Below are 72,089 nucleotides of genomic sequence, written 5' to 3' on the forward strand. Positions count from 1 at the left end.
CAATTTTTCTACAGTCCAAAAAATCAATTTTCTGATGAAAAACGATGACCCGTGACCTGTCGAAATTTCTCCAGATGGTCAGAAATGGAAATTTTTTAATGTTTAATTTTTCGACTGCAAATGACTATTCCATGTAAATTATCACTTTTGGAACAAAAACAAGTGTGTTTAGAGTCACTTTAATGCCAGAAATTGGTCGAAATAGAAGCTTCTGAATAGGAGAAAATGTGTGTAATAAGGCAATTTTGGTCACATTGAGGCTTTAAAAAGTAGTTATTCAAAATGAGGCACAATCCAAATGACATTTTGAATCAATTTTTCTACAGTCCAAAAAATCAATTTTCTGATGAAAAACGATGACCCGGGACCTGTCGAAATTTCTCCAGATGGTCAGAAATGGAAGTTTTTTTTATGTTTAATTTTTTGACTGCAAATGACTATTCCATGTAAATTATCACTTTTGGAACAAAAACAAGTGTGTTTAGAGTCACTTTAATGCCTGAAATTGGTCGAAATAGAAGCTTCTGAATAGGAGAAAATGTCTGTAATAAGGCAATTTTGGTCACATTGAGGCTTTAAAAAGTAGTTATTCAAAATGAGGCACAATCCAAATGACATTTTGAATCAATTTTTCAACAGTCCAAAAAATCAATTTTCTGATGAAAAACGATGACCCGTGACCTGTCGAAATTTCTCCAGATGGTCAGAAATGGAAATTTTTTAATGTTTAATTTTTCGACTGCAAATGACTATTCCATGTAAATTATCACTTTTGGAACAAAAACAAGTGTGTTTAGAGTCACTTTAATGCCTGAAATTGGTCAAAATAGAAGCTTCTGAATAGGAGAAAAAGTCTGTAATAATGGCAATTTTGGTCACATTGAGGCTTTAAAAAGTAGTTCTTCAACATGAGGCACATTCCAAATTACATTTTGAATCAATTTTTCAACAGTCCAAAAAATCAATTTTCTGATGAAAAACGATGACCCGTGACCTGTCGAAATTTCTCCAGATGGTCAGAAATGGAAATTTTTTAATGTTTAAGTTTTTTGACTGCAAATGACTATTCCATGTAAATTATCACTTTTGGAACAAAAACAAGTGTGTTTAGAGTCACTTTAAAGCCTGAAATTGTCGAAATAGAAGCTTCTGAATAGGAGAAAAAGTCTGTAATAATGGTAATTTTGGTCACATTGAGGCTTTAAAAAGTAGTTCTTCAACATGAGGCACATTGCAAATGACATTTTGAATTAATTTTTCTACAGTCCAAAAAATCAATTTTCTGATGAAAAACGATGACCCGTGACCTGTCGAAATTTCTCCAGATGGTCAGAAATGGAAATTTTTTAATGTTTAATTTTTCGACTGCAAATGACTATTCCATGTAAATTATCACTTTTGGAACAAAAACAAGTGTGTTTAGAGTCACTTTAATGCCTGAAATTGGTCGAAATAGAAGCTTCTGAATAGGAGAAAATGTCTGTAATAAGGCAATTTTGGTCACATTGAGGCTTTAAAAAGTAGTCATTCAAAATGAGGCACAATCCAAATGACATTTTGAATCAATTTTTCAACAGTCCAAAAAATCAATTTTCTGTTGAAAAACGATGACCCGTGACCTGTCGAAATTTCTCCAGATGGTCAGAAATGGAATTTTTTTAAAGTTTAATTTTTTTACTGCAAATGACTATTCCATGTAATTATCACTTTTGGAACAAAAACAAGTGTGTTTAGAGTCACTTTAATGCCTGAAATTGGTCGAAATAGAAGCTTCTGAATAGGAGAAAATGTCTGTAATAAGGCAATTTTGGTCACATTGAGGCTTTAAAAAGTAGTTATTCAAAATGAGGCACAATCCAAATTACATTTTGAATCAATGTTTCTACAGTCCAAAAAACCAATTTTCTGATGAAAAACGATGACCCGGGACCTGTCGAAATTTCTCCAGATGGTCAGAAATGGAAATTTTTTAATGTTTAATTTTTCGACTGCAAATGACTATTCCATGTAAATTATCACTTTTGGAATAAAAACAAGTGTGTTTAGAGTCACTTTAAAGCCTGAAATTGGTCGAAATAGAAGCTTCTGAATAGGAGAAAAAGTCTGTAATAATGGCAATTTTGGTCACATTGAGGCTTTAAAAAGTAGTTCTTCACCATGAGGCACATTCCAAATGACATTTTGAATCAATCTTTCAACAGTCCAAAAAAATCAATTTTCTGATGAAAAACGATGACCCGTGACCTGTCTAAATTTCTCCAGATGGTCAGAAATGGAAATTTTTTAATGTTTAATTTTTCGACTGCAAATGACTATTCCATGTAAATTATCACTTTTGGAATAAAAACAAGTGTGTTTAGAGTCACTTTAAAGCCTGAAATTGTCGAAATAGAAGCTTCTGAATAGGAGAAAAAGTCTGTAATAATGGTAATTTTGGTCACATTGAGGCTTTAAAAAGTAGTTCTTCAACATGAGGCACATTGCAAATGACATTTTGAATCAATTTTTCTACAGTCCAAAAAATCAATTTTCTGATGAAAAACGATGACCCGTGACCTGTCGAAATTTCTCCAGATGGTCAGAAATGGACATTTTTTAATGTTTAATTTTTCGACTGCAAATGACTATTCCATGTAAATTATCACTTTTGGAACAAAAACAAGTGTGTTTAGAGTCACTTTAATGCCTGAAATTGGTCGAAATAGAAGCTTCTGAATAGGAGAAAAAGTCTGTAATAATGGCAATTTTGGTCACATTGAGGCTTTAAAAAGTAGTTCTTCAACATGAGGCACATTCCAAATGACATTTTGAATCAATTTTTCAACAGTCCAAAAAATCAATTTTCTGATGAAAAACGATGACCCGTGACCTGTCGAAATTTCTCCAGATGGTCAGAAATGGAAATTTTTTAAAGTTTAATTTTTTTACTGCAAATGACTATTCCATGTAAATTATCACTTTTGGAACAAAAACAAGTGTGTTTAGAGTCACTTTAATGCCTGAAATTGGTCGAAATAGAAGCTTCTGAATAGGAGAAAATGTCTGTAATAATGGCAATTTTGGTCACATTGAGGCTTTAAAAAGTAGTTCTTCAACATGAGGCACATTCCAAATGACATTTTGAATCAATTTTTCTACAGTCCAAAAAATCAATTTTCTGATGAAAAACGATGACCCGTGACCTGTCGAAATTTCTCCAGATGGTCAGAAATGGAAATTTTTTAAAGTTTAATTTTTTTACTGCAAATGACTATTCCATGTAAATTTTCACTTTTGGAACACAAACAAGTGTGTTTAGAGTCACTTTAATGCCTGAAATTGGTCGAAATAGAAGCTTCTGAATAGGAGAAAATGTCTTTAATAATGGCAATTTTGGTCACATTGAGGCTTTAAAAAGTAGTTCTTCATCATGAGGCACATTCCAAATGACATTTTGAATCAATCTTTCAACAGTCCAAAAAATCAATTTTCTGATGAAAAACGATGACCCGTGACCTGTCGAAATTTCTCCAGATGGTCAGAAATGGAAATTTTTTAATGTTTAATTTTTTGACTGCAAATGACTATTCCATGTAAATTATCACTTTTGGAACAAAAACAAGTGTGTTTAGAGTCACTTTATTGCCTGAAAATGGTCGAAATAGAAGCTTCTGAATAGGAGAAAATGTCTGTAATAAGGCAATTTTGGTCATATTGAGGCTTTAAAAAGTAGTTATTCAAAATGAGGCACAATCCAAATGACATTTTGAATCAATTTTTCTACAGTCCAAAAAATCAATTTTCTGATGAAAAACGATGACCCGGGACCTGTTGAAATTTCTTCAGATGGTCAGAAATGGAATTTTTTTTATGTTTAATTTTTTGACTGCAAATGACTATTCCATGTAAATTATCACTTTTGGAACAAAAACAAGTGTGTTTAGAGTCACTTTAATGCCTGAAATTGGTCGAAATAGAAGCTTCTGAATAGGAGAAAATGTCTGTAATAAGGCAATTTTGGTCACATTGAGGCTTTAAAAAGTAGTTATTCAAAATGAGGCACAATCCAAATGACATTTTGAATCAATTTTTCAACAGTCCAAAAAATCAATTTTCTGATGAAAAACGATGACCCGTGACCTGTCGAAATTTCTCCAGATGGTCAGAAATGGAAATTTTTTAATGTTTAATTTTTCGACTGCAAATGACTATTCCATGTAAATTATCACTTTTGGAACAAAAACAAGTGTGTTTAGAGTCACTTTAATGCCTGAAATTGGTCGAAATAGAAGCTTCTGAATAGGAGAAAAAGTCTGTAATAATGGCAATTTTGGTCACATTGAGGCTTTAAAAAGTAGTTCTTCAACATGAGGCACATTCCAAATGACATTTTGAATCAATTTTTCAACAGTGCAAAAAATCAATTTTCTGATGAAAAACGATGACCCGTGACCTGTCGAAATTTCTCCAGATGGTCAGAAATGGAAATTTTTTAATGTTTAATTTTTTGACTGCAAATGACTATTCCATGTAAATTATCACTTTTGGAACAAAAACAAGTGTGTTTAGAGTCACTTTAAAGCCTGAAATTGGTCGAAATATAAGCTTCTGAATAGGAGAAAATGTCTGTAATAAGGCAATTTTGGTCACATTGAGGCTTTAAAAAGTAGTTATTCAAAATGAGGCACAATCCAAATGACATTTTGAATCAATTTTTCTACAGTCCAAAAAATCAATTTTCTGATGAAAAACGATGACCCGTGACCTGTCGAAATTTCTCCAGATGGTCAGAAATGGAAATTTTTTAATGTTTAATTTTTCGACTGCAAATGACTATTCCATGTAAATTATCACTTTTGGAACAAAAACAAGTGTGTTTAGAGTCACTTTAATGCCTGAAATTGGTCGAAATAGAAGCTTCTGAATAGGAGAAAAAGTCTGTAATAATGGCAATTTTGGTCACATTGAGGCTTTAAAAAGTAGTTCTTCAACAGAAGGCACATTCCAAATGACATTTTGAATCAATTTTTCAACAGTCCAAAAAATCAATTTTCTGATGAAAAACGATGACCCGGGACCTGTCGAAATTTCTCCAGATGGTCAGAAATGGAAATTTTTTAATGTTTAATTTTTTTACTGCAAATGACTATTCCATGTAAATTATCACTTTTGGAACACAAACAAGTGTGTTTAGAGTCACTTTAATGCCTGAAATTGGTCGAAATAGAAGCTTCTGAATAGGAGAAAATGTCTGTAATAATGGCAATTTTGGTCACATTGAGGCTTTAAAAAGTAGTTCTTCAACATGAGGCACATTCCAAATGACATTTTGAATCAATCTTTCAACAGTCCAAAAAATCAATTTTCTGATGAAAAACGATGACCCGTGACCTGTCGAAATTTCTCCAGATGGTCAGAAATGGAAATTTTTTAATGTTTAATTTTTTGACTGCAAATGACTATTCCATGTAAATTATCACTTTTGGAACAAAAACAAGTGTGTTTAGAGTCACTTTATTGCCTGAAATTGGTCGAAATAGAAGCTTCTGAATAGGAGAAAATGTCTGTAATAAGGCAATTTTGGTCACATTGAGGCTTTAAAAAGTAGTTATTCAAAATGAGGCACAATCCAAATTACATTTTGAATCAATTTTTCTACAGTCCAAAAAACCAATTTTCTGATGAAAAACGATGACCCGGGACCTGTCGAAATTTCTCCAGATGGTCAGAAATGGAAATTTTTTTATGTTTAATTTTTTGACTGCAAATGACTATTCCATGTAAATTATCACTTTTGGAACAAAAACAAGTGTGTTTAGAGTCACTGTAATGCCTTAAATTGGTCGAAATAGAAGCTTCTGAATAGGAGAAAAAGTCTGTAATAATGGCAATTTTGGTCACATTGAGGCTTTAAAAAGTAGTTCTTCACCATGAGGCACATTCCAAATGACATTTTGAATCAATCTTTCAACAGTCCAAAAAAATCAATTTTCTGATGAAAAACGATGACCCGTGACCTGTCTAAATTTCTCCAGATGGTCAGAAATGGAAATTTTTTAATGTTTAATTTTTCGACTGCAAATGACTATTCCATGTAAATTATCACTTTTGGAATAAAAACAAGTGTGTTTAGAGTCACTTTAAAGCCTGAAATTGTCGAAATAGAAGCTTCTGAATAGGAGAAAAAGTCTGTAATAATGGTAATTTTGGTCACATTGAGGCTTTAAAAAGTAGTTCTTCAACATGAGGCACATTGCAAATGACATTTTGAATCAATTTTTCTACAGTCCAAAAAATCAATTTTCTGATGAAAAACGATGACCCGTGACCTGTCGAAATTTCTCCAGATGGTCAGAAATGGAAATTTTTTAATGTTTAATTTTTCGACTGCAAATGACTATTCCATGTAAATTATCACTTTTGGAACAAAAACAAGTGTGTTTAGAGTCACTTTAATGCCTGAAATTGGTCGAAATAGAAGCTTCTGAATAGGAGAAAAAGTCTGTAATAATGGCAATTTTGGTCACATTGAGGCTTTAAAAAGTAGTTCTTCAACATGAGGCACATTCCAAATGACATTTTGAATCAATTTTTCAACAGTCCAAAAAATCAATTTTCTGATGAAAAACGATGACCCGTGACCTGTCGAAATTTCTCCAGATGGTCAGAAATGGAAATTTTTTAAAGTTTAATTTTTTTACTGCAAATGACTATTCCATGTAAATTATCACTTTTGGAACAAAAACAAGTGTGTTTAGAGTCACTTTAATGCCTGAAATTGGTCGAAATAGAAGCTTCTGAATAGGAGAAAATGTCTGTAATAATGGCAATTTTGGTCACATTGAGGCTTTAAAAAGTAGTTCTTCAACATGAGGCACATTCCAAATGACATTTTGAATCAATTTTTCTACAGTCCAAAAAATCAATTTTCTGATGAAAAACGATGACCCGTGACCTGTCGAAATTTCTCCAGATGGTCAGAAATGGAAATTTTTTAAAGTTTAATTTTTTTACTGCAAATGACTATTCCATGTAAATTTTCACTTTTGGAACACAAACAAGTGTGTTTAGAGTCACTTTAATGCCTGAAATTGGTCGAAATAGAAGCTTCTGAATAGGAGAAAATGTCTTTAATAATGGCAATTTTGGTCACATTGAGGCTTTAAAAAGTAGTTCTTCAACATGAGGCACATTCCAAATGACATTTTGAATCAATCTTTCAACAGTCCAAAAAATCAATTTTCTGATGAAAAACGATGACCCGGGACCTGTCGAAATTTCTCCAGATGGTCAGAAATGGAAATTTTTTAATGTTTAATTTTTTGACTGCAAATGACTATTCCATGTAAATTATCACTTTTGGAACAAAAACAAGTGTGTTTAGAGTCACTTTATTGCCTGAAAATGGTCGAAATAGAAGCTTCTGAATAGGAGAAAATGTCTGTAATAAGGCAATTTTGGTCATATTGAGGCTTTAAAAAGTAGTTATTCAAAATGAGGCACAATCCAAATGACATTTTGAATCAATTTTTCTACAGTCCAAAAAATCAATTTTCTGATGAAAAACGATGACCCGGGACCTGTCGAAATTTCTCCAGATGGTCAGAAATGGAATTTTTTTTATGTTTAATTTTTTGACTGCAAATGACTATTCCATGTAAATTATCACTTTTGGAACAAAAACAAGTGTGTTTAGAGTCACTTTAATGCCTGAAATTGGTCGAAATAGAAGCTTCTGAATAGGAGAAAATGTCTGTAATAAGGCAATTTTGGTCACATTGAGGCTTTAAAAAGTAGTTATTCAAAATGAGGCACAATCCAAATGACATTTTGAATCAATTTTTCAACAGTCCAAAAAATCAATTTTCTGATGAAAAACGATGACCCGTGACCTGTCGAAATTTCTCCAGATGGTCAGAAATGGAAATTTTTTAATGTTTAATTTTTCGACTGCAAATGACTATTCCATGTAAATTATCACTTTTGGAACAAAAACAAGTGTGTTTAGAGTCACTTTAATGCCTGAAATTGGTCGAAATAGAAGCTTCTGAATAGGAGAAAAAGTCTGTAATAATGGCAATTTTGGTCACATTGAGGCTTTAAAAAGTAGTTCTTCAACATGAGGCACATTCCAAATGACATTTTGAATCAATTTTTCAACAGTCCAAAAAATCAATTTTCTGATGAAAAACGATGACCCGGGACCTGTCGAAATTTCTCCAGATGGTCAGAAATGGAAATTTTTTAATGTTTAATTTTTTTACTGCAAATGACTATTCCATGTAAATTATCACTTTTGGAACACAAACAAGTGTGTTTAGAGTCACTTTAATGCCTGAAATTGGTCGAAATAGAAGCTTCTGAATAGGAGAAAATGTCTGTAATAATGGCAATTTTGGTCACATTGAGGCTTTAAAAAGTAGTTCTTCAACATGAGGCACATTCCAAATGACATTTTGAATCAATCTTTCAACAGTCCAAAAAATCAATTTTCTGATGAAAAACGATGACCCGTGACCTGTCGAAATTTCTCCAGATGGTCAGAAATGGAAATTTTTTAATGTTTAATTTTTTGACTGCAAATGACTATTCCATGTAAATTATCACTTTTGGAACAAAAACAAGTGTGTTTAGAGTCACTTTATTGCCTGAAATTGGTCGAAATAGAAGCTTCTGAATAGGAGAAAATGTCTGTAATAAGGCAATTTTGGTCACATTGAGGCTTTAAAAAGTAGTTATTCAAAATGAGGCACAATCCAAATGACATTTTGAATCAATTTTTCTACAGTCCAAAAAATCAATTTTCTGATGAAAAACGATGACCCGGGACCTGTCGAAATTTCTCCAGATGGTCAGAAATGGAATTTTTTTTATGTTTAATTTTTTGACTGCAAATGACTATTCCATGTAAATTATCACTTTTGGAACAAAAACAAGTGTGTTTAGAGTCACTTTAATGCCTGAAATTGGTCGAAATAGAAGCTTCTGAATAGGAGAAAATGTCTGTAATAAGGCAATTTTGGTCACATTGAGGCTTTAAAAAGTAGTTATTCAAAATGAGGCACAATCCAAATGACATTTTGAATCAATTTTTCAACAGTCCAAAAAATCAATTTTCTGATGAAAAACGATGACCCGTGACCTGTCGAAATTTCTCCAGATGGTCAGAAATGGAAATTTTTTAATGTTTAATTTTTTGACTGCAAATGACTATTCCATGTAAATTATCACTTTTGGAACAAAAACAAGTGTGTTTAGAGTCACTTTATTGCCTGAAAATGGTCGAAATAGAAGCTTCTGAATAGGAGAAAATGTCTGTAATAAGGCAATTTTGGTCATATTGAGGCTTTAAAAAGTAGTTATTCAAAATGAGGCACAATCCAAATGACATTTTGAATCAATTTTTCTACAGTCCAAAAAATCAATTTTCTGATGAAAAACGATGACCCGGGACCTGTCGAAATTTCTCCAGATGGTCAGAAATGGAAATTTTTTAATGTTTAATTTTTCGACTGCAAATGACTATTCCATGTAAATTATCACTTTTGGAACAAAAACAAGTGTGTTTAGAGTCACTTTAATGCCTGAAATTGGTCGAAATAGAAGCTTCTGAATAGGAGAAAAAGTCTGTAATAATGGCAATTTTGGTCACATTGAGGCTTTAAAAAGTAGTTCTTCAACATGAGGCACATTCCAAATGACATTTTGAATCAATTTTTCAACAGTCCAAAAAATCAATTTTCTGATGAAAAACGATGACCCGTGACCTGTCGAAATTTCTCCAGATGGTCAGAAATGGAAATTTTTTAATGTTTAATTTTTTGACTGCAAATGACTATTCCATGTAAATTATCACTTTTGGAACAAAAACAAGTGTGTTTAGAGTCACTTTAATGCCTGAAATTGGTTGAAATAGAAGCTTCTGAATAGGAGAAAATGTCTGTAATAAGGCAATTTTGGTCACATTGAGGCTTTAAAAAGTAGTTATTCAAAATGAGGCACAATCCAAATGACATTTTGAATCAATTTTTCAACAGTCCAAAAAATCAATTTTCTGATGAAAAACGATGACCCGTGACCTGTCGAAATTTCTCCAGATGGTCAGAAATGGAAATTTTTTAATGTTTAATTTTTCGACTGCAAATGACTATTCCATGTAAATTATCACTTTTGGAACAAAAACAAGTGTGTTTAGAGTCACTTTAATGCCTGAAATTGGTCGAAATAGAAGCTTCTGAATAGGAGAAAAAGTCTGTAATAATGGCAATTTTGGTCACATTGAGGCTTTAAAAAGTAGTTCTTCAACATGAGGCACATTCCAAATGACATTTTGAATCAATTTTTCAACAGTCCAAAAAATCAATTTTCTGATGAAAAACGATGACCCGTGACCTGTCGAAATTTCTCCAGATGGTCAGAAATGGAAATTTTTTAATGTTTAATTTTTTGACTGCAAATGACTATTCCATGTAAATTATCACTTTTGGAACAAAAACAAGTGTGTTTAGAGTCACTTTAAAGCCTGAAATTGTCGAAATAGAAGCTTCTGAATAGGAGAAAAAGTCTGTAATAATGGTAATTTTGGTCACATTGAGGTTTTAAAAAGTAGTTCTTCAACATGAGGCACATTGCAAATGACATTTTGAATCAATTTTTCTACAGTCCAAAAAATCAATTTTCTGATGAAAAACGATGACCCGTGACCTGTCGAAATTTCTCCAGATGGTCAGAAATGGAAATTTTTTAATGTTTAATTTTTCGACTGCAAATGACTATTCCATGTAAATTATCACTTTTGGAACAAAAACAAGTGTGTTTAGAGTCACTTTAAAGCCTGAAATTGTCGAAATAGAAGCTTCTGAATAGGAGAAAAAGTCTGTAATAATGGTAATTTTGGTCACATTGAGGCTTTAAAAAGTAGTTCTTCAACATGAGGCACATTGCAAATGACATTTTGAATCAATTTTTCTACAGTCCAAAAAATCAATTTTCTGATGAAAAACGATGACCCGTGACCTGTCAAAATTTCTCCAGATGGTCAGAAATGGAAATTTTTTAATGTTTAATTTTTCGACTGCAAATGACTATTCCATGTAAATTATCACTTTTTGAACAAAAACAAGTGTGTTTAGAGTCACTTTAATGCCTGAAATTGGTCGAAATAGAAGCTTCTGAATAGGAGAAAAAGTCTGTAATAATGGCAATTTTGGTCACATTGAGGCTTTAAAAAGTAGTTCTTCAACATGAGGCACATTCCAAATGACATTTTGAATCAATTTTTCAACAGTCCAAAAAATCAATTTTCTGATGAAAAACGATGACCCGTGACCTGTCGAAATTTCTCCAGATGGTCAGAAATGGAAATTTTTTAATGTTTAATTTTTTTACTGCAAATGACTATTCCATGTAAATTATCACTTTTGGAACAAAAACAAGTGTGTTTAGAGTCACTTTAATGCCTGAAATTGGTCGAAATAGAAGCTTCTGAATAGGAGAAAAAGTCTGTAATAATGGCAATTTTGGTCACATTGAGGCTTTAAAAAGTAGTTCTTCAACATGAGGCACATTCCAAATTACATTTTGAATCAATTTTTCAACAGTCCAAAAAATCAATTTTCTGATGAAAAACGATGACCCGTGACCTGTCGAAATTTCTCCAGATGGTCAGAAATGGAAATTTTTTAATGTTTAAGTTTTTTGACTGCAAATGACTATTCCATGTAAATTATCACTTTTGGAACAAAAACAAGTGTGTTTAGAGTCACTTTAAAGCCTGAAATTGTCGAAATAGAAGCTTCTGAATAGGAGAAAAAGTCTGTAATAATGGTAATTTTGGTCACATTGAGGCTTTAAAAAGTAGTTCTTCAACATGAGGCACATTGCAAATGACATTTTGAATTAATTTTTCTACAGTCCAAAAAATCAATTTTCTGATGAAAAACGATGACCCGTGACCTGTCGAAATTTCTCCAGATGGTCAGAAATGGAAATTTTTTAATGTTTAATTTTTCGACTGCAAATGACTATTCCATGTAAATTATCACTTTTGGAACAAAAACAAGTGTGTTTAGAGTCACTTTAATGCCTGAAATTGGTCGAAATAGAAGCTTCTGAATAGGAGAAAATGTCTGTAATAAGGCAATTTTGGTCACATTGAGGCTTTAAAAAGTAGTCATTCAAAATGAGGCACAATCCAAATGACATTTTGAATCAATTTTTCAACAGTCCAAAAAATCAATTTTCTGTTGAAAAACGATGACCCGTGACCTGTCGAAATTTCTCCAGATGGTCAGAAATGGAATTTTTTTAAAGTTTAATTTTTTTACTGCAAATGACTATTCCATGTAATTATCACTTTTGGAACAAAAACAAGTGTGTTTAGAGTCACTTTAATGCCTGAAATTGGTCGAAATAGAAGCTTCTGAATAGGAGAAAATGTCTGTAATAAGGCAATTTTGGTCACATTGAGGCTTTAAAAAGTAGTTATTCAAAATGAGGCACAATCCAAATTACATTTTGAATCAATGTTTCTACAGTCCAAAAAACCAATTTTCTGATGAAAAACGATGACCCGGGACCTGTCGAAATTTCTCCAGATGGTCAGAAATGGAAATTTTTTTATGTTTAATTTTTTGACTGCAAATGACTATTCCATGTAAATTATCACTTTTGGAACAAAAACAAGTGTGTTTAGAGTCACTGTAATGCCTTAAATTGGTCGAAATAGAAGCTTCTGAATAGGAGAAAAAGTCTGTAATAATGGCAATTTTGGTCACATTGAGGCTTTAAAAAGTAGTTCTTCACCATGAGGCACATTCCAAATGACATTTTGAATCAATCTTTCAACAGTCCAAAAAAATCAATTTTCTGATGAAAAACGATGACCCGTGACCTGTCTAAATTTCTCCAGATGGTCAGAAATGGAAATTTTTTAATGTTTAATTTTTCGACTGCAAATGACTATTCCATGTAAATTATCACTTTTGGAATAAAAACAAGTGTGTTTAGAGTCACTTTAAAGCCTGAAATTGTCGAAATAGAAGCTTCTGAATAGGAGAAAAAGTCTGTAATAATGGTAATTTTGGTCACATTGAGGCTTTAAAAAGTAGTTCTTCAACATGAGGCACATTGCAAATGACATTTTGAATCAATTTTTCTACAGTCCAAAAAATCAATTTTCTGATGAAAAACGATGACCCGTGACCTGTCGAAATTTCTCCAGATGGTCAGAAATGGACATTTTTTAATGTTTAATTTTTCGACTGCAAATGACTATTCCATGTAAATTATCACTTTTGGAACAAAAACAAGTGTGTTTAGAGTCACTTTAATGCCTGAAATTGGTCGAAATAGAAGCTTCTGAATAGGAGAAAAAGTCTGTAATAATGGCAATTTTGGTCACATTGAGGCTTTAAAAAGTAGTTCTTCAACATGAGGCACATTCCAAATGACATTTTGAATCAATTTTTCAACACCAAAAAATCAATTTTCTGATGAAAAACGATGACCCGTGACCTGTCAAAATTTCTCCAGATGGTCAGAAATGGAAATTTTTTAATGTTTAATTTTTCGACTGCAAATGACTATTCCATGTAAATTATCACTTTTTGAACAAAAACAAGTGTGTTTAGAGTCACTTTAATGCCTGAAATTGGTCGAAATAGAAGCTTCTGAATAGGAGAAAAAGTCTGTAATAATGGCAATTTTGGTCACATTGAGGCTTTAAAAAGTAGTTCTTCAACATGAGGCACATTCCAAATGACATTTTGAATCAATTTTTCAACAGTCCAAAAAATCAATTTTCTGATGAAAAACGATGACCCGTGACCTGTCGAAATTTCTCCAGATGGTCAGAAATGGAAATTTTTTAATGTTTAATTTTTTTACTGCAAATGACTATTCCATGTAAATTATCACTTTTGGAACAAAAACAAGTGTGTTTAGAGTCACTTTAATGCCTGAAATTGGTCGAAATAGAAGCTTCTGAATAGGAGAAAATGTCTGTAATAATGGCAATTTTGGTCACATTGAGGCTTTAAAAAGTAGTTATTCAACATGAGGCACATTCCAAAAGACATTTTGAATCAATTTTTCTACAGTCCAAAAAATCAATTTTCTGTTGAAAAACGATGACCCGTGACCTGTCGAAATTTCTCCAGATGGTCAGAAATGGAAATTTTTTAATGTTTAATTTTTTGACTGCAAATGACTATTCCATGTAAATTATCACTTTTGGAACAAAAACAAGTGTGTTTAGAGTCACTTTATTGCCTGAAATTGGTCGAAATAGAAGCTTCTGAATAGGAGAAAATGTCTGTAATAAGGCAATTTTGGTCACATTGAGGCTTTAAAAAGTAGTTATTCAAAATGAGGCACAATCCAAATGACATTTTGAATCAATTTTTCTACAGTCCAAAAAATCAATTTTCTGATGAAAAACGATGACCCGGGACCTGTCGAAATTTCTCCAGATGGTCAGAAATGGAAATTTTTTAATGTTTAATTTTTCGTCTGCAAATGACTATTCCATGTAAATGATCACTTTTGGAACAAAAACAAGTGTGTTTAGAGTCACTTTAATGCCTGAAATTGGTCGAAATAGAAGCTTCTGAATAGGAGAAAAAGTCTGTAATAATGGCAATTTTGGTCACATTGAGGCTTTAAAAAGTAGTTCTTCAACATGAGGCACATTCCAAATGACATTTTGAATCAATTTTTCAACAGTCCAAAAAATCAATTTTCTGATGAAAAACGATGACCCGGGACCTGTCGAAATTAATCCAGATGGTCAGAAATGGAAATTTTTTAATGTTTAATTTTTCGACTGCAAATGACTATTCCATGTAAATTATCACTTTTGGAACAAAAACAAGTGTGTTTAGAGTCACTTTAAAGCCTGAAATTGTCGAAATAGAAGCTTCTGAATAGGAGAAAAAGTCTGTAATAATGGTAATTTTGGTCACATTGAGGCTTTAAAAAGTAGTTCTTCAACATGAGGCACATTGCAAATGACATTTTGAATCAATTTTTCTACAGTCCAAAAAATCAATTTTCTGATGAAAAACGATGACCCGTGACCTGTCGAAATTTCTCCAGATGGTCAGAAATGGAATTTTTTTAAAGTTTAATTTTTTTACTGCAAATGACTATATCATGTAAATTATCACTTTTGGAACAAAAACAAGTGTGTTTAGAGTCACTTTAATGCCTGAAATTGGTCGAAATAGAAGCTTCTGAATAGGAGAAAATGTCTGTAATAAGGCAATTTTGGTCACATTGAGGCTTTAAAAAGTAGTTATTCAAAATGAGGCACAATCCAAATGACATTTTGAATCAATTTTTCTACAGTCCAAAAAATCAATTTTCTGATGAAAAACGATGACCCGGGACCTGTCGAAATTTCTCCAGATGGTCAGAAATGGAAATTTTTTTATGTTTAATTTTTTGACTGCAAATGACTATTCCATGTAAATTATCACTTTTGGAACAAAAACAAGTGTGTTTAGAGTCACTGTAATGCCTTAAATTGGTCGAAATAAAAGCTTCTGAATAGGAGAAAAAGTCTGTAATAATGGCAATTTTGGTCACATTGAGGCTTTAAAAAGTAGTTCTTCAACATGAGGCACATTCCAAATGACATTTTGAATCAATTTTTCAACAGTCCAAAAAATCAATTTTCTGATGAAAAACGATGACCCGGGCGGGACCTGTCGAAATTTCTCCAGATGGTCAGAAATGGAAATTTTTTAATGTTTAATTTTTTTACTGCAAATGACTATTCCATGTAAATTATCACTTTTGGAACACAAACAAGTGTGTTTAGAGTCACTTTAATGCCTGAAATTGGTCGAAATAGAAGCTTCTGAATAGGAGAAAAAGTCTGTAATAATGGCAATTTTGGTCACATTGAGGCTTTAAAAAGTAGTTCTTCAACATGAGGCACATTGCAAATGACATTTTGAATAATTTTTCTACAGTCCAAAAAATCAATTTTCTGATGAAAAACGATGACCCGTGACCTGTCGAAATTTCTCCAGATGGTCAGAAATGGAAATTTTTTAATGTTTAATTTTTCGACTGCAAATGACTATTCCATGTATTATCACTTTTGGAACAAAAACAAGTGTGTTTAGAGTCACTTTAAAGCCTGAAATTGTCGAAATAGAAGCTTCTGAATAGGAGAAAAAGTCTGTAATAATGGTAATTTTGGTCACATTGAGGCTTTAAAAAGTAGTTCTTCAACATGAGGCACATTGCAAATGACATTTTGAATCAATTTTTCTACAGTCCAAAAAATCAATTTTCTGATGAAAAACGATGACCCGTGACCTGTCGAAATTTCTCCAGATGGTCAGAAATGGAATTTTTTTAATGTTTAATTTTTTGACTGCAAATGACTATTCCATGTAAATTATCACTTTTGGAACAAAAACAAGTGTGTTTAGAGTCACTTTAAAGCCTGAAATTGTCGAAATAGAAGCTTCTGAATAGGAGAAAAAGTCTGTAATAATGGTAATTTTGGTCACATTGAGGCTTTAAAAAGTAGTTCTTCAACATGAGGCACATTGCAAATGACATTTTGAATCAATTTTTCTACAGTCCAAAAAATCAATTTTCTGATGAAAAACGATGACCCGTGACCTGTCGAAATTTCTCCAGATGGTCAGAAATGGAAATTTTTTAATGTTTAATTTTTCGACTGCAAATGACTATTCCATGTAAATTATCACTTTTGGAACAAAAACAAGTGTGTTTAGAGTCACTTTAAAGCCTGAAATTGTCGAAATAGAAGCTTCTGAATAGGAGAAAAAGTCTTTAATAATGGTAATTTTGGTCACATTGAGGCTTTAAAAAGTAGTTCTTCAACATGAGGCACATTGCAAATGACATTTTGAATCAATTTTTCTACAGTCCAAAAAATCTATTTTCTGATGAAAAACGATGACCCGTGACCTGTCAAAATTTCTCCAGATGGTCAGAAATGGAAATTTTTTAATGTTTAATTTTTCGACTGCAAATGACTATTCCATGTAAATTATCACTTTTGGAACAAAACACAAGTGTGTTTAGAGTCACTTTAATGCCTGAAATTGGTCGAAATAGAAGCTTCTGAATAGGAGAAAATGTCTGTAATAATGGCAATTTTGGTCACATTGAGGCTTTAAAAAGTAGTTCTTCAACATGAGGCACATTCCAAATGACATTTTGAATCAATTTTTCTACAGTCCAAAAAATCAATTTTCTGATGAAAAACGATGACCCGTGACCTGTCGAAATTTCTCCAGATGGTCAGAAATGGAAATTTTTTAATGTTTAATTTTTCGACTGCAAATGACTATTCCATGTAAATTATCACTTTTGGAACAAAACACAAGTGTGTTTAGAGTCACTTTAATGCCTGAAATTGGTCGAAATAGAAGCTTCTGAATAGGAGAAAATGTCTGTAATAAGGCAATTTTGGTCACATTGAGGCTTTAAAAAGTAGTTATTCAAAATGAGGCACAATCCAAATTACATTTTGAATCAATTTTTCTACAGTCCAAAAAAACAATTTTCTGATGAAAAACGATGACCCGGGACCTGTCGAAATTTCTCCAGATGGTCAGAAATGGAAAAATTTTTATGTTTAATTTTTTGACTGCAAATGACTATTCCATGTAAATTATCACTTTTGGAACAAAAACAAGTGTGTTTAGAGTCACTGTAATGCCTTAAATTGGTCGAAATAGAAGCTTCTGAATAGGAGAAAAAGTCTGTAATAATGGCAATTTTGGTCACATTGAGGCTTTAAAAAGTAGTTCTTCACCATGAGGCACATTCCAAATGACATTTTGAATCAACAGTCCAAAAAATCAATTTTCTGATGAAAAATGATGACCCGTGACCTGTCGAAATTTCTCCAGATGGTCAGAAATGGAAATTTTTTAATGTTTAATTTTTCGACTGCAAATGACTATTCCATGTAAATTATCACTTTTGGAACAAAAACAAGTGTGTTTAGAGTCACTTTAATGCCTGAAATTGGTCGAAATAGAAGCTTCTGAATAGGAGAAAATGTCTGTAATAAGGCAATTTTGGTCACATTGAGGCTTTAAAAAGTAGTTATTCAAAATGAGGCACAATCCAAATGACATTTTGAATCAATTTTTCTACAGTCCAAAAAACCAATTTTCTGATGAAAAACGATGACCCGGGACCTGTCGAAATTTCTCCAGATGGTCAGAAATGGAAGTTTTTTTTATGTTTAATTTTTTGACTGCAAATGACTATTCCATGTAAATTATCACTTTTGGAACAAAAACAAGTGTGTTTAGAGTCACTTTAATGCCTGAAATTGGTCGAAATAGAAGCTTCTGAATAGGAGAAAATGTCTGTAATAAGGCAATTTTGGTCACATTGAGGCTTTAAAAAGTAGTTATTCAAAATGAGGCACAATCCAAATGACATTTTGAATCAATTTTTCAACAGTCCAAAAAATCAATTTTCTGATGAAAAACGATGACCCGTGACCTGTCGAAATTTCTCCAGATGGTCAGAAATGGAAATTTTTTAATGTTTAATTTTTCGACTGCAAATGACTATTCCATGTAAATTATCACTTTTGGAACAAAAACAAGTGTGTTTAGAGTCACTTTAATGCCTGAAATTGGTCAAAATAGAAGCTTCTGAATAGGAGAAAAAGTCTGTAATAATGGCAATTTTGGTCACATTGAGGCTTTAAAAAGTAGTTCTTCAACATGAGGCACATTCCAAATGACATTTTGAATCAATTTTTCAACAGTCCAAAAAATCAATTTTCTGATGAAAAACGATGACCCGTGACCTGTCGAAATTTCTCCAGATGGTCAGAAATGGAAATTTTTTAATGTTTAATCTTTTGACTGCAAATGGCTATTCCATGTAAATTATCACTTTTGGAACAAAAACAAGTGTGTTTAGAGTCACTTTAATGCCTGAAATTGGTCGAAATAGAAGCTTCTGAATAGGAGAAAAATTCTGTAATAATGGCAATTTTGGTCACATTGAGGCTTTAAAAAGTAGTTCTTCAACATGAGGCACATTCCAAATGACATTTTGAATCAATTTTTCAACAGTCCAAAAAATCAATTTTCTGATGAAAAACGATGACCCGTGACCTGTCGAAATTTCTCCAGATGGTCAGAAATGGAAATTTTTTAATGTTTAATTTTTTGACTGCAAATGACTATTCCATGTAAATTATCACTTTTGGAACAAAAACAAGTGTGTTTAGAGTCACTTTATTGCCTGAAATTGGTCGAAATAGAAGCTTCTGAATTGGAGAAAATGTCTGTAACAAGGCAATTTTGGGCACATTGAGGCTTTAAAAAGTAGTTATTCAAAATGAGGCACAATCCAAATGACATTTTGAATCAATTTTTCTACAGTCCAAAAAACCAATTTTCTGATGAAAAACGATGACCCGGGACCTGTCGAAATTTCTCCAGATGGTCAGAAATGGAATTTTTTTTATGTTTAATTTTTTGACTGCAAATGACTATTCCATGTAAATTATCACTTTTGGAACAAAAACAAGTGTGTTTAGAGTCACTTTAATGCCTGAAATTGGTTGAAATAGAAGCTTCTGAATAGGAGAAAATGTCTGTAATAAGGCAATTTTGGTCACATTGAGGCTTTAAAAAGTAGTTATTCAAAATGAGGCACAATCCAAATGACATTTTGAATCAATTTTTCTACAGTCCAAAAAACCAATTTTCTGATGAAAAACGATGACCCGGGACCTGTCGAAATTTCTCCAGATGGTCAGAAATGGAAATTTTTTTATGTTTAATTTTTTGACTGCAAATGACTATTCCATGTAAATTATCACTTTTGGAACAAAAACAAGTGTGTTTAGAGTCACTGTAATGCCTTAAATTGGTCGAAATAGAAGCTTCTGAATAGGAGAAAAAGTCTGTAATAATGGCAATTTTGGTCACATTGAGGCTTTAAAAAGTAGTTCTTCACCATGAGGCACATTCCAAATGATATTTTGAATCAATCTTTCAACAGTCCAAAAAAATCAATTTTCTGATGAAAAACGATGACCCGTGACCTGTCGAAATTTCTCCAGATGGTCAGAAATGGAAATTTTTTAATGTTTAATTTTTCGACTGCAAATGACTATTCCATGTAAATTATCACTTTTGGAACAAAAACAAGTGTGTTTAGAGTCACTTTAATGCCTGAAATTGGTCGAAATAGAAGCTTCTGAATAGGAGAAAATGTCTGTAATAAGGCAATTTTGGTCACATTGAGGCTTTAAAAAGTAGTTATTCAAAATGAGGCACAATCCAAATGACATTTTGAATCAATTTTTCTACAGTCCAAAAAATCAATTTTCTGATGAAAAACGATGACCGGGACCTGTCGAAATTTCTCCAGATGGTCAGAAATGGAAGTTTTTTTTATGTTTAATTTTTTGACTGCAAATGACTATTCCATGTAAATTATCACTTTTGGAACAAAAACAAGTGTGTTTAGAGTCACTTTAATGCCTGAAATTGGTCGAAATAGAAGCTTCTGAATAGGAGAAAATGTCTGTAATAAGGCAATTTTGGTCACATTGAGGCTTTAAAAAGTAGTTATTCAAAATGAGGCACAATCCAAATGACATTTTGAATCAATTTTTCAACAGTCCAAAAAATCAATTTTCTGATGAAAAACGATGACCCGTGACCTGTCGAAATTTCTCCAGATGGTCAGAAATGGAATTTTTTTAATGTTTAATTTTTCGACTGCAAATGACTATTCCATGTAAATTATCACTTTTGGAACAAAAACAAGTGTGTTTAGAGTCACTTTAAAGCCTGAAATTGTCGAAATAGAAGCTTCTGAATAGGAGAAAAAGTCTGTAATAATGGTAATTTTGGTCACATTGAGGCTTTAAAAAGTAGTTCTTCAACATGAGGCACATTGCAAATGACATTTTGAATCAATTTTTCTACAGTCCAAAAAATCAATTTTCTGATGAAAAACGATGACCCGTGACCTGTCGAAATTTCTCCAGATGGTCAGAAATGGAATTTTTTTAAAGTTTAATTTTTTTACTGCAAATGACTATATCATGTAAATTATCACTTTTGGAACAAAAACAAGTGTGTTTAGAGTCACTTTAATGCCTGAAATTGGTCGAAATAGAAGCTTCTGAATAGGAGAAAATGTCTGTAATAAGGCAATTTTGGTCACATTGAGGCTTTAAAAAGTAGTTATTCAAAATGAGGCACAATCCAAATGACATTTTGAATCAATTTTTCTACAGTCCAAAAAATCAATTTTCTGATGAAAAACGATGACCCGGGACCTGTCGAAATTTCTCCAGATGGTCAGAAATGGAAATTTTTTTATGTTTAATTTTTTGACTGCAAATGACTATTCCATGTAAATTATCACTTTTGGAACAAAAACAAGTGTGTTTAGAGTCACTGTAATGCCTTAAATTGGTCGAAATAAAAGCTTCTGAATAGGAGAAAAAGTCTGTAATAATGGCAATTTTGGTCACATTGAGGCTTTAAAAAGTAGTTCTTCAACATGAGGCACATTCCAAATGACATTTTGAATCAATTTTTCAACAGTCCAAAAAATCAATTTTCTGATGAAAAACGATGACCCGGGCGGGACCTGTCGAAATTTCTCCAGATGGTCAGAAATGGAAATTTTTTAATGTTTAATTTTTTTACTGCAAATGACTATTCCATGTAAATTATCACTTTTGGAACACAAACAAGTGTGTTTAGAGTCACTTTAATGCCTGAAATTGGTCGAAATAGAAGCTTCTGAATAGGAGAAAAAGTCTGTAATAATGGCAATTTTGGTCACATTGAGGCTTTAAAAAGTAGTTCTTCAACATGAGGCACATTGCAAATGACATTTTGAATCAATTTTTCTACAGTCCAAAAAATCAATTTTCTGATGAAAAACGATGACCCGTGACCTGTCGAAATTTCTCCAGATGGTCAGAAATGGAAATTTTTTAATGTTTAATTTTTCGACTGCAAATGACTATTCCATGTATTATCACTTTTGGAACAAAAACAAGTGTGTTTAGAGTCACTTTAAAGCCTGAAATTGTCGAAATAGAAGCTTCTGAATAGGAGAAAAAGTCTGTAATAATGGTAATTTTGGTCACATTGAGGCTTTAAAAAGTAGTTCTTCAACATGAGGCACATTGCAAATGACATTTTGAATCAATTTTTCTACAGTCCAAAAAATCAATTTTCTGATGAAAAACGATGACCCGTGACCTGTCGAAATTTCTCCAGATGGTCAGAAATGGAATTTTTTTAATGTTTAATTTTTTGACTGCAAATGACTATTCCATGTAAATTATCACTTTTGGAACAAAAACAAGTGTGTTTAGAGTCACTTTAAAGCCTGAAATTGTCGAAATAGAAGCTTCTGAATAGGAGAAAAAGTCTGTAATAATGGTAATTTTGGTCACATTGAGGCTTTAAAAAGTAGTTCTTCAACATGAGGCACATTGCAAATGACATTTTGAATCAATTTTTCTACAGTCCAAAAAATCAATTTTCTGATGAAAAACGATGACCCGTGACCTGTCGAAATTTCTCCAGATGGTCAGAAATGGAAATTTTTTAATGTTTAATTTTTCGACTGCAAATGACTATTCCATGTAAATTATCACTTTTGGAACAAAAACAAGTGTGTTTAGAGTCACTTTAAAGCCTGAAATTGTCGAAATAGAAGCTTCTGAATAGGAGAAAAAGTCTTTAATAATGGTAATTTTGGTCACATTGAGGCTTTAAAAAGTAGTTCTTCAACATGAGGCACATTGCAAATGACATTTTGAATCAATTTTTCTACAGTCCAAAAAATCTATTTTCTGATGAAAAACGATGACCCGTGACCTGTCAAAATTTCTCCAGATGGTCAGAAATGGAAATTTTTTAATGTTTAATTTTTCGACTGCAAATGACTATTCCATGTAAATTATCACTTTTGGAACAAAACACAAGTGTGTTTAGAGTCACTTTAATGCCTGAAATTGGTCGAAATAGAAGCTTCTGAATAGGAGAAAATGTCTGTAATAATGGCAATTTTGGTCACATTGAGGCTTTAAAAAGTAGTTCTTCAACATGAGGCACATTCCAAATGACATTTTGAATCAATTTTTCTACAGTCCAAAAAATCAATTTTCTGATGAAAAACGATGACCCGTGACCTGTCGAAATTTCTCCAGATGGTCAGAAATGGAAATTTTTTAATGTTTAATTTTTCGACTGCAAATGACTATTCCATGTAAATTATCACTTTTGGAACAAAACACAAGTGTGTTTAGAGTCACTTTAATGCCTGAAATTGGTCGAAATAGAAGCTTCTGAATAGGAGAAAATGTCTGTAATAAGGCAATTTTGGTCACATTGAGGCTTTAAAAAGTAGTTATTCAAAATGAGGCACAATCCAAATTACATTTTGAATCAATTTTTCTACAGTCCAAAAAACCAATTTTCTGATGAAAAACGATGACCCGGGACCTGTCGAAATTTCTCCAGATGGTCAGAAATGGAAAAATTTTTATGTTTAATTTTTTGACTGCAAATGACTATTCCATGTAAATTATCACTTTTGGAACAAAAACAAGTGTGTTTAGAGTCACTGTAATGCCTTAAATTGGTCGAAATAGAAGCTTCTGAATAGGAGAAAAAGTCTGTAATAATGGCAATTTTGGTCACATTGAGGCTTTAAAAAGTAGTTCTTCACCATGAGGCACATTCCAAATGACATTTTGAATCAACAGTCCAAAAAATCAATTTTCTGATGAAAAATGATGACCCGTGACCTGTCGAAATTTCTCCAGATGGTCAGAAATGGAAATTTTTTAATGTTTAATTTTTCGACTGCAAATGACTATTCCATGTAAATTATCACTTTTGGAACAAAAACAAGTGTGTTTAGAGTCACTTTAATGCCTGAAATTGGTCGAAATAGAAGCTTCTGAATAGGAGAAAATGTCTGTAATAAGGCAATTTTGGTCACATTGAGGCTTTAAAAAGTAGTTATTCAAAATGAGGCACAATCCAAATGACATTTTGAATCAATTTTTCTACAGTCCAAAAAACCAATTTTCTGATGAAAAACGATGACCCGGGACCTGTCGAAATTTCTCCAGATGGTCAGAAATGAAAGTTTTTTTTATGTTTAATTTTTTGACTGCAAATGACTATTCCATGTAAATTATCACTTTTGGAACAAAAACAAGTGTGTTTAGAGTCACTTTAATGCCTGAAATTGGTCGAAATAGAAGCTTCTGAATAGGAGAAAATGTCTGTAATAAGGCAATTTTGGTCACATTGAGGCTTTAAAAAGTAGTTATTCAAAATGAGGCACAATCCAAATGACATTTAGAATCAATTTTTCAACAGTCCAAAAAATCAATTTTCTGATGAAAAACGATGACCCGTGACCTGTCGAAATTTCTCCAGATGGTCAGAAATGGAAATTTTTTAATGTTTAATTTTTCGACTGCAAATGACTATTCCATGTAAATTATCACTTTTGGAACAAAAACAAGTGTGTTTAGAGTCACTTTAATGCCTGAAATTGGTCAAAATAGAAGCTTCTGAATAGGAGAAAAAGTCTGTAATAATGGCAATTTTGGTCACATTGAGGCTTTAAAAAGTAGTTCTTCAACATGAGGCACATTCCAAATGACATTTTGAATCAATTTTTCAACAGTCCAAAAAATCAATTTTCTGATGAAAAACGATGACCCGTGACCTGTCGAAATTTCTCCAGATGGTCAGAAATGGAAATTTTTTAATGTTTAATTTTTTGACTGCAAATGACTATTCCATGTAAATTATCACTTTTGGAACAAAAACAAGTGTGTTTAGAGTCACTTTATTGCCTGAAATTGGTCGAAATAGAAGCTTCTGAATTGGAGAAAATGTCTGTAATAAGGCAATTTTGGGCACATTGAGGCTTTAAAAAGTAGTTATTCAAAATGAGGCACAATCCAAATGACATTTTGAATCAATTTTTCTACAGTCCAAAAAACCAATTTTCTGATGAAAAACGATGACCCGGGACCTGTCGAAATTTCTCCAGATGGTCAGAAATGGAATTTTTTTTATGTTTAATTTTTTGACTGCAAATGACTATTCCATGTAAATTATCACTTTTGGAACAAAAACAAGTGTGTTTAGAGTCACTTTAATGCCTGAAATTGGTTGAAATAGAAGCTTCTGAATAGGAGAAAATGTCTGTAATAAGGCAATTTTGGTCACATTGAGGCTTTAAAAAGTAGTTATTCAAAATGAGGCACAATCCAAATGACATTTTGAATCAATTTTTCTACAGTCCAAAAAACCAATTTTCTGATGAAAAACGATGACCCGGGACCTGTCGAAATTTCTCCAGATGGTCAGAAATGGAAATTTTTTTATGTTTAATTTTTTGACTGCAAATGACTATTCCATGTAAATTATCACTTTTGGAACAAAAACAAGTGTGTTTAGAGTCACTGTAATGCCTTAAATTGGTCGAAATAGAAGCTTCTGAATAGGAGAAAAAGTCTGTAATAATGGCAATTTTGGTCACATTGAGGCTTTAAAAAGTAGTTCTTCACCATGAGGCACATTCCAAATGATATTTTGAATCAATCTTTCAACAGTCCAAAAAAATCAATTTTCTGATGAAAAACGATGACCCGTGACCTGTCGAAATTTCTCCAGATGGTCAGAAATGGAAATTTTTTAATGTTTAATTTTTCGACTGCAAATGACTATTCCATGTAAATTATCACTTTTGGAACAAAAACAAGTGTGTTTAGAGTCACTTTAATGCCTGAAATTGGTCGAAATAGAAGCTTCTGAATAGGAGAAAATGTCTGTAATAAGGCAATTTTGGTCACATTGAGGCTTTAAAAAGTAGTTATTCAAAATGAGGCACAATCCAAATGACATTTTGAATCAATTTTTCTACAGTCCAAAAAATCAATTTTCTGATGAAAAACGATGACCGGGACCTGTCGAAATTTCTCCAGATGGTCAGAAATGGAAGTTTTTTTTATGTTTAATTTTTTGACTGCAAATGACTATTCCATGTAAATTATCACTTTTGGAACAAAAACAAGTGTGTTTAGAGTCACTTTAATGCCTGAAATTGGTCGAAATAGAAGCTTCTGAATAGGAGAAAATGTCTGTAATAAGGCAATTTTGGTCACATTGAGGCTTTAAAAAGTAGTTATTCAAAATGAGGCACAATCCAAATGACATTTTGAATCAATTTTTCAACAGTCCAAAAAATCAATTTTCTGATGAAAAACGATGACCCGTGACCTGTCGAAATTTCTCCAGATGGTCAGAAATGGAATTTTTTTAATGTTTAATTTTTTGACTGCAAATGACTATTCCATGTAAATTATCACTTTTGGAACAAAAACAAGTGTGTTTAGAGTCACTTTAAAGCCTGAAATTGTCGAAATAGAAGCTTCTGAATAGGAGAAAAAGTCTGTAATAATGGTAATTTTGGTCACATTGAGGCTTTAAAAAGTAGTTCTTCAACATGAGGCACATTGCAAATGACATTTTGAATCAATTTTTCTACAGTCCAAAAAATCAATTTTCTGATGAAAAACGATGACCCGTGACCTGTCGAAATTTCTCCAGATGGTCAGAAATGGAAATTTTTTAATGTTTAATTTTTCGACTGCAAATGACTATTCCATGTAAATTATCACTTTTGGAACAAAAACAAGTGTGTTTAGAGTCACTTTAAAGCCTGAAATTGTCGAAATAGAAGCTTCTGAATAGGAGAAAAAGTCTTTAATAATGGTAATTTTGGTCACATTGAGGCTTTAAAAAGTAGTTCTTCAACATGAGGCACATTGCAAATGACATTTTGAATCAATTTTTCTACAGTCCAAAAAATCTATTTTCTGATGAAAAACGATGACCCGTGACCTGTCAAAATTTCTCCAGATGGTCAGAAATGGAAATTTTTTAATGTTTAATTTTTCGACTGCAAATGACTATTCCATGTAAATTATCACTTTTGGAACAAAACACAAGTGTGTTTAGAGTCACTTTAATGCCTGAAATTGGTCGAAATAGAAGCTTCTGAATAGGAGAAAATGTCTGTAATAATGGCAATTTTGGTCACATTGAGGCTTTAAAAAGTAGTTCTTCAACATGAGGCACATTCCAAATGACATTTTGAATCAATTTTTCTACAGTCCAAAAAATCAATTTTCTGATGAAAAACGATGACCCGTGACCTGTCGAAATTTCTCCAGATGGTCAGAAATGGAAATTTTTTAATGTTTAATTTTTCGACTGCAAATGACTATTCCATGTAAATTATCACTTTTGGAACAAAACACAAGTGTGTTTAGAGTCACTTTAATGCCTGAAATTGGTCGAAATAGAAGCTTCTGAATAGGAGAAAATGTCTGTAATAAGGCAATTTTGGTCACATTGAGGCTTTAAAAAGTAGTTATTCAAAATGAGGCACAATCCAAATTACATTTTGAATCAATTTTTCTACAGTCCAAAAAACCAATTTTCTGATGAAAAACGATGACCCGGGACCTGTCGAAATTTCTCCAGATGGTCAGAAATGGAAAAATTTTTATGTTTAATTTTTTGACTGCAAATGACTATTCCATGTAAATTATCACTTTTGGAACAAAAACAAGTGTGTTTAGAGTCACTGTAATGCCTTAAATTGGTCGAAATAGAAGCTTCTGAATAGGAGAAAAAGTCTGTAATAATGGCAATTTTGGTCACATTGAGGCTTTAAAAAGTAGTTCTTCACCATGAGGCACATTCCAAATGACATTTTGAATCAACAGTCCAAAAAATCAATTTTCTGATGAAAAATGATGACCCGTGACCTGTCGAAATTTCTCCAGATGGTCAGAAATGGAAATTTTTTAATGTTTAATTTTTCGACTGCAAATGACTATTCCATGTAAATTATCACTTTTGGAACAAAAACAAGTGTGTTTAGAGTCACTTTAATGCCTGAAATTGGTCGAAATAGAAGCTTCTGAATAGGAGAAAATGTCTGTAATAAGGCAATTTTGGTCACATTGAGGCTTTAAAAAGTAGTTATTCAAAATGAGGCACAATCCAAATGACATTTTGAATCAATTTTTCTACAGTCCAAAAAACCAATTTTCTGATGAAAAACGATGACCCGGGACCTGTCGAAATTTCTCCAGATGGTCAGAAATGGAAGTTTTTTTTATGTTTAATTTTTTGACTGCAAATGACTATTCCATGTAAATTATCACTTTTGGAACAAAAACAAGTGTGTTTAGAGTCACTTTAATGCCTGAAATTGGTCGAAATAGAAGCTTCTGAATAGGAGAAAATGTCTGTAATAAGGCAATTTTGGTCACATTGAGGCTTTAAAAAGTAGTTATTCAAAATGAGGCACAATCCAAATGACATTTTGAATCAATTTTTCAACAGTCCAAAAAATCAATTTTCTGATGAAAAACGATGACCCGTGACCTGTCGAAATTTCTCCAGATGGTCAGAAATGGAAATTTTTTAATGTTTAATTTTTCGACTGCAAATGACTATTCCATGTAAATTATCACTTTTGGAACAAAAACAAGTGTGTTTAGAGTCACTTTAATGCCTGAAATTGGTCAAAATAGAAGCTTCTGAATAGGAGAAAAAGTCTGTAATAATGGCAATTTTGGTCACATTGAGGCTTTAAAAAGTAGTTCTTCAACATGAGGCACATTCCAAATGACATTTTGAATCAATTTTTCAACAGTCCAAAAAATCAATTTTCTGATGAAAAACGATGACCCGTGACCTGTCGAAATTTCTCCAGATGGTCAGAAATGGAAATTTTTTAATGTTTAATCTTTTGACTGCAAATGGCTATTCCATGTAAATTATCACTTTTGGAACAAAAACAAGTGTGTTTAGAGTCACTTTAATGCCTGAAATTGGTCGAAATAGAAGCTTCTGAATAGGAGAAAAATTCTGTAATAATGGCAATTTTGGTCACATTGAGGCTTTAAAAAGTAGTTCTTCAACATGAGGCACATTCCAAATGACATTTTGAATCAATTTTTCAACAGTCCAAAAAATCAATTTTCTGATGAAAAACGATGACCCGTGACCTGTCGAAATTTCTCCAGATGGTCAGAAATGGAAATTTTTTAATGTTTAATTTTTTGACTGCAAATGACTATTCCATGTAAATTATCACTTTTGGAACAAAAACAAGTGTGTTTAGAGTCACTTTATTGCCTGAAATTGGTCGAAATAGAAGCTTCTGAATTGGAGAAAATGTCTGTAATAAGGCAATTTTGGGCACATTGAGGCTTTAAAAAGTAGTTATTCAAAATGAGGCACAATCCAAATGACATTTTGAATCAATTTTTCTACAGTCCAAAAAACCAATTTTCTGATGAAAAACGATGACCCGGGACCTGTCGAAATTTCTCCAGATGGTCAGAAATGGAATTTTTTTTATGTTTAATTTTTTGACTGCAAATGACTATTCCATGTAAATTATCACTTTTGGAACAAAAACAAGTGTGTTTAGAGTCACTTTAATGCCTGAAATTGGTTGAAATAGAAGCTTCTGAATAGGAGAAAATGTCTGTAATAAGGCAATTTTGGTCACATTGAGGCTTTAAAAAGTAGTTATTCAAAATGAGGCACAATCCAAATGACATTTTGAATCAATTTTTCTACAGTCCAAAAAACCAATTTTCTGATGAAAAACGATGACCCGGGACCTGTCGAAATTTCTCCAGATGGTCAGAAATGGAAATTTTTTTATGTTTAATTTTTTGACTGCAAATGACTATTCCATGTAAATTATCACTTTTGGAACAAAAACAAGTGTGTTTAGAGTCACTGTAATGCCTTAAATTGGTCGAAATAGAAGCTTCTGAATAGGAGAAAAAGTCTGTAATAATGGCAATTTTGGTCACATTGAGGCTTTAAAAAGTAGTTCTTCACCATGAGGCACATTCCAAATGATATTTTGAATCAATCTTTCAACAGTCCAAAAAAATCAATTTTCTGATGAAAAACGATGACCCGTGACCTGTCGAAATTTCTCCAGATGGTCAGAAATGGAAATTTTTTAATGTTTAATTTTTCGACTGCAAATGACTATTCCATGTAAATTATCACTTTTGGAACAAAAACAAGTGTGTTTAGAGTCACTTTAATGCCTGAAATTGGTCGAAATAGAAGCTTCTGAATAGGAGAAAATGTCTGTAATAAGGCAATTTTGGTCACATTGAGGCTTTAAAAAGTAGTTATTCAAAATGAGGCACAATCCAAATGACATTTTGAATCAATTTTTCTACAGTCCAAAAAATCAATTTTCTGATGAAAAACGATGACCGGGACCTGTCGAAATTTCTCCAGATGGTCAGAAATGGAAGTTTTTTTTATGTTTAATTTTTTGACTGCAAATGACTATTCCATGTAAATTATCACTTTTGGAACAAAAACAAGTGTGTTTAGAGTCACTTTAATGCCTGAAATTGGTCGAAATAGAAGCTTCTGAATAGGAGAAAATGTCTGTAATAAGGCAATTTTGGTCACATTGAGGCTTTAAAAAGTAGTTATTCAAAATGAGGCACAATCCAAATGACATTTTGAATCAATTTTTCAACAGTCCAAAAAATCAATTTTCTGATGAAAAACGATGACCCGTGACCTGTCGAAATTTCTCCAGATGGTCAGAAATGGAAATTTTTTAATGTTTAATTTTTCGACTGCAAATGACTATTCCATGTAAATTATCACTTTTGGAACAAAAACAAGTGTGTTTAGAGTCACTTTAATGCCTGAAATTGGTCAAAATAGAAGCTTCTGAATAGGAGAAAAAGTCTGTAATAATGGCAATTTTGGTCACATTGAGGCTTTAAAAAGTAGTTCTTCAACATGAGGCACATTCCAAATGACATTTTGAATCAATTTTTCAACAGTCCAAAAAATCAATTTTCTGATGAAAAACGATGACCCGTGACCTGTCGAAATTTCTCCAGATGGTCAGAAATGGACATTTTTTAATGTTTAATTTTTTGACTGCAAATGACTATTCCATGTAAATTATCACTTTTGGAACAAAAACAAGTGTGTTTAGAGTCACTTTAATGCCTGAAATTGGTCGAAATAGAAGCTTCTGAATAGGAGAAAAATTCTGTAATAATGGCAATTTTGGTCACATTGAGGCTTTAAAAAGTAGTTCTTCAACATGAGGCACATTCCAAATGACATTTTGAATCAATTTTTCAACAGTCCAAAAAATCAATTTTCTGATGAAAAACGATGACCCGTGACCTGTCGAAATTTCTCCAGATGGTCAGAAATGGAAATTTTTTAATGTTTAATTTTTTGACTGCAAATGACTATTCCATGTAAATTATCACTTTTGGAACAAAAACAAGTGTGTTTAGAGTCACTTTATTGCCTGAAATTGGTCGAAATAGAAGCTTCTGAATAGGAGAAAATGTCTGTAATAAGGCAATTTTGGTCACATTGAGGCTTTAAAAAGTAGTTATTCAAAATGAGGCACAATCCAAATTACATTTTGAATCAATTTTTCTACAGTCCAAAAAACCAATTTTCTGATGAAAAACGATGACCCGGGACCTGTCGAAATTTCTCCAGATGGTCAGAAATGGAAAATTTTTTATGTTTAATTTTTTGACTGCAAATGACTATTCCATGTAAATTATCACTTTTGGAACAAAAACAAGTGTGTTTAGAGTCACTGTAATGCCTTAAATTGGTCGAAATAGAAGCTTCTGAATAGGAGAAAAAGTCTGTAATAATGGCAATTTTGGTCACATTGAGGCTTTAAAAAGTAGTTCTTCACCATGAGGCACATTCCAAATGACATTTTGAATCAATCTTTCAACAGTCCAAAAAAATCAATTTTCTGATGAAAAACGATGACCCGTGACCTGTCGAAATTTCTCCAGATGGTCAGAAATGGAAATTTTTTAATGTTTAATTTTTCGACTGCAAATGACTATTCCATGTAAATTATCACTTTTGGAACAAAACACAAGTGTGTTTAGAGTCACTTTAATGCCTGAAATTGGTCGAAATAGAAGCTTCTGAATAGGAGAAAATGTCTGTAATAAGGCAATTTTGGTCACATTGAGGCTTTAAAAAGTAGTTATTCAAAATGAGGCACAATCCAAATTACATTTTGAATCAATTTTTCTACAGTCCAAAAAACCAATTTTCTGATGAAAAACGATGACCCGGGACCTGTCGAAATTTCTCCAGATGGTCAGAAATGGAAAAAATGTTATGTTTAATTTTTTGACTGCAAATGACTATTCCATGTAAATTATCACTTTTGGAACAAAAACAAGTGTGTTTAGAGTCACTGTAATGCCTTAAATTGGTCGAAATAGAAGCTTCTGAATAGGAGAAAAAGTCTGTAATAATGGCAATTTTGGTCACATTGAGGCTTTAAAAAGTAGTTCTTCACCATGAGGCACATTCCAAATGACATTTTGAATCAACAGTCCAAAAAATCAATTTTCTGATGAAAAATGATGACCCGTGACCTGTCGAAATTTCTCCAGATGGTCAGAAATGGAAATTTTTTAATGTTTAATTTTTCGACTGCAAATGACTATTCCATGTAAATTATCACTTTTGGAACAAAAACAAGTGTGTTTAGAGTCACTTTAATGCCTGAAATTGGTCGAAATAGAAGCTTCTGAATAGGAGAAAATGTCTGTAATAAGGCAATTTTGGTCACATTGAGGCTTTAAAAAGTAGTTATTCAAAATGAGGCACAATCCAAATGACATTTTGAATCAATTTTTCTACAGTCCAAAAAACCAATTTTCTGATGAAAAACGATGACCCGGGACCTGTCGAAATTTCTCCAGATGGTCAGAAATGGAAGTTTTTTTTATGTTTAATTTTTTGACTGCAAATGACTATTCCATGTAAATTATCACTTTTGGAACAAAAACAAGTGTGTTTAGAGTCACTTTAATGCCTGAAATTGGTCGAAATAGAAGCTTCTGAATAGGAGAAAATGTCTGTAATAAGGCAATTTTGGTCACATTGAGGCTTTAAAAAGTAGTTATTCAAAATGAGGCACAATCCAAATGACATTTTGAATCAATTTTTCAACAGTCCAAAAAATCAATTTTCTGATGAAAAACGATGACCCGTGACCTGTCGAAATTTCTCCAGATGGTCAGAAATGGAAATTTTTTAATGTTTAATTTTTCGACTGCAAATGACTATTCCATGTAAATTATCACTTTTGGAACAAAAACAAGTGTGTTTAGAGTCACTTTAATGCCTGAAATTGGTCAAAATAGAAGCTTCTGAATAGGAGAAAAAGTCTGTAATAATGGCAATTTTGGTCACATTGAGGCTTTAAAAAGTAGTTCTTCAACATGAGGCACATTCCAAATGACATTTTGAATCAATTTTTCAACAGTCCAAAAAATCAATTTTCTGATAAAAAACGATGACCCGTGACCTGTCGAAATTTCTCCAGATGGTCAGAAATGGAAATTTTTTAATGTTTAATCTTTTGACTGCAAATGGCTATTCCATGTAAATTATCACTTTTGGAACAAAAACAAGTGTGTTTAGAGTCACTTTAATGCCTGAAATTGGTCGAAATAGAAGCTTCTGAATAGGAGAAAAATTCTGTAATAATGGCAATTTTGGTCACATTGAGGCTTTAAAAAGTAGTTCTTCAACATGAGGCACATTCCAAATGACATTTTGAATCAATTTTTCAACAGTCCAAAAAATCAATTTTCTGATGAAAAACGATGACCCGTGACCTGTCGAAATTTCTCCAGATGGTCAGAAATGTAAATTTTTTAATGTTTAATTTTTTGACTGCAAATGACTATTCCATGTAAATTATCACTTTTGGAACAAAAACAAGTGTGTTTAGAGTCACTTTATTGCCTGAAATTGGTCGAAATAGAAGCTTCTGAATTGGAGAAAATGTCTGTAATAAGGCAATGTTGGGCACATTGAGGCTTTAAAAAGTAGTTATTCAAAATGAGGCACAATCCAAATGACATTTTGAATCAATTTTTCTACAGTCCAAAAAACCAATTTTCTGATGAAAAACGATGACCCGGGACCTGTCGAAATTTCTCCAGATGGTCAGAAATGGAATTTTTTTTATGTTTAATTTTTTGACTGCAAATGACTATTCCATGTAAATTATCACTTTTGGAACAAAAACAAGTGTGTTTAGAGTCACTTTAATGCCTGAAATTGGTTGAAATAGAAGCTTCTGAATAGGAGAAAATGTCTGTAATAAGGCAATTTTGGTCACATTGAGGCTTTAAAAAGTAGTTATTCAAAATGAGGCACAATCCAAATGACATTTTGAATCAATTTTTCTACAGTCCAAAAAACCAATTTTCTGATGAAAAACGATGACCCGGGACCTGTCGAAATTTCTCCAGATGGTCAGAAATGGAAATTTTTTTATGTTTAATTTTTTGACTGCAAATGACTATTCCATGTAAATTATCACTTTTGGAACAAAAACAAGTGTGTTTAGAGTCACTGTAATGCCTTAAATTGGTCGAAATAGAAGCTTCTGAATAGGAGAAAAAGTCTGTAATAATGGCAATTTTGGTCACATTGAGGCTTTAAAAAGTAGTTCTTCACCATGAGGCACATTCCAAATGATATTTTGAATCAATCTTTCAACAGTCCAAAAAAATCAATTTTCTGATGAAAAACGATGACCCGTGACCTGTCGAAATTTCTCCAGATGGTCAGAAATGGAAATTTTTTAATGTTTAATTTTTCGACTGCAAATGACTATTCCATGTAAATTATCACTTTTGGAACAAAAACAAGTGTGTTTAGAGTCACTTTAATGCCTGAAATTGGTCGAAATAGAAGCTTCTGAATAGGAGAAAATGTCTGTAATAAGGCAATTTTGGTCACATTGAGGCTTTAAAAAGTAGTTATTCAAAATGAGGCACAATCCAAATGACATTTTGAATCAATTTTTCTACAGTCCAAAAAATCAATTTTCTGATGAAAAACGATGACCGGGACCTGTCGAAATTTCTCCAGATGGTCAGAAATGGAAGTTTTTTTTATGTTTAATTTTTTGACTGCAAATGACTATTCCATGTAAATTATCACTTTTGGAATAAAAACAAGTGTGTTTAGAGTCACTTTAATGCCTGAAATTGGTCGAAATAGAAGCTTCTGAATAGGAGAAAATGTCTGTAATAAGGCAATTTTGGTCACATTGAGGCTTTAAAAAGTAGTTATTCAAAATGAGGCACAATCCAAATGACATTTTGAATCAATTTTTCAACAGTCCAAAAAATCAATTTTCTGATGAAAAACGATGACCCGTGACCTGTCGAAATTTCTCCAGATGGTCAGAAATGGAAATTTTTTAATGTTTAATTTTTCGACTGCAAATGACTATTCCATGTAAATTATCACTTTTGGAACAAAAACAAGTGTGTTTAGAGTCACTTTAAAGCCTGAAATTGTCGAAATAGAAGCTTCTGAATAGGAGAAAAAGTCTGTAATAATGGTAATTTTGGTCACATTGAGGCTTTAAAAAGTAGTTCTTCAACATGAGGCACATTGCAAATGACATTTTGAATCAATTTTTCTACAGTCCAAAAAATCAATTTTCTGATGAAAAACGATGACCCGTGACCTGTCGAAATTTCTCCAGATGGTCAGAAATGGAATTTTTTTAAAGTTTAATTTTTTTACTGCAAATGACTATATCATGTAAATTATCACTTTTGGAACAAAAACAAGTGTGTTTAGAGTCACTTTAATGCCTGAAATTGGTCGAAATAGAAGCTTCTGAATAGGAGAAAATGTCTGTAATAAGGCAATTTTGGTCACATTGAGGCTTTAAAAAGTAGTTATTCAAAATGAGGCACAATCCAAATGACATTTTGAATCAATTTTTCTACAGTCCAAAAAATCAATTTTCTGATGAAAAACGATGACCCGGGACCTGTCGAAATTTCTCCAGATGGTCAGAAATGGAAATTTTTTTATGTTTAATTTTTTGACTGCAAATGACTATTCCATGTAAATTATCACTTTTGGAACAAAAACAAGTGTGTTTAGAGTCACTGTAATGCCTTAAATTGGTCGAAATAAAAGCTTCTGAATAGGAGAAAAAGTCTGTAATAATGGCAATTTTGGTCACATTGAGGCTTTAAAAAGTAGTTCTTCAACATGAGGCACATTCCAAATGACATTTTGAATCAATTTTTCAACAGTCCAAAAAATCAATTTTCTGATGAAAAACGATGACCCGGGCGGGACCTGTCGAAATTTCTCCAGATGGTCAGAAATGGAAATTTTTTAATGTTTAATTTTTTTACTGCAAATGACTATTCCATGTAAATTATCACTTTTGGAACACAAACAAGTGTGTTTAGAGTCACTTTAATGCCTGAAATTGGTCGAAATAGAAGCTTCTGAATAGGAGAAAAAGTCTGTAATAATGGCAATTTTGGTCACATTGAGGCTTTAAAAAGTAGTTCTTCAACATGAGGCACATTGCAAATGACATTTTGAATCAATTTTTCTACAGTCCAAAAAATCAATTTTCTGATGAAAAACGATGACCCGTGACCTGTCGAAATTTCTCCAGATGGTCAGAAATGGAAATTTTTTAATGTTTAATTTTTCGACTGCAAATGACTATTCCATGTATTATCACTTTTGGAACAAAAACAAGTGTGTTTAGAGTCACTTTAAAGCCTGAAATTGTCGAAATAGAAGCTTCTGAATAGGAGAAAAAGTCTGTAATAATGGTAATTTTGGTCACATTGAGGCTTTAAAAAGTAGTTCTTCAACATGAGGCACATTGCAAATGACATTTTGAATCAATTTTTCTACAGTCCAAAAAATCAATTTTCTGATGAAAAACGATGACCCGTGACCTGTCGAAATTTCTCCAGATGGTCAGAAATGGAATTTTTTTAATGTTTAATTTTTTGACTGCAAATGACTATTCCATGTAAATTATCACTTTTGGAACAAAAACAAGTGTGTTTAGAGTCACTTTAAAGCCTGAAATTGTCGAAATAGAAGCTTCTGAATAGGAGAAAAAGTCTGTAATAATGGTAATTTTGGTCACATTGAGGCTTTAAAAAGTAGTTCTTCAACATGAGGCACATTGCAAATGACATTTTGAATCAATTTTTCTACAGTCCAAAAAATCAATTTTCTGATGAAAAACGATGACCCGTGACCTGTCGAAATTTCTCCAGATGGTCAGAAATGGAAATTTTTTAATGTTTAATTTTTCGACTGCAAATGACTATTCCATGTAAATTATCACTTTTGGAACAAAAACAAGTGTGTTTAGAGTCACTTTAAAGCCTGAAATTGTCGAAATAGAAGCTTCTGAATAGGAGAAAAAGTCTTTAATAATGGTAATTTTGGTCACATTGAGGCTTTAAAAAGTAGTTCTTCAACATGAGGCACATTGCAAATGACATTTTGAATCAATTTTTCTACAGTCCAAAAAATCTATTTTCTGATGAAAAACGATGACCCGTGACCTGTCAAAATTTCTCCAGATGGTCAGAAATGGAAATTTTTTAATGTTTAATTTTTCGACTGCAAATGACTATTCCATGTAAATTATCACTTTTGGAACAAAACACAAGTGTGTTTAGAGTCACTTTAATGCCTGAAATTGGTCGAAATAGAAGCTTCTGAATAGGAGAAAATGTCTGTAATAATGGCAATTTTGGTCACATTGAGGCTTTAAAAAGTAGTTCTTCAACATGAGGCACATTCCAAATGACATTTTGAATCAATTTTTCTACAGTCCAAAAAATCAATTTTCTGATGAAAAACGATGACCCGTGACCTGTCGAAATTTCTCCAGATGGTCAGAAATGGAAATTTTTTAATGTTTAATTTTTCGACTGCAAATGACTATTCCATGTAAATTATCACTTTTGGAACAAAACACAAGTGTGTTTAGAGTCACTTTAATGCCTGAAATTGGTCGAAATAGAAGCTTCTGAATAGGAGAAAATGTCTGTAATAAGGCAATTTTGGTCACATTGAGGCTTTAAAAAGTAGTTATTCAAAATGAGGCACAATCCAAATTACATTTTGAATCAATTTTTCTACAGTCCAAAAAACCAATTTTCTGATGAAAAACGATGACCCGGGACCTGTCGAAATTTCTCCAGATGGTCAGAAATGGAAAAAATTTTATGTTTAATTTTTTGACTGCAAATGACTATTCCATGTAAATTATCACTTTTGGAACAAAAACAAGTGTGTTTAGAGTCACTGTAATGCCTTAAATTGGTCGAAATAGAAGCTTCTGAATAGGAGAAAAAGTCTGTAATAATGGCAATTTTGGTCACATTGAGGCTTTAAAAAGTAGTTCTTCACCATGAGGCACATTCCAAATGACATTTTGAATCAACAGTCCAAAAAATCAATTTTCTGATGAAAAATGATGACCCGTGACCTGTCGAAATTTCTCCAGATGGTCAGAAATGGAAATTTTTTAATGTTTAATTTTTCGACTGCAAATGACTATTCCATGTAAATTATCACTTTTGGAACAAAAACAAGTGTGTTTAGAGTCACTTTAATGCCTGAAATTGGTCGAAATAGAAGCTTCTGAATAGGAGAAAATGTCTGTAATAAGGCAATTTTGGTCACATTGAGGCTTTAAAAAGTAGTTATTCAAAATGAGGCACAATCCAAATGACATTTTGAATCAATTTTTCTACAGTCCAAAAAACCAATTTTCTGATGAAAAACGATGACCCGGGACCTGTCGAAATTTCTCCAGATGGTCAGAAATGAAAGTTTTTTTTATGTTTAATTTTTTGACTGCAAATGACTATTCCATGTAAATTATCACTTTTGGAACAAAAACAAGTGTGTTTAGAGTCACTTTAATGCCTGAAATTGGTCGAAATAGAAGCTTCTGAATAGGAGAAAATGTCTGTAATAAGGCAATTTTGGTCACATTGAGGCTTTAAAAAGTAGTTATTCAAAATGAGGCACAATCCAAATGACATTTTGAATCAATTTTTCAACAGTCCAAAAAATCAATTTTCTGATGAAAAACGATGACCCGTGACCTGTCGAAATTTCTCCAGATGGTCAGAAATGGAAATTTTTTAATGTTTAATTTTTCGACTGCAAATGACTATTCCATGTAAATTATCACTTTTGGAACAAAAACAAGTGTGTTTAGAGTCACTTTAATGCCTGAAATTGGTCAAAATAGAAGCTTCTGAATATTAGAAAAAGTCTGTAATAATGGCAATTTTGGTCACATTGAGGCTTTAAAAAGTAGTTCTTCAACATGAGGCACATTCCAAATGACATTTTGAATCAATTTTTCAACAGTCCAAAAAATCAATTTTCTGATGAAAAACGATGACCCGTGACCTGTCGAAATTTCTCCAGATGGTCAGAAATGGAAATTTTTTAATGTTTAATCTTTTGACTGCAAATGGCTATTCCATGTAAATTATCACTTTTGGAACAAAAACAAGTGTGTTTAGAGTCACTTTAATGCCTGAAATTGGTCGAAATAGAAGCTTCTGAATAGGAGAAAAATTCTGTAATAATGGCAATTTTGGTCACATTGAGGCTTTAAAAAGTAGTTCTTCAACATGAGGCACATTCCAAATGACATTTTGAATCAATTTTTCAACAGTCCAAAAAATCAATTTTCTGATGAAAAACGATGACCCGTGACCTGTCGAAATTTCTCCAGATGGTCAGAAATGGAAATTTTTTAATGTTTAATTTTTTGACTGCAAATGACTATTCCATGTAAATTATCACTTTTGGAACAAAAACAAGTGTGTTTAGAGTCACTTTATTGCCTGAAATTGGTCGAAATAGAAGCTTCTGAATTGGAGAAAATGTCTGTAATAAGGCAATTTTGGGCACATTGAGGCTTTAAAAAGTAGTTATTCAAAATGAGGCACAATCCAAATGACATTTTGAATCAATTTTTCTACAGTCCAAAAAACCAATTTTCTGATGAAAAACGATGACCCGGGACCTGTCGAAATTTCTCCAGATGGTCAGAAATGGAATTTTTTTTATGTTTAATTTTTTGACTGCAAATGACTATTCCATGTAAATTATCACTTTTGGAACAAAAACAAGTGTGTTTAGAGTCACTTTAATGCCTGAAATTGGTTGAAATAGAAGCTTCTGAATAGGAGAAAATGTCTGTAATAAGGCAATTTTGGTCACATTGAGGCTTTAAAAAGTAGTTATTCAAAATGAGGCACAATCCAAATGACATTTTGAATCAATTTTTCTACAGTCCAAAAAACCAATTTTCTGATGAAAAACGATGACCCGGGACCTGTCGAAATTTCTCCAGATGGTCAGAAATGGAAATTTTTTTATGTTTAATTTTTTGACTGCAAATGACTATTCCATGTAAATTATCACTTTTGGAACAAAAACAAGTGTGTTTAGAGTCACTGTAATGCCTTAAATTGGTCGAAATAGAAGCTTCTGAATAGGAGAAAAAGTCTGTAATAATGGCAATTTTGGTCACATTGAGGCTTTAAAAAGTAGTTCTTCACCATGAGGCACATTCCAAATGATATTTTGAATCAATCTTTCAACAGTCCAAAAAAATCAATTTTCTGATGAAAAACGATGACCCGTGACCTGTCGAAATTTCTCCAGATGGTCAGAAATGGAAATTTTTTAATGTTTAATTTTTCGACTGCAAATGACTATTCCATGTAAATTATCACTTTTGGAACAAAAACAAGTGTGTTTAGAGTCACTTTAATGCCTGAAATTGGTCGAAATAGAAGCTTCTGAATAGGAGAAAATGTCTGTAATAAGGCAATTTTGGTCACATTGAGGCTTTAAAAAGTAGTTATTCAAAATGAGGCACAATCCAAATGACATTTTGAATCAATTTTTCTACAGTCCAAAAAATCAATTTTCTGATGAAAAACGATGACCGGGACCTGTCGAAATTTCTCCAGATGGTCAGAAATGGAAGTTTTTTTTATGTTTAATTTTTTGACTGCAAATGACTATTCCATGTAAATTATCACTTTTGGAACAAAAACAAGTGTGTTTAGAGTCACTTTAATGCCTGAAATTGGTCGAAATAGAAGCTTCTGAATAGGAGAAAATGTCTGTAATAAGGCAATTTTGGTCACATTGAGGCTTTAAAAAGTAGTTATTCAAAATGAGGCACAATCCAAATGACATTTTGAATCAATTTTTCAACAGTCCAAAAAATCAATTTTCTGATGAAAAACGATGACCCGTGACCTGTCGAAATTTCTCCAGATGGTCAGAAATGGAATTTTTTTAATGTTTAATTTTTTGACTGCAAATGACTATTCCATGTAAATTATCACTTTTGGAACAAAAACAAGTGTGTTTAGAGTCACTTTAAAGCCTGAAATTGTCGAAATAGAAGCTTCTGAATAGGAGAAAAAGTCTGTAATAATGGTAATTTTGGTCACATTGAGGCTTTAAAAAGTAGTTCTTCAACATGAGGCACATTGCAAATGACATTTTGAATCAATTTTTCTACAGTCCAAAAAATCAATTTTCTGATGAAAAACGATGACCCGTGACCTGTCGAAATTTCTCCAGATGGTCAGAAATGGAAATTTTTTAATGTTTAATTTTTCGACTGCAAATGACTATTCCATGTAAATTATCACTTTTGGAACAAAAACAAGTGTGTTTAGAGTCACTTTAAAGCCTGAAATTGTCGAAATAGAAGCTTCTGAATAGGAGAAAAAGTCTTTAATAATGGTAATTTTGGTCACATTGAGGCTTTAAAAAGTAGTTCTTCAACATGAGGCACATTGCAAATGACATTTTGAATCAATTTTTCTACAGTCCAAAAAATCTATTTTCTGATGAAAAACGATGACCCGTGACCTGTCAAAATTTCTCCAGATGGTCAGAAATGGAAATTTTTTAATGTTTAATTTTTCGACTGCAAATGACTATTCCATGTAAATTATCACTTTTGGAACAAAACACAAGTGTGTTTAGAGTCACTTTAATGCCTGAAATTGGTCGAAATAGAAGCTTCTGAATAGGAGAAAATGTCTGTAATAATGGCAATTTTGGTCACATTGAGGCTTTAAAAAGTAGTTCTTCAACATGAGGCACATTCCAAATGACATTTTGAATCAATTTTTCTACAGTCCAAAAAATCAATTTTCTGATGAAAAACGATGACCCGTGACCTGTCGAAATTTCTCCAGATGGTCAGAAATGGAAATTTTTTAATGTTTAATTTTTCGACTGCAAATGACTATTCCATGTAAATTATCACTTTTGGAACAAAACACAAGTGTGTTTAGAGTCACTTTAATGCCTGAAATTGGTCGAAATAGAAGCTTCTGAATAGGAGAAAATGTCTGTAATAAGGCAATTTTGGTCACATTGAGGCTTTAAAAAGTAGTTATTCAAAATGAGGCACAATCCAAATTACATTTTGAATCAATTTTTCTACAGTCCAAAAAACCAATTTTCTGATGAAAAACGATGACCCGGGACCTGTCGAAATTTCTCCAGATGGTCAGAAATGGAAAAATTTTTATGTTTAATTTTTTGACTGCAAATGACTATTCCATGTAAATTATCACTTTTGGAACAAAAACAAGTGTGTTTAGAGTCACTGTAATGCCTTAAATTGGTCGAAATAGAAGCTTCTGAATAGGAGAAAAAGTCTGTAATAATGGCAATTTTGGTCACATTGAGGCTTTAAAAAGTAGTTCTTCACCATGAGGCACATTCCAAATGACATTTTGAATCAACAGTCCAAAAAATCAATTTTCTGATGAAAAATGATGACCCGTGACCTGTCGAAATTTCTCCAGATGGTCAGAAATGGAAATTTTTTAATGTTTAATTTTTCGACTGCAAATGACTATTCCATGTAAATTATCACTTTTGGAACAAAAACAAGTGTGTTTAGAGTCACTTTAATGCCTGAAATTGGTCGAAATAGAAGCTTCTGAATAGGAGAAAATGTCTGTAATAAGGCAATTTTGGTCACATTGAGGCTTTAAAAAGTAGTTATTCAAAATGAGGCACAATCCAAATGACATTTTGAATCAATTTTTCTACAGTCCAAAAAACCAATTTTCTGATGAAAAACGATGACCCGGGACCTGTCGAAATTTCTCCAGATGGTCAGAAATGGAAGTTTTTTTTATGTTTAATTTTTTGACTGCAAATGACTATTCCATGTAAATTATCACTTTTGGAACAAAAACAAGTGTGTTTAGAGTCACTTTAATGCCTGAAATTGGTCGAAATAGAAGCTTCTGAATAGGAGAAAATGTCTGTAATAAGGCAATTTTGGTCACATTGAGGCTTTAAAAAGTAGTTATTCAAAATGAGGCACAATCCAAATGACATTTTGAATCAATTTTTCAACAGTCCAAAAAATCAATTTTCTGATGAAAAACGATGACCCGTGACCTGTCGAAATTTCTCCAGATGGTCAGAAATGGAAATTTTTTAATGTTTAATTTTTCGACTGCAAATGACTATTCCATGTAAATTATCACTTTTGGAACAAAAACAAGTGTGTTTAGAGTCACTTTAATGCCTGAAATTGGTCAAAATAGAAGCTTCTGAATAGGAGAAAAAGTCTGTAATAATGGCAATTTTGGTCACATTGAGGCTTTAAAAAGTAGTTCTTCAACATGAGGCACATTCCAAATGACATTTTGAATCAATTTTTCAACAGTCCAAAAAATCAATTTTCTGATGAAAAACGATGACCCGTGACCTGTCGAAATTTCTCCAGATGGTCAGAAATGGAAATTTTTTAATGTTTAATCTTTTGACTGCAAATGGCTATTCCATGTAAATTATCACTTTTGGAACAAAAACAAGTGTGTTTAGAGTCACTTTAATGCCTGAAATTGGTCGAAATAGAAGCTTCTGAATAGGAGAAAAATTCTGTAATAATGGCAATTTTGGTCACATTGAGGCTTTAAAAAGTAGTTCTTCAACATGAGGCACATTCCAAATGACATTTTGAATCAATTTTTCAACAGTCCAAAAAATCAATTTTCTGATGAAAAACGATGACCCGTGACCTGTCGAAATTTCTCCAGATGGTCAGAAATGGAAATTTTTTAATGTTTAATTTTTTGACTGCAAATGACTATTCCATGTAAATTATCACTTTTGGAACAAAAACAAGTGTGTTTAGAGTCACTTTATTGCCTGAAATTGGTCGAAATAGAAGCTTCTGAATTGGAGAAAATGTCTGTAATAAGGCAATTTTGGGCACATTGAGGCTTTAAAAAGTAGTTATTCAAAATGAGGCACAATCCAAATGACATTTTGAATCAATTTTTCTACAGTCCAAAAAACCAATTTTCTGATGAAAAACGATGACCCGGGACCTGTCGAAATTTCTCCAGATGGTCAGAAATGGAATTTTTTTTATGTTTAATTTTTTGACTGCAAATGACTATTCCATGTAAATTATCACTTTTGGAACAAAAACAAGTGTGTTTAGAGTCACTTTAATGCCTGAAATTGGTTGAAATAGAAGCTTCTGAATAGGAGAAAATGTCTGTAATAAGGCAATTTTGGTCACATTGAGGCTTTAAAAAGTAGTTATTCAAAATGAGGCACAATCCAAATGACATTTTGAATCAATTTTTCTACAGTCCAAAAAACCAATTTTCTGATGAAAAACGATGACCCGGGACCTGTCGAAATTTCTCCAGATGGTCAGAAATGGAAATTTTTTTATGTTTAATTTTTTGACTGCAAATGACTATTCCATGTAAATTATCACTTTTGGAACAAAAACAAGTGTGTTTAGAGTCACTGTAATGCCTTAAATTGGTCGAAATAGAAGCTTCTGAATAGGAGAAAAAGTCTGTAATAATGGCAATTTTGGTCACATTGAGGCTTTAAAAAGTAGTTCTTCACCATGAGGCACATTCCAAATGATATTTTGAATCAATCTTTCAACAGTCCAAAAAAATCAATTTTCTGATGAAAAACGATGACCCGTGACCTGTCGAAATTTCTCCAGATGGTCAGAAATGGAAATTTTTTAATGTTTAATTTTTCGACTGCAAATGACTATTCCATGTAAATTATCACTTTTGGAACAAAAACAAGTGTGTTTAGAGTCACTTTAATGCCTGAAATTGGTCGAAATAGAAGCTTCTGAATAGGAGAAAATGTCTGTAATAAGGCAATTTTGGTCACATTGAGGCTTTAAAAAGTAGTTATTCAAAATGAGGCACAATCCAAATGACATTTTGAATCAATTTTTCTACAGTCCAAAAAATCAATTTTCTGATGAAAAACGATGACCGGGACCTGTCGAAATTTCTCCAGATGGTCAGAAATGGAAGTTTTTTTTATGTTTAATTTTTTGACTGCAAATGACTATTCCATGTAAATTATCACTTTTGGAACAAAAACAAGTGTGTTTAGAGTCACTTTAATGCCTGAAATTGGTCGAAATAGAAGCTTCTGAATAGGAGAAAATGTCTGTAATAAGGCAATTTTGGTCACATTGAGGCTTTAAAAAGTAGTTATTCAAAATGAGGCACAATCCAAATGACATTTTGAATCAATTTTTCAACAGTCCAAAAAATCAATTTTCTGATGAAAAACGATGACCCGTGACCTGTCGAAATTTCTCCAGATGGTCAGAAATGGAAATTTTTTAATGTTTAATTTTTCGACTGCAAATGACTATTCCATGTAAATTATCACTTTTGGAACAAAAACAAGTGTGTTTAGAGTCACTTTAATGCCTGAAATTGGTCAAAATAGAAGCTTCTGAATAGGAGAAAAAGTCTGTAATAATGGCAATTTTGGTCACATTGAGGCTTTAAAAAGTAGTTCTTCAACATGAGGCACATTCCAAATGACATTTTGAATCAATTTTTCAACAGTCCAAAAAATCAATTTTCTGATGAAAAACGATGACCCGTGACCTGTCGAAATTTCTCCAGATGGTCAGAAATGGACATTTTTTAATGTTTAATTTTTTGACTGCAAATGACTATTCCATGTAAATTATCACTTTTGGAACAAAAACAAGTGTGTTTAGAGTCACTTTAATGCCTGAAATTGGTCGAAATAGAAGCTTCTGAATAGGAGAAAAATTCTGTAATAATGGCAATTTTGGTCACATTGAGGCTTTAAAAAGTAGTTCTTCAACATGAGGCACATTCCAAATGACATTTTGAATCAATTTTTCAACAGTCCAAAAAATCAATTTTCTGATGAAAAACGATGACCCGTGACCTGTCGAAATTTCTCCAGATGGTCAGAAATGGAAATTTTTTAATGTTTAATTTTTTGACTGCAAATGACTATTCCATGTAAATTATCACTTTTGGAACAAAAACAAGTGTGTTTAGAGTCACTTTATTGCCTGAAATTGGTCGAAATAGAAGCTTCTGAATAGGAGAAAATGTCTGTAATAAGGCAATTTTGGTCACATTGAGGCTTTAAAAAGTAGTTATTCAAAATGAGGCACAATCCAAATTACATTTTGAATCAATTTTTCTACAGTCCAAAAAACCAATTTTCTGATGAAAAACGATGACCCGGGACCTGTCGAAATTTCTCCAGATGGTCAGAAATGGAAATTTTTTTATGTTTAATTTTTTGACTGCAAATGACTATTCCATGTAAATTATCACTTTTGGAACAAAAACAAGTGTGTTTAGAGTCACTGTAATGCCTTAAATTGGTCGAAATAGAAGCTTCTGAATAGGAGAAAAAGTCTGTAATAATGGCAATTTTGGTCACATTGAGGCTTTAAAAAGTAGTTCTTCACCATGAGGCACATTCCAAATGACATTTTGAATCAATCTTTCAACAGTCCAAAAAAATCAATTTTCTGATGAAAAACGATGACCCGTGACCTGTCGAAATTTCTCCAGATGGTCAGAAATGGAAATTTTTTAATGTTTAATTTTTCGACTGCAAATGACTATTCCATGTAAATTATCACTTTTGGAACAAAACACAAGTGTGTTTAGAGTCACTTTAATGCCTGAAATTGGTCGAAATAGAAGCTTCTGAATAGGAGAAAATGTCTGTAATAAGGCAATTTTGGTCACATTGAGGCTTTAAAAAGTAGTTATTCAAAATGAGGCACAATCCAAATTACATTTTGAATCAATTTTTCTACAGTCCAAAAAACCAATTTTCTGATGAAAAACGATGACCCGGGACCTGTCGAAATTTCTCCAGATGGTCAGAAATGGAAAAAATTTTATGTTTAATTTTTTGACTGCAAATGACTATTCCATGTAAATTATCACTTTTGGAACAAAAACAAGTGTGTTTAGAGTCACTGTAATGCCTTAAATTGGTCGAAATAGAAGCTTCTGAATAGGAGAAAAAGTCTGTAATAATGGCAATTTTGGTCACATTGAGGCTTTAAAAAGTAGTTCTTCACCATGAGGCACATTCCAAATGACATTTTGAATCAACAGTCCAAAAAATCAATTTTCTGATGAAAAATGATGACCCGTGACCTGTCGAAATTTCTCCAGATGGTCAGAAATGGAAATTTTTTAATGTTTAATTTTTCGACTGCAAATGACTATTCCATGTAAATTATCACTTTTGGAACAAAAACAAGTGTGTTTAGAGTCACTTTAATGCCTGAAATTGGTCGAAATAGAAGCTTCTGAATAGGAGAAAATGTCTGTAATAAGGCAATTTTGGTCACATTGAGGCTTTAAAAAGTAGTTATTCAAAATGAGGCACAATCCAAATGACATTTTGAATCAATTTTTCTACAGTCCAAAAAACCAATTTTCTGATGAAAAACGATGACCCGGGACCTGTCGAAATTTCTCCAGATGGTCAGAAATGGAAGTTTTTTTTATGTTTAATTTTTTGACTGCAAATGACTATTCCATGTAAATTATCACTTTTGGAACAAAAACAAGTGTGTTTAGAGTCACTTTAATGCCTGAAATTGGTCGAAATAGAAGCTTCTGAATAGGAGAAAATGTCTGTAATAAGGCAATTTTGGTCACATTGAGGCTTTAAAAAGTAGTTATTCAAAATGAGGCACAATCCAAATGACATTTTGAATCAATTTTTCAACAGTCCAAAAAATCAATTTTCTGATGAAAAACGATGACCCGTGACCTGTCGAAATTTCTCCAGATGGTCAGAAATGGAAATTTTTTAATGTTTAATTTTTCGACTGCAAATGACTATTCCATGTAAATTATCACTTTTGGAACAAAAACAAGTGTGTTTAGAGTCACTTTAATGCCTGAAATTGGTCAAAATAGAAGCTTCTGAATAGGAGAAAAAGTCTGTAATAATGGCAATTTTGGTCACATTGAGGCTTTAAAAAGTAGTTCTTCAACATGAGGCACATTCCAAATGACATTTTGAATCAATTTTTCAACAGTCCAAAAAATCAATTTTCTGATAAAAAACGATGACCCGTGACCTGTCGAAATTTCTCCAGATGGTCAGAAATGGAAATTTTTTAATGTTTAATCTTTTGACTGCAAATGGCTATTCCATGTAAATTATCACTTTTGGAACAAAAACAAGTGTGTTTAGAGTCACTTTAATGCCTGAAATTGGTCGAAATAGAAGCTTCTGAATAGGAGAAAAATTCTGTAATAATGGCAATTTTGGTCACATTGAGGCTTTAAAAAGTAGTTCTTCAACATGAGGCACATTCCAAATGACATTTTGAATCAATTTTTCAACAGTCCAAAAAATCAATTTTCTGATGAAAAACGATGACCCGTGACCTGTCGAAATTTCTCCAGATGGTCAGAAATGTAAATTTTTTAATGTTTAATTTTTTGACTGCAAATGACTATTCCATGTAAATTATCACTTTTGGAACAAAAACAAGTGTGTTTAGAGTCACTTTATTGCCTGAAATTGGTCGAAATAGAAGCTTCTGAATTGGAGAAAATGTCTGTAATAAGGCAATTTTGGGCACATTGAGGCTTTAAAAAGTAGTTATTCAAAATGAGGCACAATCCAAATGACATTTTGAATCAATTTTTCTACAGTCCAAAAAACCAATTTTCTGATGAAAAACGATGACCCGGGACCTGTCGAAATTTCTCCAGATGGTCAGAAATGGAATTTTTTTTATGTTTAATTTTTTGACTGCAAATGACTATTCCATGTAAATTATCACTTTTGGAACAAAAACAAGTGTGTTTAGAGTCACTTTAATGCCTGAAATTGGTTGAAATAGAAGCTTCTGAATAGGAGAAAATGTCTGTAATAAGGCAATTTTGGTCACATTGAGGCTTTAAAAAGTAGTTATTCAAAATGAGGCACAATCCAAATGACATTTTGAATCAATTTTTCTACAGTCCAAAAAACCAATTTTCTGATGAAAAACGATGACCCGGGACCTGTCGAAATTTCTCCAGATGGTCAGAAATGGAAATTTTTTTATGTTTAATTTTTTGACTGCAAATGACTATTCCATGTAAATTATCACTTTTGGAACAAAAACAAGTGTGTTTAGAGTCACTGTAATGCCTTAAATTGGTCGAAATAGAAGCTTCTGAATAGGAGAAAAAGTCTGTAATAATGGCAATTTTGGTCACATTGAGGCTTTAAAAAGTAGTTCTTCACCATGAGGCACATTCCAAATGATATTTTGAATCAATCTTTCAACAGTCCAAAAAAATCAATTTTCTGATGAAAAACGATGACCCGTGACCTGTCGAAATTTCTCCAGATGGTCAGAAATGGAAATTTTTTAATGTTTAATTTTTCGACTGCAAATGACTATTCCATGTAAATTATCACTTTTGGAACAAAAACAAGTGTGTTTAGAGTCACTTTAATGCCTGAAATTGGTCGAAATAGAAGCTTCTGAATAGGAGAAAATGTCTGTAATAAGGCAATTTTGGTCACATTGAGGCTTTAAAAAGTAGTTATTCAAAATGAGGCACAATCCAAATGACATTTTGAATCAATTTTTCTACAGTCCAAAAAATCAATTTTCTGATGAAAAACGATGACCGGGACCTGTCGAAATTTCTCCAGATGGTCAGAAATGGAAGTTTTTTTTATGTTTAATTTTTTGACTGCAAATGACTATTCCATGTAAATTATCACTTTTGGAACAAAAACAAGTGTGTTTAGAGTCACTTTAATGCCTGAAATTGGTCGAAATAGAAGCTTCTGAATAGGAGAAAATGTCTGTAATAAGGCAATTTTGGTCACATTGAGGCTTTAAAAAGTAGTTATTCAAAATGAGGCACAATCCAAATGACATTTTGAATCAATTTTTCAACAGTCCAAAAAATCAATTTTCTGATGAAAAACGATGACCCGTGACCTGTCGAAATTTCTCCAGATGGTCAGAAATGGAAATTTTTTAATGTTTAATTTTTCGACTGCAAATGACTATTCCATGTAAATTATCACTTTTGGAACAAAAACAAGTGTGTTTAGAGTCACTTTAATGCCTGAAATTGGTCAAAATAGAAGCTTCTGAATAGGAGAAAAAGTCTGTAATAATGGCAATTTTGGTCACATTGAGGCTTTAAAAAGTAGTTCTTCAACATGAGGCACATTCCAAATGACATTTTGAATCAATTTTTCAACAGTCCAAAAAATCAATTTTCTGATGAAAAACGATGACCCGTGACCTGTCGAAATTTCTCCAGATGGTCAGAAATGGACATTTTTTAATGTTTAATTTTTTGACTGCAAATGACTATTCCATGTAAATTATCACTTTTGGAACAAAAACAAGTGTGTTTAGAGTCACTTTAATGCCTGAAATTGGTCGAAATAGAAGCTTCTGAATAGGAGAAAAATTCTGTAATAATGGCAATTTTGGTCACATTGAGGCTTTAAAAAGTAGTTCTTCAACATGAGGCACATTCCAAATGACATTTTGAATCAATTTTTCAACAGTCCAAAAAATCAATTTTCTGATGAAAAACGATGACCCGTGACCTGTCGAAATTTCTCCAGATGGTCAGAAATGGAAATTTTTTAATGTTTAATTTTTTGACTGCAAATGACTATTCCATGTAAATTATCACTTTTGGAACAAAAACAAGTGTGTTTAGAGTCACTTTATTGCCTGAAATTGGTCGAAATAGAAGCTTCTGAATAGGAGAAAATGTCTGTAATAAGGCAATTTTGGTCACATTGAGGCTTTAAAAAGTAGTTATTCAAAATGAGGCACAATCCAAATGACATTTTGAATCAATTTTTTTACAGTCCAAAAAATCAATTTTCTGATGAAAAACGATGACCCGGGACCTGTCGAAATTTCTCCAGATGGTCAGAAGTGGAATTTTTTTTATGTTTAATTTTTTGACTGCAAATGACTATTCCATGTAAATTATCACTTTTGGAACAAAAACAAGTGTGTTTAGAGTCACTTTAATGCCTGAAATTGGTCGAAATAGAAGCTTCTAAATAGGAGAAAATGTCTGTAATAAGGCAATTTTGGTCACATTGAGGCTTTAAAAAGTAGTTATTCAAAATGAGGCACAATCCAAATGACATTTTGAATCAATTTTTCTACAGTCCAAAAAACCAATTTTCTGATGAAAAACGATGACCCGGGACCTGTCGAAATTTCTCCAGATGGTCAGAAATGGAAATTTTTTTATGTTTAATTTTTTGACTGCAAATGACTATTCCATGTAAATTATCACTTTTGGAACAAAACAAGTGTGTTTAGAGTCACTGTAATGCCTTAAATTGGTCGAAATAGAAGCTTCTGAATAGGAGAAAAAGTCTGTAATAATGGCAATTTTGGTCACATTGAGGCTTTAAAAAGTAGTTCTTCACCATGAGGCACATTCCAAATGACATTTTGAATCAATCTTTCAACAGTCCAAAAAAATCAATTTTCTGATGAAAAACGATGACCCGTGACCTGTCGAAATTTCTCCAGATGGTCAGAAATGGAAATTTTTTAATGTTTAATTTTTCGACTGCAAATGACTATTCCATGTAAATTATCACTTTTGGAACAAAAACAAGTGTGTTTAGAGTCACTTTAATGCCTGAAATTGGTCGAAATAGAAGCTTCTGAATAGGAGAAAATGTCTGTAATAAGGCAATTTTGGTCACATTGAGGCTTTAAAAAGTAGTTATTCAAAATGAGGCACAATCCAAATGACATTTTGAATCAATTTTTCTACAGTCCAAAAAATCAATTTTCTGATGAAAAACGATGACCCGGGACCTGTCGAAATTTCTCCAGATGGTCAGAAATGGAAGTTTTTTTTATGTTTAATTTTTTGACTGCAAATGACTATTCCATGTAAATTATCACTTTTGGAACAAAAACAAGTGTGTTTAGAGTCACTTTAATGCCTGAAATTGGTCGAAATAGAAGCTTCTGAATAGGAGAAAATGTCTGTAATAAGGCAATTTTGGTCACATTGAGGCTTTAAAAAGTAGTTATTCAAAATGAGGCACAATCCAAATGACATTTTGAATCAATTTTTCAACAGTCCAAAAAATCAATTTTCTGATGAAAAACGATGACCCGTGACCTGTCGAAATTTCTCCAGATGGTCAGAAATGGAAATTTTTTAATGTTTAATTTTTCGACTGCAAATGGCTATTCCATGTAAATTATCACTTTTGGAACAAAAACAAGTGTGTTTAGAGTCACTTTAATGCCTGAAATTGGTCAAAATAGAAGCTTCTGAATAGGAGAAAAAGTCTGTAATAATGGCAATTTTGGTCACATTGAGGCTTTAAAAAGTAGTTCTTCAACATGAGGCACATTCCAAATGACATTTTGAATCAATTTTTCAACAGTCCAAAAAATCAATTTTCTGATGAAAAATGATGACCCGTGACCTGTCGAAATTTCTCCAGATGGTCAGAAATGGACATTTTTTAATGTTTAATTTTTTGACTGCAAATGACTATTCCATGTAAATTATCACTTTTGGAACAAAAACAAGTGTGTTTAGAGTCACTTTAATGCCTGAAATTGGTCGAAATAGAAGCTTCTGAATAGGAGAAAAATTCTGTAATAATGGCAATTTTGGTCACATTGAGGCTTTAAAAAGTAGTTCTTCAACATGAGGCACATTCCAAATGACATTTTGAATCAATTTTTCAACAGTCCAAAAAATCAATTTTCTGATGAAAAACGATGACCCGTGACCTGTCGAAATTTCTCCAGATGGTCAGAAATGGAAATTTTTTAATGTTTAATTTTTTGACTGCAAATGACTATTCCATGTAAATTATCACTTTTGGAACAAAAACAAGTGTGTTTAGAGTCACTTTATTGCCTGAAATTGGTCGAAATAGAAGCTTCTGAATAGGAGAAAATGTCTGTAATAAGGCAATTTTGGTCACATTGAGGCTTTAAAAAGTAGTTATTCAAAATGAGGCACAATCCAAATGACATTTTGAATCAATTTTTCTACAGTCCAAAAAATCAATTTTCTGATGAAAAACGATGACCCGGGACCTGTCGAAATTTCTCCAGATGGTCAGAAATGGAATTTTTTTTATGTTTAATTTTTTGACTGCAAATGACTATTCCATGTAAATTATCACTTTTGGAACAAAAACAAGTGTGTTTAGAGTCACTTTAATGCCTGAAATTGGTCGAAATAGAAGCTTCTGAATAGGAGAAAATGTCTGTAATAAGGCAATTTTGGTCACATTGAGGCTTTAAAAAGTAGTTATTCAAAATGAGGCACAATCCAAATGACATTTTGAATCAATTTTTCAACAGTCCAAAAAATCAATTTTCTGATGAAAAACGATGACCCGTGACCTGTCGAAATTTCTCCAGATGGTCAGAAATGGAAATTTTTTAATGTTTAATTTTTTGACTGCAAATGACTATTCCATGTAAATTATCACTTTTGGAACAAAAACAAGTGTGTTTAGAGTCACTGTAATGCCTTAAATTGGTCGAAATAGAAGCTTCTGAATAGGAGAAAAAGTCTGTAATAATGGCAATTTTGGTCACATTGAGGCTTTAAAAAGTAGTTCTTCACCATGAGGCACATTCCAAATGACATTTTGAATCAACAGTCCAAAAAATCAATTTTCTGATGAAAAATGATGACCCGTGACCTGTCGAAATTTCTCCAGATGGTCAGAAATGGAAATTTTTTAATGTTTAATTTTTCGACTGCAAATGACTATTCCATGTAAATTATCACTTTTGGAACAAAAACAAGTGTGTTTAGAGTCACTTTAATGCCTGAAATTGGTCGAAATAGAAGCTTCTGAATAGGAGAAAATGTCTGTAATAAGGCAATTTTGGTCACATTGAGGCTTTAAAAAGTAGTTATTCAAAATGAGGCACAATCCAAATGACATTTTGAATCAATTTTTCTACAGTCCAAAAAACCAATTTTCTGATGAAAAACGATGACCCGGGACCTGTCGAAATTTCTCCAGATGGTCAGAAATGGAAGTTTTTTTTATGTTTAATTTTTTGACTGCAAATGACTATTCCATGTAAATTATCACTTTTGGAACAAAAACAAGTGTGTTTAGAGTCACTTTAATGCCTGAAATTGGTCGAAATAGAAGCTTCTGAATAGGAGAAAATGTCTGTAATAAGGCAATTTTGGTCACATTGAGGCTTTAAAAAGTAGTTATTCAAAATGAGGCACAATCCAAATGACATTTTGAATCAATTTTTCAACAGTCCAAAAAATCAATTTTCTGATGAAAAACGATGACCCGTGACCTGTCGAAATTTCTCCAGATGGTCAGAAATGGAAATTTTTTAATGTTTAATTTTTCGACTGCAAATGACTATTCCATGTAAATTATCACTTTTGGAACAAAAACAAGTGTGTTTAGAGTCACTTTAATGCCTGAAATTGGTCAAAATAGAAGCTTCTGAATAGGAGAAAAAGTCTGTAATAATGGCAATTTTGGTCACATTGAGGCTTTAAAAAGTAGTTCTTCAACATGAGGCACATTCCAAATGACATTTTGAATCAATTTTTCAACAGTCCAAAAAATCAATTTTCTGATGAAAAACGATGACCCGTGACCTGTCGAAATTTCTCCAGATGGTCAGAAATGGAAATTTTTTAATGTTTAATTTTTTGACTGCAAATGGCTATTCCATGTAAATTATCACTTTTGGAACAAAAACAAGTGTGTTTAGAGTCACTTTAATGCCTGAAATTGGTCGAAATAGAAGCTTCTGAATAGGAGAAAAAGTCTGTAATAATGGCAATTTTGGTCACATTGAGGCTTTAAAAAGTAGTTCTTCACCATGAGGCACATTCCAAATGATATTTTGAATCAATCTTTCAACAGTCCAAAAAAATCAATTTTCTGATGAAAAACGATGACCCGTGACCTGTCGAAATTTCTCCAGATGGTCAGAAATGGAAATTTTTTAATGTTTAATTTTTCGACTGCAAATGACTATTCCATGTAAATTATCACTTTTGGAACAAAAACAAGTGTGTTTAGAGTCACTTTAATGCCTGAAATTGGTCGAAATAGAAGCTTCTGAATAGGAGAAAATGTCTGTAATAAGGCAATTTTGGTCACATTGAGGCTTTAAAAAGTAGTTATTCAAAATGAGGCACAATCCAAATGACATTTTGAATCAATTTTTCTACAGTCCAAAAAATCAATTTTCTGATGAAAAACGATGACCCGGGACCTGTCGAAATTTCTCCAGATGGTCAGAAATGGAATTTTTTTTATGTTTAATTTTTTGACTGCAAATGACTATTCCATGTAAATTATCACTTTTGGAACAAAAACAAGTGTGTTTAGAGTCACTTTAATGCCTGAAATTGGTCGAAATAGAAGCTTCTGAATAGGAGAAAATGTCTGTAATAAGGCAATTTTGGTCACATTGAGGCTTTAAAAAGTAGTTATTCAAAATGAGGCACAATCCAAATGACATTTTGAATCAATTTTTCAACAGTCCAAAAAATCAATTTTCTGATGAAAAACGATGACCCGTGACCTGTCGAAATTTCTCCAGATGGTCAGAAATGGAAATTTTTTAATGTTTAATTTTTTGACTGCAAATGACTATTCCATGTAAATTATCACTTTTGGAACAAAAACAAGTGTGTTTAGAGTCACTGTAATGCCTTAAATTGGTCGAAATAGAAGCTTCTGAATAGGAGAAAAAGTCTGTAATAATGGCAATTTTGGTCACATTGAGGCTTTAAAAAGTAGTTCTTCACCATGAGGCACATTCCAAATGACATTTTGAATCAACAGTCCAAAAAATCAATTTTCTGATGAAAAATGATGACCCGTGACCTGTCGAAATTTCTCCAGATGGTCAGAAATGGAAATTTTTTAATGTTTAATTTTTCGACTGCAAATGACTATTCCATGTAAATTATCACTTTTGGAACAAAAACAAGTGTGTTTAGAGTCACTTTAATGCCTGAAATTGGTCGAAATAGAAGCTTCTGAATAGGAGAAAATGTCTGTAATAAGGCAATTTTGGTCACATTGAGGCTTTAAAAAGTAGTTATTCAAAATGAGGCACAATCCAAATGACATTTTGAATCAATTTTTCTACAGTCCAAAAAACCAATTTTCTGATGAAAAACGATGACCCGGGACCTGTCGAAATTTCTCCAGATGGTCAGAAATGGAAGTTTTTTTTATGTTTAATTTTTTGACTGCAAATGACTATTCCATGTAAATTATCACTTTTGGAACAAAAACAAGTGTGTTTAGAGTCACTTTAATGCCTCAAATTGGTCGAAATAGAAGCTTCTGAATAGGAGAAAATGTCTGTAATAAGGCAATTTTGGTCACATTGAGGCTTTAAAAAGTAGTTATTCAAAATGAGGCACAATCCAAATGACATTTTGAATCAATTTTTCAACAGTCCAAAAAATCAATTTTCTGATGAAAAACGATGACCCGTGACCTGTCGAAATTTCTCCAGATGGTCAGAAATGGAAATTTTTTAATGTTTAATTTTTCGACTGCAAATGACTATTCCATGTAAATTATCACTTTTGGAACAAAAACAAGTGTGTTTAGAGTCACTTTAATGCCTGAAATTGGTCAAAATAGAAGCTTCTGAATAGGAGAAAAAGTCTGTAATAATGGCAATTTTGGTCACATTGAGGCTTTAAAAAGTAGTTCTTCAACATGAGGCACATTCCAAATGACATTTTGAATCAATTTTTCAACAGTCCAAAAAATCAATTTTCTGATGAAAAACGATGACCCGTGACCTGTCGAAATTTCTCCAGATGGTCAGAAATGGAAATTTTTTAATGTTTAATTTTTTGACTGCAAATGGCTATTCCATGTAAATTATCACTTTTGGAACAAAAACAAGTGTGTTTAGAGTCACTTTAATGCCTGAAATTGGTCGAAATAGAAGCTTCTGAATAGGAGAAAAAGTCTGTAATAATGGCAATTTTGGTCACATTGAGGCTTTAAAAAGTAGTTCTTCACCATGAGGCACATTCCAAATGATATTTTGAATCAATCTTTCAACAGTCCAAAAAAATCAATTTTCTGATGAAAAACGATGACCCGTGACCTGTCGAAATTTCTCCAGATGGTCAGAAATGGAAATTTTTTAATGTTTAATTTTTCGACTGCAAATGACTATTCCATGTAAATTATCACTTTTGGAACAAAAACAAGTGTGTTTAGAGTCACTTTAATGCCTGAAATTGGTCGAAATAGAAGCTTCTGAATAGGAGAAAATGTCTGTAATAAGGCAATTTTGGTCACATTGAGGCTTTAAAAAGTAGTTATTCAAAATGAGGCACAATCCAAATGACATTTTGAATCAATTTTTCTACAGTCCAAAAAATCAATTTTCTGATGAAAAACGATGACCGGGACCTGTCGAATATTCTCCAGATGGTCAGAAATGGAAGTTTTTTTTATGTTTAATTTTTTGACTGCAAATGACTATTCCATGTAAATTATCACTTTTGGAACAAAAACAAGTGTGTTTAGAGTCACTTTAATGCCTGAAATTGGTCGAAATAGAAGCTTCTGAATAGGAGAAAATGTCTGTAATAAGGCAATTTTGGTCACATTGAGGCTTTAAAAAGTAGTTATTCAAAATGAGGCACAATCCAAATGACATTTTGAATCAATTTTTCAACAGTCCAAAAAATCAATTTTCTGATGAAAAACGATGACCCGTGACCTGTCCAAATTTCTCCAGATGGTCAGAAATGGAAATTTTTTAATGTTTAATTTTTCAACTGCAAATGACTATTCCATGTAAATTATCACTTTTGGAACAAAAACAAGTGTGTTTAGAGTCACTTTAATGCCTGAAATTGGTCAAAATAGAAGCTTCTGAATAGGAGAAAAAGTCTGTAATAATGGCAATTTTGGTCACATTGAGGCTTTAAAAAGTAGTTCTTCAACATGAGGCACATTCCAAATGACATTTTGAATCAATTTTTCAACAGTCCAAAAAATCAATTTTCTGATGAAAAACGATGACCCGTGACCTGTCGAAATTTCTCCAGATGGTCAGAAATGGACATTTTTTAATGTTTAATTTTTTGACTGCAAATGACTATTCCATGTAAATTATCACTTTTGGAACAAAAACAAGTGTGTTTAGAGTCACTTTAATGCCTGAAATTGGTCGAAATAGAAGCTTCTGAATAGGAGAAAAATTCTGTAATAATGGCAATTTTGGTCACATTGAGGCTTTAAAAAGTAGTTCTTCAACATGAGGCACATTCCAAATGACATTTTGAATCAATTTTTCAACAGTCCAAAAAATCAATTTTCTGATGAAAAACGATGACCCGTGACCTGTCGAAATTTCTCCAGATGGTCAGAAATGGAAATTTTTTAATGTTTAATTTTTTGACTGCAAATGACTATTCCATGTAAATTATCACTTTTGGAACAAAAACAAGTGTGTTTAGAGTCACTTTATTGCCTGAAATTGGTCGAAATAGAAGCTTCTGAATAGGAGAAAATGTCTGTAATAAGGCAATTTTGGTCACATTGAGGCTTTAAAAAGTAGTTATTCAAAATGAGGCACAATCCAAATGACATTTTGAATCAATTTTTTTACAGTCCAAAAAATCAATTTTCTGATGAAAAACGATGACCCGGGACCTGTCGAAATTTCTCCAGATGGTCAGAAGTGGAATTTTTTTTATGTTTAATTTTTTGACTGCAAATGACTATTCCATGTAAATTATCACTTTTGGAACAAAAACAAGTGTGTTTAGAGTCACTTTAATGCCTGAAATTGGTCGAAATAGAAGCTTCTGAATAGGAGAAAATGTCTGTAATAAGGCAATTTTGGTCACATTGAGGCTTTAAAAAGTAGTTATTCAAAATGAGGCACAATCCAAATGACATTTTGAATCAATTTTTCTACAGTCCAAAAAACCAATTTTCTGATGAAAAACGATGACCCGGGACCTGTCGAAATTTCTCCAGATGGTCAGAAATGGAAATTTTTTTATGTTTAATTTTTTGACTGCAAATGACTATTCCATGTAAATTATCACTTTTGGAACAAAACAAGTGTGTTTATAGTCACTGTAATGCCTTAAATTGGTCGAAATAGAAGCTTCTGAATAGGAGAAAAAGTCTGTAATAATGGCAATTTTGGTCACATTGAGGCTTTAAAAAGTAGTTCTTCACCATGAGGCACATTCCAAATGACATTTTGAATCAATCTTTCAACAGTCCAAAAAAATCAATTTTCTGATGAAAAACGATGACCCGTGACCTGTCGAAATTTCTCCAGATGGTCAGAAATGGAAATTTTTTAATGTTTAATTTTTCGACTGCAAATGACTATTCCATGTAAATTATCACTTTTGGAACAAAAACAAGTGTGTTTAGAGTCACTTTAATGCCTGAAATTGGTCGAAATAGAAGCTTCTGAATAGGAGAAAATGTCTGTAATAAGGCAATTTTGGTCACATTGAGGCTTTAAAAAGTAGTTATTCAAAATGAGGCACAATCCAAATGACATTTTGAATCAATTTTTCTACAGTCCAAAAAATCAATTTTCTGATGAAAAACGATGACCCGGGACCTGTCGAAATTTCTCCAGATGGTCAGAAATGGAAGTTTTTTTTATGTTTAATTTTTTGACTGCAAATGACTATTCCATGTAAATTATCACTTTTGGAACAAAAACAAGTGTGTTTAGAGTCACTTTAATGCCTGAAATTGGTCGAAATAGAAGCTTCTGAATAGGAGAAAATGTCTGTAATAAGGCAATTTTGGTCACATTGAGGCTTTAAAAAGTAGTTATTCAAAATGAGGCACAATCCAAATGACATTTTGAATCAATTTTTCAACAGTCCAAAAAATCAATTTTCTGATGAAAAACGATGACCCGTGACCTGTCGAAATTTCTCCAGATGGTCAGAAATGGAAATTTTTTAATGTTTAATTTTTCGACTGCAAATGGCTATTCCATGTAAATTATCACTTTTGGAACAAAAACAAGTGTGTTTAGAGTCACTTTAATGCCTGAAATTGGTCAAAATAGAAGCTTCTGAATAGGAGAAAAAGTCTGTAATAATGGCAATTTTGGTCACATTGAGGCTTTAAAAAGTAGTTCTTCAACATGAGGCACATTCCAAATGACATTTTGAATCAATTTTTCAACAGTCCAAAAAATCAATTTTCTGATGAAAAATGATGACCCGTGACCTGTCGAAATTTCTCCAGATGGTCAGAAATGGACATTTTTTAATGTTTAATTTTTTGACTGCAAATGACTATTCCATGTAAATTATCACTTTTGGAACAAAAACAAGTGTGTTTAGAGTCACTTTAATGCCTGAAATTGGTCGAAATAGAAGCTTCTGAATAGGTGAAAAATTCTGTAATAATGGCAATTTTGGTCACATTGAGGCTTTAAAAAGTAGTTCTTCAACATGAGGCACATTCCAAATGACATTTTGAATCAATTTTTCAACAGTCCAAAAAATCAATTTTCTGATGAAAAACGATGACCCGTGACCTGTCGAAATTTCTCCAGATGGTCAGAAATGGAAATTTTTTAATGTTTAATTTTTTGACTGCAAATGACTATTCCATGTAAATTATCACTTTTGGAACAAAAACAAGTGTGTTTAGAGTCACTTTATTGCCTGAAATTGGTCGAAATAGAAGCTTCTGAATAGGAGAAAATGTCTGTAATAAGGCAATTTTGGTCACATTGAGGCTTTAAAAAGTAGTTATTCAAAATGAGGCACAATCCAAATGACATTTTGAATCAATTTTTCTACAGTCCAAAAAATCAATTTTCTGATGAAAAACGATGACCCGGGACCTGTCGAAATTTCTCCAGATGGTCAGAAATGGAATTTTTTTTATGTTTAATTTTTTGACTGCAAATGACTATTCCATGTAAATTATCACTTTTGGAACAAAAACAAGTGTGTTTAGAGTCACTTTAATGCCTGAAATTGGTCGAAATAGAAGCTTCTGAATAGGAGAAAATGTCTGTAATAAGGCAATTTTGGTCACATTGAGGCTTTAAAAAGTAGTTATTCAAAATGAGGCACAATCCAAATGACATTTTGAATCAATTTTTCAACAGTCCAAAAAATCAATTTTCTGATGAAAAACGATGACCCGTGACCTGTCGAAATTTCTCCAGATGGTCAGAAATGGAAATTTTTTAATGTTTAATTTTTTGACTGCAAATGACTATTCCATGTAAATTATCACTTTTGGAACAAAAACAAGTGTGTTTAGAGTCACTTTAATGCCTGAAATTGGTCGAAATAGAAGCTTCTGAATAGGAGAAAAAGTCTGTAATAATGGCAATTTTGGTCACATTGAGGCTTTAAAAAGTAGTTCTTCAACATGAGGCACATTCCAAATGACATTTTGAATCAATTTTTCAACAGTCCAAAAAATCAATTTTCTGATGAAAAACGATGATCCGTGACCTGTCGAAATTTCTCCAGATGGTCAGAAATGGAAATTTTTTTATGTTTAATTTTTTGACTGCAAATGACTATTCCATGTAAATTATCACTTTTGGAACAAAAACAAGTGTGTTTAGAGTCACTTTAAAGCCTGAAATTGTCGAAATAGAAGCTTCTGAATAGGAGAAAAAGTCTGTAATAATGGTAATTTTGGTCATATTGAGGCTTTAAAAAGTAGTTCTTCAACATGAGGCACATTGCAAATGACATTTTGAATCAATTTTTCTACAGTCCAAAAAATCAATTTTCTGATGAAAAACGATGACCCGTGACCTGTCGAAATTTCTCCAGATGGTCAGAAATGGAAATTTTTTAATGTTTAATTTTTCGACTGCAAATGACTATTCCATGTAAATTATCACTTTTGGAACAAAAACAAGTGTGTTTAGAGTCACTTTAAAGCCTGAAATTGTCGAAATAGAAGCTTCTGAATAGGAGAAAAAGTCTGTAATAATGGTAATTTTGGTCACATTGAGGCTTTAAAAAGTAGTTCTTCAACATGAGGCACATTGCAAATGACATTTTGAATCAATTTTTCTACAGTCCAAAAAATCAATTTTCTGATGAAAAACGATGACCCGTGACCTGTCGAAATTTCTCCAGATGGTCAGAAATGGAAATTTTTTAATGTTTAATTTTTCGACTGCAAATGACTATTCCATGTAAATTATCTCTTTTGGAACAAAACACAAGTGTGTTTAGAGTCACTTTAATGCCTGAAATTGGTCGAAATAGAAGCTTCTGAATAGGAGAAAATGTCTGTAATAAGGCAATTTTGGTCACATTGAGGCTTTAAAAAGTAGTTATTCAAAATGAGGCACAATCCAAATGACATTTTGAATCAATTTTTCTACAGTCCAAAAAACCAATTTTCTGATGAAAAACGATGACCCGGGACCTGTCGAAATTTCTCCAGATGGTCAGAAATGGAAATTTTTTTATGTTTAATTTTTTGACTGCAAATGACTATTCCATGTAAATTATCACTTTTGGAACAAAACAAGTGTGTTTAGAGTCACTGTAATGCCTTAAATTGGTCGAAATAGAAGCTTCTGAATAGGAGAAAAAGTCTGTAATAATGGCAATTTTGGTCACATTGAGGCTTTAAAAAGTAGTTATTCAACATGAGGCACATTCCAAATGACATTTTGAATCAATCTTTCAACAGTCCAAAAAAATCAATTTTCTGATGAAAAACGATGACCCGTGACCTGTCGAAATTTCTCCAGATGGTCAGAAATGGAAATTTTTTAATGTTTAATTTTTCGACTGCAAATGACTATTCCATGTAAATTATCACTTTTGGAACAAAAACAAGTGTGTTTAGAGTCACTTTAATGCCTGAAATTGGTCGAAATAGAAGCTTCTGAATAGGAGAAAATGTCTGTAATAAGGCAATTTTGGTCACATTGAGGCTTTAAAAAGTAGTTATTCAAAATGAGGCACAATCCAAATGACATTTTGAATCAATTTTTCTACAGTCCAAAAAATCAATTTTCTGATGAAAAACGATGACCCGGGACCTGTCGAAATTTCTCCAGATGGTCAGAAATGGAAGTTTTTTTTATGTTTAATTTTTTGACTGCAAATGACTATTCCATGTAAATTATCACTTTTGGAACAAAAACAAGTGTGTTTAGAGTCACTTTAATGCCTGAAATTGGTCGAAATAGAAGCTTCTGAATAGGAGAAAATGTCTGTAATAAGGCAATTTTGGTCACATTGAGGCTTTAAAAAGTAGTTATTCAAAATGAGGCACAATCCAAATGACATTTTGAATCAATTTTTCAACAGTCCAAAAAATCAATTTTCTGATGAAAAACGATGACCCGTGACCTGTCGAAATTTCTCCAGATGGTCAGAAATGGAAATTTTTTAATGTTTAATTTTTCGACTGCAAATGGCTATTCCATGTAAATTATCACTTTTGGAACAAAAACAAGTGTGTTTAGAGTCACTTTAATGCCTGAAATTGGTCAAAATAGAAGCTTCTGAATAGGAGAAAAAGTCTGTAATAATGGCAATTTTGGTCACATTGAGGCTTTAAAAAGTAGTTCTTCAACATGAGGCACATTCCAAATGACATTTTGAATCAATTTTTCAACAGTCCAAAAAATCAATTTTCTGATGAAAAATGATGACCCGTGACCTGTCGAAATTTCTCCAGATGGTCAGAAATGGACATTTTTTAATGTTTAATTTTTTGACTGCAAATGACTATTCCATGTAAATTATCACTTTTGGAACAAAAACAAGTGTGTTTAGAGTCACTTTAATGCCTGAAATTGGTCGAAATAGAAGCTTCTGAATAGGAGAAAAATTCTGTAATAATGGCAATTTTGGTCACATTGAGGCTTTAAAAAGTAGTTCTTCAACATGAGGCACATTCCAAATGACATTTTGAATCAATTTTTCAACAGTCCAAAAAATCAATTTTCTGATGAAAAACGATGACCCGTGACCTGTCGAAATTTCTCCAGATGGTCAGAAATGGAAATTTTTTAATGTTTAATTTTTTGACTGCAAATGACTATTCCATGTAAATTATCACTTTTGGAACAAAAACAAGTGTGTTTAGAGTCACTTTATTGCCTGAAATTGGTCGAAATAGAAGCTTCTGAATAGGAGAAAATGTCTGTAATAAGGCAATTTTGGTCACATTGAGGCTTTAAAAAGTAGTTATTCAAAATGAGGCACAATCCAAATGACATTTTGAATCAATTTTTCTACAGTCCAAAAAATCAATTTTCTGATGAAAAACGATGACCCGGGACCTGTCGAAATTTCTCCAGATGGTCAGAAATGGAATTTTTTTTATGTTTAATTTTTTGACTGCAAATGACTATTCCATGTAAATTATCACTTTTGGAACAAAAACAAGTGTGTTTAGAGTCACTTTAATGCCTGAAATTGGTCGAAATAGAAGCTTCTGAATAGGAGAAAATGTCTGTAATAAGGCAATTTTGGTCACATTGAGGCTTTAAAAAGTAGTTATTCAAAATGAGGCACAATCCAAATGACATTTTGAATCAATTTTTCAACAGTCCAAAAAATCAATTTTCTGATGAAAAACGATGACCCGTGACCTGTCGAAATTTCTCCAGATGGTCAGAAATGGAAATTTTTTAATGTTTAATTTTTTGACTGCAAATGACTATTCCATGTAAATTATCACTTTTGGAACAAAAACAAGTGTGTTTAGAGTCACTTTAATGCCTGAAATTGGTCGAAATAGAAGCTTCTGAATAGGAGAAAAAGTCTGTAATAATGGCAATTTTGGTCACATTGAGGCTTTAAAAAGTAGTTCTTCAACATGAGGCACATTCCAAATGACATTTTGAATCAATTTTTCAACAGTCCAAAAAATCAATTTTCTGATGAAAAACGATGATCCGTGACCTGTCGAAATTTCTCCAGATGGTCAGAAATGGAAATTTTTTTATGTTTAATTTTTTGACTGCAAATGACTATTCCATGTAAATTATCACTTTTGGAACAAAAACAAGTGTGTTTAGAGTCACTTTAAAGCCTGAAATTGTCGAAATAGAAGCTTCTGAATAGGAGAAAAAGTCTGTAATAATGGTAATTTTGGTCATATTGAGGCTTTAAAAAGTAGTTCTTCAACATGAGGCACATTGCAAATGACATTTTGAATCAATTTTTCTACAGTCCAAAAAATCAATTTTCTGATGAAAAACGATGACCCGTGACCTGTCGAAATTTCTCCAGATGGTCAGAAATGGAAATTTTTTAATGTTTAATTTTTCGACTGCAAATGACTATTCCATGTAAATTATCACTTTTGGAACAAAAACAAGTGTGTTTAGAGTCACTTTAAAGCCTGAAATTGTCGAAATAGAAGCTTCTGAATAGGAGAAAAAGTCTGTAATAATGGTAATTTTGGTCACATTGAGGCTTTAAAAAGTAGTTCTTCAACATGAGGCACATTGCAAATGACATTTTGAATCAATTTTTCTACAGTCCAAAAAATCAATTTTCTGATGAAAAACGATGACCCGTGACCTGGCGAAATTTCTCCAGATGGTCAGAAATGGAAATTTTTTAATGTTTAATTTTTCGACTGCAAATGACTATTCCATGTAAATTATCACTTTTGGAACAAAACACAAGTGTGTTTAGAGTCACTTTAATGCCTGAAATTGGTCGAAATAGAAGCTTCTGAATAGGAGAAAATGTCTGTAATAATGGCAATTTTGGTCACATTGAGGCTTTAAAAAGTAGTTATTCAACATGAGGCACATTCCAAAAGACATTTTGAATCAATTTTTCTACAGTCCAAAAAATCAATTTTCTTGTTGAAAAACGATGACCCGTGACCTGTCGAAATTTCTCCAGATGGTCAGAAATGGAATTTTTTTAAAGTTTAATTTTTTTACTGCAAATGACTATTCCATGTAAATTATCTCTTTTGGAACAAAAACAAGTGTGTTTAGAGTCACTTTAATGCCTGAAATTGGTCGAAATAGAAGCTTCTGAATAGGAGAAAATGTCTGTAATAAGGCAATTTTGGTCACATTGAGGCTTTAAAAAGTAGTTATTCAAAATGAGGCACAATCCAAATGACATTTTGAATCAATTTTTCTACAGTCCAAAAAATCAATTTTCTGATGAAAAACGATGACCCGGGACCTGTCGAAATTTCTCCAGATGGTCAGAAATGGAATTTTTTTTATGTTTAATTTTTTGACTGCAAATGACTATTCCATGTAAATTATCACTTTTGGAACAAAAACAAGTGTGTTTAGAGTCACTTTAATGCCTGAAATTGGTCGAAATAGAAGCTTCTGAATAGGAGAAAATGTCTGTAATAAGGCAATTTTGGTCACATTGAGGCTTTAAAAAGTAGTTATTCAAAATGAGGCACAATCCAAATGACATTTTGAATCAATTTTTCAACAGTCCAAAAAATCAATTTTCTGATGAAAAACGATGACCCGTGACCTGTCGAAATTTCTCCAGATGGTCAGAAATGGAAATTTTTTAATGTTTAATTTTTTGACTGCAAATGACTATTCCATGTAAATTATCACTTTTGGAACAAAAACAAGTGTGTTTAGAGTCACTTTAATGCCTGAAATTGGTCGAAATAGAAGCTTCTGAATAGGAGAAAAAGTCTGTAATAATGGCAATTTTGGTCACATTGAGGCTTTAAAAAGTAGTTCTTCAACATGAGGCACATTCCAAATGACATTTTGAATCAATTTTTCAACAGTCCAAAAAATCAATTTTCTGATGAAAAACGATGATCCGTGACCTGTCGAAATTTCTCCAGATGGTCAGAAATGGAAATTTTTTTATGTTTAATTTTTTGACTGCAAATGACTATTCCATGTAAATTATCACTTTTGGAACAAAAACAAGTGTGTTTAGAGTCACTTTAAAGCCTGAAATTGTCGAAATAGAAGCTTCTGAATAGGAGAAAAAGTCTGTAATAATGGTAATTTTGGTCATATTGAGGCTTTAAAAAGTAGTTCTTCAACATGAGGCACATTGCAAATGACATTTTGAATCAATTTTTCTACAGTCCAAAAAATCAATTTTCTGATGAAAAACGATGACCCGTGACCTGTCGAAATTTCTCCAGATGGTCAGAAATGGAAATTTTTTAATGTTTAATTTTTCGACTGCAAATGACTATTCCATGTAAATTATCACTTTTGGAACAAAAACAAGTGTGTTTAGAGTCACTTTAAAGCCTGAAATTGTCGAAATAGAAGCTTCTGAATAGGAGAAAAAGTCTGTAATAATGGTAATTTTGGTCACATTGAGGCTTTAAAAAGTAGTTCTTCAACATGAGGCACATTGCAAATGACATTTTGAATCAATTTTTCTACAGTCCAAAAAATCAATTTTCTGATGAAAAACGATGACCCGTGACCTGTCGAAATTTCTCCAGATGGTCAGAAATGGAAATTTTTTAATGTTTAATTTTTCGACTGCAAATGACTATTCCATGTAAATTATCTCTTTTGGAACAAAACACAAGTGTGTTTAGAGTCACTTTAATGCCTGAAATTGGTCGAAATAGAAGCTTCTGAATAGGAGAAAATGTCTGTAATAAGGCAATTTTGGTCACATTGAGGCTTTAAAAAGTAGTTATTCAAAATGAGGCACAATCCAAATGACATTTTGAATCAATTTTTCTACAGTCCAAAAAACCAATTTTCTGATGAAAAACGATGACCCGGGACCTGTCGAAATTTCTCCAGATGGTCAGAAATGGAAATTTTTTTATGTTTAATTTTTTGACTGCAAATGACTATTCCATGTAAATTATCACTTTTGGAACAAAACAAGTGTGTTTAGAGTCACTGTAATGCCTTAAATTGGTCGAAATAGAAGCTTCTGAATAGGAGAAAAAGTCTGTAATAATGGCAATTTTGGTCACATTGAGGCTTTAAAAAGTAGTTCTTCACCATGAGGCACATTCCAAATGACATTTTGAATCAATCTTTCAACAGTCCAAAAAAATCAATTTTCTGATGAAAAACGATGACCCGTGACCTGTCGAAATTTCTCCAGATGGTCAGAAATGGAAATTTTTTAATGTTTAATTTTTCGACTGCAAATGACTATTCCATGTAAATTATCACTTTTGGAACAAAAACAAGTGTGTTTAGAGTCACTTTAATGCCTGAAATTGGTCGAAATAGAAGCTTCTGAATAGGAGAAAATGTCTGTAATAAGGCAATTTTGGTCACATTGAGGCTTTAAAAAGTAGTTATTCAAAATGAGGCACAATCCAAATGACATTTTGAATCAATTTTTCTACAGTCCAAAAAATCAATTTTCTGATGAAAAACGATGACCCGGGACCTGTCGAAATTTCTCCAGATGGTCAGAAATGGAAGTTTTTTTTATGTTTAATTTTTTGACTGCAAATGACTATTCCATGTAAATTATCACTTTTGGAACAAAAACAAGTGTGTTTAGAGTCACTTTAATGCCTGAAATTGGTCGAAATAGAAGCTTCTGAATAGGAGAAAATGTCTGTAATAAGGCAATTTTGGTCACATTGAGGCTTTAAAAAGTAGTTATTCAAAATGAGGCACAATCCAAATGACATTTTGAATCAATTTTTCAACAGTCCAAAAAATCAATTTTCTGATGAAAAACGATGACCCGTGACCTGTCGAAATTTCTCCAGATGGTCAGAAATGGAAATTTTTTAATGTTTAATTTTTCGACTGCAAATGGCTATTCCATGTAAATTATCACTTTTGGAACAAAAACAAGTGTGTTTAGAGTCACTTTAATGCCTGAAATTGGTCAAAATAGAAGCTTCTGAATAGGAGAAAAAGTCTGTAATAATGGCAATTTTGGTCACATTGAGGCTTTAAAAAGTAGTTCTTCAACATGAGGCACATTCCAAATGACATTTTGAATCAATTTTTCAACAGTCCAAAAAATCAATTTTCTGATGAAAAATGATGACCCGTGACCTGTCGAAATTTCTCCAGATGGTCAGAAATGGACATTTTTTAATGTTTAATTTTTTGACTGCAAATGACTATTCCATGTAAATTATCACTTTTGGAACAAAAACAAGTGTGTTTAGAGTCACTTTAATGCCTGAAATTGGTCGAAATAGAAGCTTCTGAATAGGAGAAAAATTCTGTAATAATGGCAATTTTGGTCACATTGAGGCTTTAAAAAGTAGTTCTTCAACATGAGGCACATTCCAAATGACATTTTGAATCAATTTTTCAACAGTCCAAAAAATCAATTTTCTGATGAAAAACGATGACCCGTGACCTGTCGAAATTTCTCCAGATGGTCAGAAATGGAAATTTTTTAATGTTTAATTTTTTGACTGCAAATGACTATTCCATGTAAATTATCACTTTTGGAACAAAAACAAGTGTGTTTAGAGTCACTTTATTGCCTGAAATTGGTCGAAATAGAAGCTTCTGAATAGGAGAAAATGTCTGTAATAAGGCAATTTTGGTCACATTGAGGCTTTAAAAAGTAGTTATTCAAAATGAGGCACAATCCAAATGACATTTTGAATCAATTTTTCTACAGTCCAAAAAATCAATTTTCTGATGAAAAACGATGACCCGGGACCTGTCGAAATTTCTCCAGATGGTCAGAAATGGAATTTTTTTTATGTTTAATTTTTTGACTGCAAATGACTATTCCATGTAAATTATCACTTTTGGAACAAAAACAAGTGTGTTTAGAGTCACTTTAATGCCTGAAATTGGTCGAAATAGAAGCTTCTGAATAGGAGAAAATGTCTGTAATAAGGCAATTTTGGTCACATTGAGGCTTTAAAAAGTAGTTATTCAAAATGAGGCACAATCCAAATGACATTTTGAATCAATTTTTCAACAGTCCAAAAAATCAATTTTCTGATGAAAAACGATGACCCGTGACCTGTCGAAATTTCTCCAGATGGTCAGAAATGGAAATTTTTTAATGTTTAATTTTTTGACTGCAAATGACTATTCCATGTAAATTATCACTTTTGGAACAAAAACAAGTGTGTTTAGAGTCACTTTAATGCCTGAAATTGGTCGAAATAGAAGCTTCTGAATAGGAGAAAAAGTCTGTAATAATGGCAATTTTGGTCACATTGAGGCTTTAAAAAGTAGTTCTTCAACATGAGGCACATTCCAAATGACATTTTGAATCAATTTTTCAACAGTCCAAAAAATCAATTTTCTGATGAAAAACGATGATCCGTGACCTGTCGAAATTTCTCCAGATGGTCAGAAATGGAAATTTTTTTATGTTTAATTTTTTGACTGCAAATGACTATTCCATGTAAATTATCACTTTTGGAACAAAAACAAGTGTGTTTAGAGTCACTTTAAAGCCTGAAATTGTCGAAATAGAAGCTTCTGAATAGGAGAAAAAGTCTGTAATAATGGTAATTTTGGTCATATTGAGGCTTTAAAAAGTAGTTCTTCAACATGAGGCACATTGCAAATGACATTTTGAATCAATTTTTCTACAGTCCAAAAAATCAATTTTCTGATGAAAAACGATGACCCGTGACCTGTCGAAATTTCTCCAGATGGTCAGAAATGGAAATTTTTTAATGTTTAATTTTTCGACTGCAAATGACTATTCCATGTAAATTATCACTTTTGGAACAAAAACAAGTGTGTTTAGAGTCACTTTAAAGCCTGAAATTGTCGAAATAGAAGCTTCTGAATAGGAGAAAAAGTCTGTAATAATGGTAATTTTGGTCACATTGAGGCTTTAAAAAGTAGTTCTTCAACATGAGGCACATTGCAAATGACATTTTGAATCAATTTTTCTACAGTCCAAAAAATCAATTTTCTGATGAAAAACGATGACCCGTGACCTGGCGAAATTTCTCCAGATGGTCAGAAATGGAAATTTTTTAATGTTTAATTTTTCGACTGCAAATGACTATTCCATGTAAATTATCACTTTTGGAACAAAACACAAGTGTGTTTAGAGTCACTTTAATGCCTGAAATTGGTCGAAATAGAAGCTTCTGAATAGGAGAAAATGTCTGTAATAATGGCAATTTTGGTCACATTGAGGCTTTAAAAAGTAGTTATTCAACATGAGGCACATTCCAAAAGACATTTTGAATCAATTTTTCTACAGTCCAAAAAATCAATTTTCTTGTTGAAAAACGATGACCCGTGACCTGTCGAAATTTCTCCAGATGGTCAGAAATGGAATTTTTTTAAAGTTTAATTTTTTTACTGCAAATGACTATTCCATGTAAATTATCTCTTTTGGAACAAAAACAAGTGTGTTTAGAGTCACTTTAATGCCTGAAATTGGTCGAAATAGAAGCTTCTGAATAGGAGAAAATGTCTGTAATAAGGCAATTTTGGTCACATTGAGGCTTTAAAAAGTAGTTATTCAAAATGAGGCACAATCCAAATTACATTTTGAATCAATTTTTCTACAGTCCAAAAAAACAATTTTTTGATGAAAAACGATGACCCGGGACCTGTCGAAATTTCTCCAGATGGTCAGAAATGGAAATTTTTTTATGTTTAATTTTTTGACTGCAAATGACTATTCCATGTAAATTATCACTTTTGGAACAAAAACAAGTGTGTTTAGAGTCACTGTGATGCCTTAAATTGGTCGAAATAGAAGCTTCTGAATAGGAGAAAAAGTCTGTAATAATGGCAATTTTGGTCACATT

This window comes from Triturus cristatus, chromosome 10, assembly GCF_964204655.1.
Source record: "Triturus cristatus chromosome 10, aTriCri1.1, whole genome shotgun sequence".
Lineage (NCBI taxonomy): Eukaryota > Metazoa > Chordata > Amphibia > Caudata > Salamandridae > Triturus > Triturus cristatus.